This window comes from Oreochromis aureus, unplaced genomic scaffold (assembly GCF_013358895.1).
Source record: "Oreochromis aureus strain Israel breed Guangdong unplaced genomic scaffold, ZZ_aureus HiC_scaffold_148, whole genome shotgun sequence".
NCBI lineage: Eukaryota > Metazoa > Chordata > Actinopteri > Cichliformes > Cichlidae > Oreochromis > Oreochromis aureus.
The window spans coordinates 2,137-74,225 of NW_024108748.1; positions in this window are offsets into that span (position 1 = coordinate 2,137).

Below are 72,089 nucleotides of genomic sequence, written 5' to 3' on the forward strand. Positions count from 1 at the left end.
GCCGCCACGTCCACCATGTTGTGGAAAAGGGCCACGGGCCACCTGCAGGTCTTTCTCCTGCAGCTGTACGTGCTCACGACCTTGTCCAGGTTGTCGACGCCTCCCTTGGTGCGGTTGTAATGCAGCACCAAGGGAGGTTTTCCGCCGGCGTCGCCGTTGCTGCTGCTGCTGCTGCTGCTGCTGCTTTTGCCGTTGCCGATGCGGCGGCGGCTAGGCCGGGGCTCGGGGCCGGAGCGGCGGTGGTAGCGAGGAGCGGTGGTGAGGAGCAGCACGTTCTTGTTCTTTTTGGCCACGTAGGAGAGGATGATCGTGTCTGGCCCTCTTCCTCCTCCTCCTCCTCCTCCTCCTCCCTCTCCTCGTGGTGCGGAGCCGGCGAGTACTACGGATTCCACGGAGCCCACGGCCCTGCCCTTGACGCAGCGCAGCTCCCTGGGGATCTCGGGTCTGTTCGCTCGCAGGGTGCCCAGCACCGTGTGGCCTCTTTCGCGAAAGAGCCTGTCGGCGAGCTCGCGCGAGGTGAAAAAGTTGTCGCACGTGACGTTGCGTCCCGGCGGCAATCCCTCGGTGAGGTCCAAGACCACTCGAGCGGCCAGGTGCTTTTCGGGAGGGCCGCGCTTGTCGGGCTTGCCGGTGTACACTTGCATCTTCCACGCGTAGCTGGAGCGCGCGTCGACGCCACCCATATCTTGATCCCTGCACCTGGCGGTTTGCTGGGCATGTACTGTCTGAACGGACACCTTCCTGATGATGGAGAGAGAGAGAGAGAGAGAGAGAGAGAGATTGAGAGATTGAGAGATGTGGGAAAGTGTGGGAGATTGGGGCAGAAACGCAAGAAGAGATGTGAGTTTGACAGAGAACGCGCTTGCAAGCGTGGAAGATATACAGTCATGCAAAAGCACACACGCAGAACCCGGCGACAACAATGCCCAGAAAGCTAGCGTTGTCGCTGTTCCCGCTCCTCTTTCTCCTCTCTTCCCCAGTCACGCACACACACACACACACACACACACACACACACACACACACAACACGCACCACGTACGTACCTCTGAACGGCACCAGTCTCTCGTCGACGGTGACCTCCGGTCCCGGTCGGTACATGGCGGGCAGCCTCGCGCACCACTCGTCCCACACGGCTCTGATGGGGGCCAGTTTGTCGTAGCCGCTGCCGCCGCCCTCACCTCGCACGGCTCGTCTGGCCTCTCTGTCGTCGAAGCGCAGCGCCGAGTAGGCTCGAAAGGTCTTGAGCGGCATCGCGGCCCTGAACACGGACCTGCCGCTCTCGGCGTCCCACAGGCTCTCGCAGGCCTCTCCCCGGGACCTGTACACGCCGGCGAGCACGAGCAGCCCCACGTAGGCCCGGAACTCGACGCGGCCCATGGGCTTCCACCCGTCGATGGCGGGCCTGCGCCTGTCCGCTTCCAGGTTGGTCATGGCGATCACCGAGTCCTCTATCTCCGGCGGAAGTAGGCCATGAACGCGGAGGCCTCGTCGTCTTGCGCAGCCGCAAGGGCCTCTTCGGTGGGGCCTCGTCCTCACGGCTCGAGTCGTCGCCGCCGCCGTCGTCGTCGTCTTCTTCTTCTTCTGCTTCTTCTGCTTCTTCTTCATAGTCTTTGTCTTCATAGTCTTTGCCGTCTTCTTCGTAGTCTTCGTCGTCTTCGTCGTCATCTTCTTCGTCGTCATCTTCATAGTCTTCGTCGTAATCGTCGGCTACATCTGCGTCGCGAGTTTCACCGACAGCGCCGTGGCCGCGATCGCGCCCAGGATCATGAACGCCACCTGCAGCACGGCGGCGTCCTCCTCTTGCCAAATCTCCCAAGTCCCCCGCCCCGGTTCAGCGCCTGCTTCTTCCTCTCCCGGTTCAGCGCCTGCTTCTTCCTCTCCCTCTCGGCGGTTCGACTCGCCTTGCGAGCCGCCGTCCTGGCAGAGTTGCAACGCCGTTTCGTAGTTGTGAGCCTCTTCCGCGTAGGGACCTATGGGGATCCGCCACCCCATCATTTTCGTCCTCCCGATCCTCCGAGTACCGCTCCTCGCTCTGCGGCGTTCGGGCGGTCGAGTCGTTATCCTCCTCGGCCTCTTGCTCTTCTTCCTCGGTCTCTTCCTCCTGATCCTCCTCCTCCGAGTTCTCCTCCTCCTCCGAGTTCTCCTGTTGTTGTCGTCGCCGCCGCTGCTCTTGGTCTTCCTCGACCCCTAGCCCTCGATAGCGAAGCGTGGCGGTCCCAACAACCCAGACACCGAGCCAACCCAGCGTGAGGCCAAAACCGTCGGCGATGTTGACGGTGATGGTGAGGAGGACGAGCACCGTGACACCGACGGCGTAAAGCGCTACGCCTGTACCGCCGAGCTTAGCGCTTTTTCGCTCCCACGGTCTAGTGCGTGACATTGCCTTTGTCTAAGGAGACCCCTTGTTGTCGTCGTTGGCGTCGGCGTCGCCCTCCGTAACCAAACACCAACACGCTTAGTACCCACCATCTGCTTTCTTATCATCTCGCCGCGAGACTCGCTCTGCTTTCGCTAGGGTGTTCCTCGAGACACACACGCACACACACACACACACACACCGTACTCACTCTATCCTTCCATCGAGAGCGGTGGTGGGGGGGGGGATCGTGAGACCCCAAACCCCCTTGCTAACTCCACGGGGGGACCCGCGTCCCCCTGGCCGACAGACCGACCGACCCCGCCGGGGAGCATCAGGGTTAATGTCCAAGTTTTAGCAATTAAAATGCTTATGTTTTAGTAATTGTTTTGTTTTATATTATGAATATGTTTTGTTGTTGCATGTGTTACATACCAATTTCATATTTTCCTTTCATAGTATTTTAATGTGATGTGTGATTATGTGTGCTCATCTATGTTTGTGTGTGCATGTTAGTATGTGTATGAACATAAATATCCACACTCACTAACATGCACACACAGACATAGTCATCCATACCTGTACTCACACTCACTAAACAGGGAAATAGTGATGGAGCCATTTTAAAAAAGAGAGAAATAAAGCACCATTAAATTATTAATTGCAGAAAGCATATCAAAAAAAATAAATAAATAAAGAGACGAGAGAACCAGGCTCACAAAACAAGAGAAAGGAGAGGGCAAAGGGCCCAAAGCATACAATCACTGGGTATAGGACAGTGGTTCCCAAACATTTTTCGCTAGGCCCCCCTTTGTTTTACAAGAAAATCTTCATGCCCCACCACCTGACACTGCCCCCCACCTACCCACACACACACACACGCACACCCATATTTGGTTTTCAAACTCCACTGTAATATATTTCAAACCTTTTGTAAACAATTAAACAAATACGAGAAAATTGCAATAAATTACAGTCAGCAATAAAATAAACTATTAACTCTATTACGCTACGTCCACACCTACACGGGTATTTTTGAAAATGCAACTTTTTGCAGATATTTCTATGTGTTTGGGCCTTTCGTCCACACATAAACGATATGAATCACTGAAAACTGAGATTTTTAAAAACTCTTGCCAGGTTGGAGATTTTCGAAAACTCAGTTTTTGCGTTTACGTGTGAATGAGGAATACAGAGTTCGTGTGTGTGCCTTTTTCGACGTCACGCTGTGCACCACGTTATTGTTTACATGAGATGAATTTCTAAAAATCAAGAATGTGGGATTCTGTTTGTCCGTGATTTAGACAGCCCAGCGCTTGCTCCCGACGCAGGGAAAACTAATTCTGTCGCAGAGACCTACCTTGGCAATTGTGCAGGTGAAGCCAAATGCAAGATATGCTTCACCATATTTTCTAGTCTTTGGCTTGGAAGGAAGTAGACTTGTAGTCAAGACCGCCTAAACCAAGACCAAGACAATACCAAGACCAGAGGGTATCGAGACCAAGACAAGACCAAGACGAGACGAGACCAAGACCGAGACAAAAAAGTCCACTTGACTGTCGCGTCTCTCACCCTCTCTGTTTTTCACATAATGATATTATCCTATATCTTCGCATGTGATTGGAGACAATATGGAGGGATTGGAGCATAGCTGAGCCACTGTGTGAGAGCTGAGCAGCGAAAGGAAATTAAGTGAGGAGCTGGCTCTCGCTCAATGGGAGTCGACTCTTCTGATTCACTGCAAAGCATTCTCTAAGCACGGCTCTTAGAGCTGATGCTTTTGCGCATGACACATTATCAAACGTTACGTTGTGTGTCATGGATACTGTTGACTCCAGAGGCGGAGCCAGACATTTTATGCACCCGGGGCTTAGCCCTAAAGGGTAGCATGCATGTCGGATGTGGGGGGGTTAGAAATGACTGAAAGATTTATTAGGCTGTGTTTTGAGTTTTGTTCAAAAAAAGATGACTTCATATTGGAAATATATATATATATATCACATATGCAGGACACCTTAAACTAGTTTTTTAATTAAGTAGCAAGGCAGAACAAAATCAGGACTGTATCAAGACACGAGGACTAAACTCCAATTCAACCAGACACAGAACTGATCCGGAATTAAAACAGGACTACAACAGTTCAAAATCAGGACTACTTAGGACTTAACCAAAACAGAACCAGAATCGAATGATTTGCTTTGGTACCTGGTCAAACTTAAGCTCTCCTCGGTCTGCCTGGCTGCACTTCTCCTACAGCAAACTCGCAGGCAGCAGCTTCTCCCCCCTCACTCACATGTGCTGTGCTCAGTCGCCTAGTGCCTGAGCTCGGATCATACCAAAATTAGGGGGAATTTACGACTGTGCGCTATGTGCTTCGAATATTGTGTGTAGTTTTTGTTTTATACATTTGTCAGTCAGGCATCTAACTATGAAACAAATTACACTCCAAAAGACCCTGGGCTTCTGAAAAAATGACTCGGGCTTAAGCCCAGTAAGCCACACCCCCGCTCCGCCGATGGTTGACTCCAAATCTCCCGACCACTATGTCGATCTGAGAAAGCAAGTCCGAGACAGCGAGACCAAGACAAGACCAAGACCACATAAGACTGGTCTCGAGACATCCAACTCTACACTGAAAAAAAGGGATTGGCCATCTCTTGGATTTATGTAAGCATCTTGCGTGTATTTAACACAATTGCCTCATGCTTTAAATGTCTGTGAAGGTTCTCAGTCATCCAGGTCATCGTAGTCAAAGGAGTTTGCAAAGAAAAGCGTCTGGACTTCCTTAAGTTGCTTGAAGACGTTTCACCTCTCATCCGAGAAGCTTCTTCAGTTCTAAGGTCAAATGGCCGAGAGTCCCAGATTTAAACCCAGTGGGAGTATCCCCCCAAGGAGGGACAAAGGACCCCCTGGTGATCCTCTAATCACATGCGCCAAGGTGTGAAAGTGGGTGTGGGACCTAATCAGCCAGGGGTTCGGGTGAGCCCATTGTGAAACCTGGCCCCACCTTGTCATGTGAATTCCTGAGGTCAGATGGCCCAGGATGTGAGTGGGCGTTAAGGCGTCTGGGAGGGAACTCAAAACTGGATTATAGATGGCAGACAGTTGGTGTCGTAAACCACCGCCTCTGTTCAAAGATGGTCGCTCACAGTGGACATAGATGGCCTCTTTCACTCCTCTTTCAAACCATCTGTCCTCTCTGTCCAATATGTGAACATTGGCATCCTCAAAAGAGTGACCTTTATCCTTAAGATGCAGATGGACTGCTGAGTCTTGTCCTGTGGAGGTGGCCCTTCTATGTTGTGCCATACGCTTGTGAAGTGGCTGTTTGGTCTCTCCAATGTAGAGGTCTGGGCATTCCTCGCTGCACTGTACAGCATACACCACGTTGTTCAGTCTGTGTTTTGGAGTTTTGTCTTCGGGTGAACCAGTTTGTGTCTGAGTGTGTTGCTGGGTCTGAAGTACACTGGGATGTCGTGTTTGGAGAAAACTCTCCTGAGTTTCTCTGATACACCGGCTACATAGGGGATGACAACGTTGTTGCGTCTGTCTTTCTTATCCTCCCTCGCTGGTGTCTGATCTTCTTTTCTGTGCCTCTTTGCTGACTTTATGAACGCCCAGTTAGGATAACCGCATGTTTTCAGTGCTTCCTTTACATGTGTGTGTTCCTTCTTTTTCCCTGAGGCTTAGAGGGAACATGTTCTGCCCGGTGGTGTAGGGTCCTAATTACTCCAAGTTTGTGTTCCAGAGGGTGATGGGAGTCAAAGAGGAGGTACTGGTCCGTGTGTGTGGGCTTCGGTAAACTTCAATGTTGAGGTTGCCATTCTCTTCAATGTGCACAGCGCAGTCCAGGAAAGGCAAACAGTTGTCCTTTGTGTCTTCCCTGGTGAACTTGATGTTTTTATCCACGGCGTTAATGTGCGCAGTGAAGGATTCCACTTCTTGTGTCTTGATTTTGACCCAGGTGTCGTCTACATATCTGTACCAGTGGCTGGGTACTCTCCCTTTAAAGAGCCAAGAGCCTTTCTTTCCACTTCCTCCATGTAAAGGTTGGCTACAATAGGTGACACAGGGGAGCCCATGGCACAGCCATGTTTTTGTCTGTAGAAGCCTTCGTTGTATTTGAAGTATGTTGTGGTAAGGCAGAGGTCTAACAGTGTGCAAATCTGGTCGGGTGTGAAGTTGGTCCTGTCTTCCAAGGAGCTGTCTTCTTGTAGTCGTTTTCTGACAGTCTCCACTGCTTCCGTGGTGGGTATGCAAGTGAAGAGAGAGACTACATCAAAGGACACCATGGTTTCATCTGGATCCAGGGTAAGTTTCTGGACCTTGTCGGTGAAGTCGGTGGAGTTCTTGATGTGGTGTGGGGTGTTCCCACGAGAGGTGCAAGGATGGTAGCAAGGTGTTTCGCAATATTGTAAGTGGCTGAGTTTATGCTACTGACTATGGGTCTGAGTGGGACCCCTTCCTTGTGGATCTTAGGAAGTCCATAAATGCAGGGTATGGCATCCCCTGGATAAAGGCGGTGGTATTTGAGGCGGTCAATGATTTTGTCCTTTTCAAGGTCTTGAAGACAAGCTATAACTTTCTTTTGTAGCTGCTTGTGGGGTCTCGTTTTAAAGCTTCGTAGGTGTTGTTGTCACTGAGGAGAGTAGTGATCTTTGTGTGGTAATCTGTTGTGTTTAGGACCACGGTGCACCTTCCCTTATCCGCTGGTAATATAGTGATGTTGTGGTCTTTGCTCAGGGAAGCGACGGCCTTCTTTTCTTGTAGGGTGAGGTTAGAGCGGAGGGACTTTGGCACTGGAGAGGGTGGCTGAGACTTTCATCCTGATTTGCTCTGCTTCTGTCTGTGATAATTTATTAATCCGTATGGCGGTTTCTGTGGCTGTGATGAGGTCCACTATGGGCAACTGTTGCGGAGAAATGGCGAAATTGAGTCCTTTGGCTAAAACCCTCTTTTCAGGTTCAGTGAGATTCCGGTCTGAAGACAGCTCCTTGGAAGACAGGACCAACTTCACACCCGACCAGATTTGCACACTGTTAGACCTCTGCCTTACCACAACATACTTCAAATACAACGAAGGCTTCTACAGACAAAAACATGGCTGTGCCATGGGCTCCCCTGTGTCACCTATTGTAGCCAACCTTTACATGGAGGAAGTGGAAAGAAAGGCTCTTGGCTCTTTAAAGGGAGAGTACCCAGCCACTGGTACAGATATGTAGGCGACACCTGGGTCAAAATCAAGACACAAGAAGTGGAATCCTTCACTGCGCACATTAACGCCGTGGATAAAAACATCAAGTTCACCAGGGAAGACACAAAGGACAACTGTTTGCCTTTCCTGGACTGCGCTGTGCACATTGAAGAGAATGGCAACCTCAACATTGAAGTTTACCGGAAGCCCACACACACGGACCAGTACCTCCTCTTTGACTCCCATCACCCTCTGGAACACAAACTTGGAGTAATTAGGACCCTACACCACCGGGCAGAACATGTTCCCTCTAAGCCTCAGGGAAAAAAAGAAGGAACACACACATGTAAAGGAAGCACTGAAAACATGCGGTTATCCTAACTGGGCGTTCATAAAGTCAGCAAAGAGGCACAGAAAAGAAGATCAGACACCAGCGAGGGAGGATAAGAAAGACAGACGCAACAACGTTGTCATCCCCTATGTAGCCGGTGTATCAGAGAAACTCAGGAGAGTTTTCTCCAAACACGACATCCCAGTGTACTTCAGACCCAGCAACACACTCAGACACAAACTGGTTCACCCGAAAGACAAAACTCCAAAACACAGACTGAACAACGTGGTGTATGCTGTACAGTGCAGCGAGAATGCCCAGACCTCTACATTGGAGAGACCAAACAGCCACTTCACAAGCGTATGGCACAACATAGAAGGGCCACCTCCACAGGACAAGACTCAGCAGTCCATCTGCATCTTAAGGATAAAGGTCACTCTTTCGAGGATGCCAATGTTCACATATTGGACAGAGAGGACAGATGGTTTGAAAGAGGAGTGAAAGAGGCCATCTATGTCCACTGTGAGCGACCATCTTTGAACAGAGGCGGTGGTTTACGACACCAACTGTCTGCCATCTATAATCCAGTTTTGAGTTCCTCCCAGACGCCTTAACGCCCACTCACATCCTGGGCCATCTGACCTCAGGAATTCACATGACAAGGTGGGGCCAGGTTTCACAATGGGCTCACCCGAAACCCTGGCTGATTAGGTCCCACACCCACTTTCACACCTTGGCGCATGTGATTAGAGGATCACCAGGGGGTCCTTTGTCCCTCCTTGGGGGGATACTCCCACTGGGTTTAAATCTGGGACTCGGCCATTTGACCTTAGAACTGAAGAAGCTTCTCGGATGAGAGGTGAAACGTCTTCAAGCAACTTAAGGAAGTCCAGACGCTTTTCTTTGCAAACTCCTTTGACCTCATGCTTTAAAGTTAAGTGTAACTATATAGTGTAGAAACTACATGATGTGCAGAGATGGTAGATTAAATTGTTCATATCATGTTCGAGTGAAGTAAGTCACTAATATAGCAATGTTAAATCTCGCGACACTGCATGGGATTTCAGTCTTGTGCGCTTTGGATCATGGTTTGAGGAAGGCATCCATCTCAGTCAAGTCGAGCAGCCGCCTCTACTTTTTTCAGTATACTGAAAAAAGTAAATTGGGAGGTTGTTACATTAAAAAAGTCTACCTTGTAATTTGAACACAAAAATTTCATGTTTCTATCTTGAACGTAATTAAATCATGTAGGATCTGTATGAAATTCAACAGCTTAATTTGCTCTTGTTGAGATGACATGATACAATCTAGTAAGAGTGGTTAGTTGCTGGACTCAAGAAATTCACAAGATCGCACGAGATTTCAAACTGCAGGAAAATCAGTGGAGTTATAAGAGGCAGATGATTACACACACACCACATGTATGCTATCACTATTTCTTGTGGTTTAACCTGTCAAGGAAAAAAACGTACAGAAAATTCAGCATCAAGCCCTGAAATCATAGCTTTCCTACTTTTGTTAACCCTGGATTGGTGGCGATTAGTGCTGTTGCCTCACAGCAAGAAGGTCCTGGGTTCAAATCCATAATCTGGCTAGTTTGCAGTGGTTTCTCTCTGGGTATTCTGGTTTCCTCCCACAGTTAAAAGTCATGCAGTCATTAGAGTTAGGGTTAACTGGTGATTCTAAATTACCCGTGAATGTGAGTGCAAATGGTTGTTTGTCTCTGTGTAATAGACTGGTGAGCTGTGTCAGGGTTATGCTGCAACCCATCTAAAGATAGGAGGATGGTAGATCCATTCAAATTTTATCTTAGCCAGACTCTAGACTTTGTTAAACATTATGTAATATGAAGACAACATGAAGTATTTAAGTGACCAAGTAGTATTGGGGCAAAAGTTATTGAATAGTGTTGAAATAAAATGACAGAATTGTGAAGGATTAAAATATTCTAAGAGCTCAACTTACTTCATCTAAACATGTTTCAATCATGTTTTATCAACATAAAATGCACAGGTTTACTGAATATGAATAAGTTGTGTTGATTTAACTCAGTTGTTTAAGTTTCTGCCAAAGCAAAATAGTTGTGTGCAACCAATGTCCACTATTGAATTAAGTAAATCCAACATAGCCTTTTTTCAGTGTAGAAGGAAGTTGGTTTCGCGATGGTTCATCTTCTGCTTTGTGTCTGTGTGGGAGCCCTGTCAAAACCTGTCCATTATGCTAGCAGTGTCCAAGCAGTCTTTTTTAAAAAAAAATTCATACCCCACTCCTGCAATGCTCTGCCCCCCAAAATGGGCGCACCCCCACTTTTGGAACCTCTGGTATAGGAGATGATGAGGGAGATTTAGCTGAGTATAGGGATGCAGTCAAGAGAAGTCATTAGATTTTTCATGTTTCATGACTGTTTTAATGCAGTCTAAATGCAGTGTTTCATTGTGATAGTATTGTTATTATTAATAATATATTTAGATCTGTTAGTCAAATTGGGTCAGCCATTTACATAAACAAGTAAATAAGATATATATCACTACTGACTGATTATTTATTAACACTATTCTATCACCTCCCCAGAAAATAAGTTTATGTTTGAGTGAAAGAGCGCAGATACAGATAGATCTCTCTCTTTTACAAAGGTGTAAAAGATGTAGTGTCTGATAAGGATGATCAGACAGGCAGTGGTGAAGATGAGGCTTTTCATATACTTATAAAATCAGTCTAACATTTTATTATGTGCTCATTTATAGTTTACTTATGTAGGTAAACTTGCAGCTTTACACATAATTACAAACAAGCTTAATTGAGAGTGGGGCTGCCACAAACGATTATTTTGATAGTCGACTAGTCACCGATTATTTTTGCGATTAGTCGACTAATCAGATCATGCATCCATTGGACATAAAATGTACAGCTTATTGCACCAGCATGCGTCTGCTCTTATATAACTATCATTAGCTTACAGCTTGAAGTGTTTAATGTGTACCAACTAACCGCTGGTAATAAATGCAGTCTTTGGTCTGGCATCTGGTGTGAGGGGTACCTGCCAGTACCCGCTGCGTAGGTCTAGGGAGGAGAACCATGAGGATCCTGCCACAGTGTCAAGGGTATCATCTATACACGGTAAAGGATATGGCTCCTTCTTTGTCACCTTATTCAAAGGCCGGAAATCTACGCAGAACCGCCATTCATCCTTCACCTTCTTTGGAACCATAACAACCGGGAGGCCCAGGGGCTGGTGGATGGTTCAATGAGTCCAACACGCTGCATCTCTTGCAGAGCCCTCTCCGCTGCAGCCTGTCTGGCCAGGGGAGGCATCTAGGCCTCATCCGAATGGGCTGTGCATCTCCAGTATCGATGTCATGGTGAATGAGGTCAGTGCGGCCCATATCATCCTCTGAGAAGGAGAAGCAGTCCTTGAAGTCCAGCAGCAGCTGCCAAAGCAGGCCCTGCTCGCTAGCAGTCAGTCCATCGCAGTTCTCCTCCCACACCCTCCTCACAGCTGAAACTCTTCCGCCCTTGTCCGGCGGCTCCTTAGGGAGAAGGGAGGCATGAAGCAGCATGGGGTGCAGTTGAGGTCAGTGTAAGTGGGTCCTTGGGGCGGCCGGACTACCAGTCAGGTCTGGGAGGAGTCGGCTGCCCGCTCAGAAAGGGCATGGGCTGCAGGGTGATCAGGTTGGGGTGGCCGCCTCAACATCCGAACAACACCACCGTCAGGGAACGAGGCGTCCCCCCCTCGTGTCAATAACGCAGTCCAGTGCCCTGAGTACATCCAACCCCAGTATACAGTCTTCCAGGTCTGCAACCCATACAGAGCAGCGGACTGACTTCCTCCCCACACTCAGGGTGAGCAGTGCTTCCCCTAGCATGGGGCCCGCTCCCCGTCACAGTCTGCAGCTTCACCATGGTAGGGAGGATGCGATCCCCCTTCCCACCACATCAGGTCTTAAAACTGTCGCTGAAGACCCGGTATCCACCAGGGCTGAGCAGCATAGTCCATTCACAACTAATGGGGCATACCAGCAGCTGCCAACCCAAGTCCTGCCCAACAAAACAAGCCGCTCCACCTGTCCATCCACAGCTCCGCAGGGGCGCTGTGCACCCCGTGGGCCCTGAGCTGGGTTGTTCCTCCTGGAACAGTAGGTCGGGACACAGCCCCAGGGTCCTGCATCGTCCCAGTTATGCAGACCCCATGTCATTTCCCTGATCCGGTGGGCGTGGGGACAGTCTCGGGCTAGGTGACCCAGCCGTCCCACATCCCCAGCAGACCCTCGGCCCTCTTCTCGGCCTTTGTTCCCCACGAAGCGTGACAGCTCTCACCAAGTGGGTCAATCCCTCCGCCCATGCGGGTTCTGCGGCGCCGGTGCACTCCCTCCTGTAGCCCCCGTTTGCGGTGGCCTGGTCAGCTCAGTCAGGGGTTTAGCAGCCCCAGCGCACAGTAACTCTCTCTCTCTGTAGCCAGCTCCAGGGCCTCCTGAAGGGATTTAGGGTGAGCTAACAGTGTCTGGATCCGCAGCTCATCAGGAAGCAGGGCCTGGAAGAAGTGGTCACAAGCTAATTCGCCCTGGATGGTGGGGGCATGTGGGCATAGGTGCGGTGGACCAGCCCCTCAATGTCATTAGCTAGGTCCCTAATGGATTCTCCTGGTCGGCGGCGGCGGCTGCACAGTTCGGAGCGCAGCAGGCTCGGAGCAGAGCAAGAACCAAACCGCCTCTTCAGAGCCCCGACCAAAGCATCATAATCCCCCCTGCCCTCTGGGCTCAAAAGTAGCAAGCTAGACAGGGCATCGCCAGTAAGGCACATAGCTAGCTGCAGGGATTTCTCTTCAGCAAACCACCCACCAGCCCTGGCCAACAGTTCAAATTGTGCATGAAAAGCTTCCCAGTCAGCCTTGCCATCATACCTGGGGGTCTTCATGGAAGCGTGAAAAGTGCCTCTATGCGCCAGCATGTCTCTCTCCACACTCTCAGCCGCTGTAGAAGTCCCCAAAGAGCTCCGTCGGCCATATCCGCGGTCATTTGTCTCACCCGCTCTCTGTGTTCCGCGAACCTCCGGTCCCCAGCGGAGTAGTTGTGTCCGTGAGCTTCTGCTGTAGGCTGTAGGTTCACGCTTGATCTTGGAGTAATCCATCGGAAGCATTCCGCAAAGTCCCGCAAAAATCTCCAGCGTCCACAGACGATGCCGTGAGTCGGGGCAGCACGAGCGCAGATAACTCCGGAGGCGAAGCTTCACTTTCACTTCTGACACCAATGTAGCGTCCCTCCGACAGAAGACACAGACGATCGGCGTTCCGGTTATTGGTGTTTATTCAGAAAGTAACACAGGCTACTGTGGGCGTAGCCAACGCTAAAACAACGGGGAAAAGCGCGCTCTCCAGCAACAAAACAATCCCCTCTCCCTCCTTTCTTCCGCCACACACACACCATTCTCTTACCCCGCCCCGAACACTCTCAGCCAACCACACATGCTCTCCTCCAGACTCTCTGTCATTGGTAGCTGATCTGATTGACAGGCCAACCGGCCTCTAGACTACTGCACATTCAAGGACACTCAGTAAATCACCATGCTGTGGGTGTGGTCCAACTATGCCATAAGTAACTCGCAATTCTGAACACAAAACACTGATAACACAAAAGTCAACTAACTTGTAACCCATTCCGTTACAATACTACTGAAACAATTAATTGGAAAGTAACTAAATGATTGGATTTTAATCATGTTTGTTATAATATAAAATACTACAAGCAGTACCCATATTATTTCTATTATTATTATTTCTTGACCAACTCTGAGCCACCTGCCGAGGTTGCAGACCTGACTGCATTTAGTGAAAACAAGTGGCTGTTGTACATAATGTATTTTAGAGTTTCTTTTATGTGCTCATGCTAAATATGATATTAATAATTTTAACTAGTGACTTCAAAATACATGTTGGTAATAAGAAAGATAACACTGTAAATTATTTTCCACTATAGTGTATGGATTTTAAAGAGCATGTAAATGAGCGAACTCATAACTTTGGTCATACTTTTGATCCAGCGAGATTTCATTGCTAAATAGCACTGTTTCTTCTGTTATAAATTTTGCTCTTTCAAACCATTATAGTTGATTATTCATCTTTTAAAAATCAGGTGGTTAAAAATTATTTATTCCTGAAGAAATGGCAAATGGCATTTAACACATATTACCAAAGATCCACCAACCTCAATTTTCTCATCAACTTATAAAATTCTCCATATTTTTAATGATAAGGTCAGAAAAGCTTTTTATGCGGGGTTACCACTTAAAACCATAAAACGATGAACACTGAAAGAATGTAGAAACTTATGAATTAAAGCCTCCTATGATTTTTTTTTTTTTAAGTGAACTAAAATGTTTTTTAATTGTTGATTTAAGCCAACTGTATATATTTACTAATTAGATGGTTACAGTATGTGCAGGCATCCTGGTAACAAGCCTCCATAATGAAGATTTTTATTAGTCTTGAGAAGATGCTTTATCTGTAGAAAAATGTATAGATTCAACTTTTTGTAACCAGCCAACAAGAAGTGTTTCAACAGTAATGCATCTGTCCGTGTGCATGCATGTACACTTGATCTGGTTATGAGATCCGCTTACACCAATCCTGCTGAGATAATTAAGAATTAACTAACTAAACACTTTGATTTTAGTAAAATGTACAACCTTCTTTATCAGTGGTCCTTGGTCTGTAGCTGCAGGTGAGAAGGGCCAGCTTGAGCTCTGAGCTCACCACCGGGCGGGCCGCTCCTCTAGCAGGGGGAAAAAGTGGATCCCTGATCGCTGACACTGAGGGCATGACATGAAGAAAAAATACTGAATGCATCATGGGAATCCCACAGCAGCCTAGACCTATTGTGGTATAACTAATGAGGAATCAGGGTCACTTGATCCAGCCCTAACTATATGCTTTAGCAAAAGGAATGTTGTAAGCCTAATCTTAAAAGTACAGATAGTGTCTGTCTCCGAATTCAAACTGAAAGCTGGTTCCACAGAAGAGGGGCCTGAAAACTGAAGGCTCTGCCTCCCATTCTACTTTTAAATACTCTAGGAACAACAAGTAGGCCTGCAGAGCGAGAGCAAAGTGCTCTAATAGGGTGATATGGCACTACAAGGTCATTAAAATAAGATGGAGCCTGATTATTTAAGACCTTGTATGTGAGGAGCAGGATTTTGAATTCAATTCTGGATTTAACAGGAAGCCAATGAACGGAAGCCAATACAGGAGAAATCTGCTCTCTCTCTCTAGTCCCGGTCAGTACTCTTGTTGCAGCATTTTGGATTAACTGAAGGCTTTTCAGGGAGTTATTAGGACATCCTGATAACAATGAATTACAGTAGTCCAGCCTCAAGTAATAAATGCATGAACTAGTTTTTCAGCGTCACTCTGAGACAGGATATTTCTAATTTTAGAGATGTTGCGCAAATGGAAGAAAGCAGTCCCACATATTTGTGCATTGAAGGACATATCCTGGTCAAACATGACTTCAAGATTCCTCACAGAGTTACTGGAGGTAATGCCATCCAGAGTAAGAATCTGGTTAGATAGCATATTTCTAAGATTTTCAGGGCTGAGTACAAGAACCTCAGTTTTATCTGAATTTAGAAGCAGAAAGTTAGCGGCCATCCAGGTCTTTATGTCTGTAAGACATTCCTGCAGTTTAACTAACTGGTGTGTGTTATATGGCTTCATGGATAAATAAAGTTGGGTGTCATCGCCATAGCAGTGAAAATGTATATATTTCTAGAAATGAGAGCTGCTCCATAAAAAGTGGGATGGATGCCATCTCTGCCAAGAAGATCAGGTTTCCAAAATATAAGCCCACCTGTTTTTGGACACCACTCAGACAGCCAGCAGTTTCAAGCAGCTATAGTAAAACTACTGATGGAGGTTGCAGCTGCTAAAGAAAGTTGTTACTAAAAGAAGTTACTAAAATTCAACCATTTAGTAGGTTTCTATGCACATACACATACATACTTAGATGTGTTCAAACAATTTTCTTGTTTTCATAGCCAGTAGTAACCACCTGTATACAAAACAGTAAGGCATGCCGACTTTGAGGTTTCAGTTGATAACCGGTTATCCAGTTCTTCAAAATGTACCTCCTGATCATTAGTGGAATGTTTTTCTGACAGTTTTGAAATACAAAACAAAAGCTTCTCTAGAACTCAGTCACATGTAAATCTCTCTCTCTCTTTTTTTTTTTTTTTTTAATCTGCTCTGTTTCAACCCTGTGTACAGAGTAAGAGATAATATTAATGATAGGTTTCTAGCTTGAACCTATTCGCTGGAACGTTGAAGGCAATGTAATCACACAGCAAGCAAGACACGAAGTAGGCAAGTTCTTCATGTTTCACGTGCACGGAGAGAACTGGACAGGCGCCGTTCCTTCGCTTGACCCCAGTTTTCTCTCGTCCGCTCCCCGTAACACTGCTCTTTTATTGTGGTTACATGAATATGCATAGGGTCATTAACATATAACAGCTTACATAGGTATACATGTGAACAAAGAATACCCTGTGTGTGTGTGTGTGTGTGTGTGTGTGTGTGTGTGTGTGTGTGTGTGTGTGTGTGTGTGTGTGTGTGTGCGTGTCCATAAAATGACTTTCTAACCCTGCTGGCCTGGAAGTCCAGCAGTTCATCTAAACAAAATGCACTTAGCCTAAAACAGACATAGATACGTTTATCCTACCATAAAACAATAAGACAAGGTACGACCTCTCCCATGCTCCCAAAATGTGGGTGTGAAAGCCAGAGTGCTCTGGAATGCACACAACGTGTGTCTGCAGACTACTAAGGATCAAACTTCTATTAATCACACACCACATGTATGCTATCACTATTTCTTGTGGTTTAACCTGTCAAGGAAAAAAACGTACAGAAAATTCAGCATCAAGCCCTGAAATCATAGCTTTCCTACTTTTGTTAACCCTGGATTGGTGGCGATTAGTGCTGTTGCCTCACAGCAAGAAGGTCCTGGGTTCAAATCCATAATCTGGCTAGTTTGCAGTGGTTTCTCTCTGGGTATTCTGGTTTCCTCCCACAGTTAAAAGTCATGCAGTCATTAGAGTTAGGGTTAACTGGTGATTCTAAATTACCCGTGAATGTGAGTGCAAATGGTTGTTTGTCTCTGTGTAATAGACTGGTGAGCTGTGTCAGGGTTATGCTGCAACCCATCTAAAGATAGGAGGATGGTAGATCCATTCAAATTTTATCTTAGCCAGACTCTAGACTTTGTTAAACATTATGTAATATGAAGACAACATGAAGTATTTAAGTGACCAAGTAGTATTGGGGCAAAAGTTATTGAATAGTGTTGAAATAAAATGACAGAATTGTGAAGGATTAAAATATTCTAAGAGCTCAACTTACTTCATCTAAACATGTTTCAATCATGTTTTATCAACGCAAAATGCACAGGTTTACTGAATATGAATAAGTTGTGTTGATTTAACTCAGTTGTTTAAGTTTCTGCCAAAGCAAAATAGTTGTGTGCAACCAATGTCCACTATTGAATTAAGTAAATCCAACATAGCCTTTTTTTCAGTGTAGAAGGAAGTTGGTTTCGGCGATGGTTCATCTTCTGCTTTGTGTCTGTGTGGGAGCCCTGTCAAAAACCTGTCCATTATGCTAGCAGTGTCCAAGCAGTCTTTTTTAAAAAAAAAAATTCATACCCCCACTCCTGCAATGCTCTGCCCCCCAAAATGGGCGCACCCCCCACTTTTGGAACCTCTGGTATAGGAGATGATGAGGGGAGATTTAGCTGAGTATAGGGATGCAGTCAAGAGAAGTCATTAGATTTTTCATGTTTCATGACTGTTTTAATGCAGTCTAAATGCAGTGTTTCATTGTGATAGTATTGTTATTATTAATAATATATTTAGATCTGTTAGTCAAATTGGGTCAGCCATTTACATAAACAAGTAAATAAGATATATATCACTACTGACTGATTATTTATTAACACTATTCTATCACCTCCCAGAAAATAAGTTTATGTTTGAGTGAAAGAGCGCAGATACAGATAGATCTCTCTTTACAAAGGTGTAAAAGATGTAGTGTCTGATAAGGATGATCAGACAGGCAGTGGTGAAGATGAGGCTTTTCATATACTTATAAAATCAGTCTAACATTTTATTATGTGCTCATTTATAGTTTACTTATGTAGGTAAACTTGCAGCTTTACACATAATTACAAACAAGCTTAATTGAGAGTGGGGCTGCCACAAACGATTATTTTGATAGTCGACTAGTCACCGATTATTTTTGCGATTAGTCGACTAATCAGATCATGCATCCATTGGACATAAAATGTACAGCTTATTGCACCAGCATGCGTCTGCTCTTATATAACTATCATTAGCTTACAGCTTGAAGTGTTTAAGGTGTACCAACTAAAAATAAAGACAAGATGATAGTTTATTAAACTTTTAATGAAATTTGCAGATTGTCTCGATGGAGTTTAATAAGAAAGAAAGAAAGTGTACTTTATTGATCCCCGTGGGGAAATTCCTCTCTGCATTTAACCCATTCACTCAGTGAAGCAGTGGTCAGCCTTTGGGCGCCCGGGGAGCAGTAGGGATAGTACCTTGCTCAGGGGTACCTCAGGGTAGCTGTTCAGGGAATCGAACCCCGACCTTCCGATCATGGGGCCACCACTCTACCTACTGAGCTATCCCTTCCCCATCCCTAATAAACTGTTCTGTTCTTTCTATGTAAAATATAACAGGACACTGGAGTAAATTCTCTACCATTTCACACTTCTGTTTAATCAGTTCTCTGTTTAACATTTATTCAGCTGTGTAAAAACTATAACTTTAATCTCAGTCAAACCAATTTACTGAGGAACAAATAAAACACTGAAAAAAGCCAAACAATAACATTTTAAAATTATCTGAGTGACTTATATATCATGTTTACCCTGAGTAGCAAAAGGCCGCAGGGGGGTTGAAAATGATGTGCTAGGAGTTCGCTTCTCTCGCCGGCTCTAGTGAGCCTTGAACCCTCTAGCTATCGAGCTGGTGGGTAACAGACGTCTCAGAAAACGTCGGAGCACTTTTGCAAATATGTGATGTCTTGATAAACCAAGCAGATATTTGAAGTTTACACAGCTACATTCTCGCCTGAAAATGTGCTAAAAGTTTATTTTGTGACCCAGAAAGAATAATAAGAGTAATATTAAAACTAAGTAGCTGTCACCATTGTTGAAAACTGGAATTGGCTGGGCCGCGCTATGAATTCTGGGATAGGTGGGGCCACGAAGGATACACCCGACCCATCCTTTAAATCTGGGGAAAGGAAGGACGCATTTTTGGGCCGCGTATGGGGGAGTCTTTGAATTTAGACAGGCTTCGCCGTATCGCTGTAACATAATTGGCCTACAAATACGGTCTCCGAAGGATGCGGCCACTAAATTTGGACACAGCTATGAACCGGACACTGCTTCTTCTTCTTTGGGGTTTAACGGCAACTGGCATCCCTGGACATGCAGTGCTGCCATCTTCTGTTTCAGTCCATTATTATACTCTTAAATCCTACTACTTATTCCTGCGTTTTTCGGGATCTTAAAAAGCTTCAAACGACGCGTCGACAGTTAAATTAGTGACTAGTCGACTAATCGTGGCAGCCCTAATTTAGAGCGTTCATGGGGTCATGCACGTGCAACAGACTGTTTTATACTACAACTATAACTACTGCTACTACTACTACTACTAATAATAATAATAATAATAATGATAATGATAAGGGAGAAAAAGTGAGTGTGTAATGGATAATAATACCAATAACATGAATCTGAATAATAGTAATACAAATCTGATACCATTTCTGAGTGTGTTTGTAGAATAGAACAGAAAAAAGAAAAATTAGCCCAACACATGTTTTCAGCATTATTGAAAATTATAATATCTTACTATGGACACTGTGTGTTTTCAGTATATAAATAAAAACTGTTTTATTTATCTATTTATGCATTAATTCATTCATTCATTAAACTGACCAGCACTCATTTACAGCAATAACAGAGCTGCTTTATTATCTCTTACTCTGAACACAGTAGAAGCAAAGAAGGAAAAACTGTGTGCATGTGACTGAGTTTTGCAGAATATCTGGTTCTGTGATCCAAAACTTTGAGAAAGACATACCAGCACTGATAAAAGGAAATGATAAGGAGGTAAACATTTCTGAAGAATCAGATAATAGTGCAAACGGCTATTATAGATCATATCAGCATACAACCCCAATGCCAAAGAAGTTGGGATTGCACATGTAAAATGATAATAAAAAGAAAACAGTGATTTTCAAATCCCATAAACCACTCAAAGCCATGTTCTGGCTTCTCAAAACAGATTCCTTCAACCAAAATAATACATGCTGTTATATGTTTAAAAGAGCATGAAATAAACACTGGTGTGGTATATTGCCTTCATGGGGTCATGTTACATGTTCATGCGAGTGTGTTAAAATAAGTTTCCTATTTCTCATTTTAGTCGAGAGAAGGGTAAATTGTGGCTATTTTGGCAAAAAAAAAAACCCCACAACAAAACAAAACAGCATTTAAATACAATGCAACACCCTTTTTTTTTTTCTTTTTTTTTTTACCTCAGTAGTTTCATCTATGTGGTGTGAGTACAATAGGAAACACTACAAAGACGAAAGGGTAACAAAAGAAATATTTATTTTACTGCAATGCTTAGTGTTTCACTGAACTGACATTAAAAGGCCTTCTAGGCCTTCTCTTACCCTTACTATCATTCTTTCCTCTGTTCTTCATCTTCTTGCCTAACATCTGTATAAGTCACTTGAGGCCTCTTTTACACAAAACCAATGGGATACTGTGTAAAATGTGAAAGAAAAAATGAGAAAGCAATGGTTTGAAAATCTCATAATCCAATATTTTCTTTACAATAGAACACAAAAACCTATCAATTTAATCAGGAAAATGAAACATCTTTTAATCAAAAGTAATTATGAATTTGATGGCAGCAAGAATTGTAAGGATTTAGTCAGTGTCAGTGATCCTGGGTCTTTTTTGCCAGCGTTTTGAGTTTCAGTTTATTTTGATGTTTATGGTTTAAGTTCATTAGGTTATCTAAGTTAATTTGTTTATTAGATTCCCTTGTGATTTTAACCCCTGTGTTAAGTCTTCCTTGTCCTTGTGTTTCATGTCTGCATGTCTTTTGTTGTCAAGTTCATGTAGTCGTGTCTGCGTTTCAGTATGTTTCCGGTTTTATTTTGAAAAGGTCCTGTGTTCATTGTGTTTAGTTTTACACTTCCCTTGTGACGTCATTATGTTCATTTGTTTCAGCTGTTTCCCCATGTGTTTCCACTTCCCTCATTATCCTCTTGTGTGTATTTAGTCCGTGTGTTTCCAGTCATTCCTTGTCAGGTCATCTGCTAGTCCACATCGTGTCTCCAGGTATCCATGCCAGTTCTCCATGTTTAAGGGTTATATTTTTCATGTTTTAGTTTTATTTCACCCAGTTTAGGTTTTTGTTTTGTTTTCACTGTGACAGTCAGGTTTTCAAAAGCAGTCCATGAATATCTGGGAACCGAGGAGACCGGTCCAGCAACTGGTTGTTCCATTTCTCTGATATAACATATAACATGAAATATGCAAGGCCTACCCTGAAAAGATGCAGACTTTTGTATTGAGTGCTTATAACAATAATCTCTCCTCTTTAATCTGGAGAATGCAGTATCCATGTTTTCTAAAGAATTTCAATTTTAAAGTCATCTGTCTATAGAACAGTTTTCTACTTTGCCTCAGTCCATTTTAAATGGACTCTGGCTCAGAGAATATTTGCGGCTCAGTTTAAACTTTAGCAGGTTGTCTTGACCATGTCTATGTGTCTAAAAACATTGAGTTTCTCTCTTGTAATTAACTGATTAGATATATGCATTACAGTGTTTCTTGATTGAGTTGACTGCTGTATGTCAGAAATCTCCACATTTTTCCAAACAGTTAACACACAGGCCTAAACAGAGGAACTCATGATCAAAGTGACATACTTTGTTCGCAAATGGCTCTAACTGTACCAAAACATTTAAAATATAAAACAAAAGCAAATTTTGCCTTTAAGCAACACAACTTGTGAGTTAGTGTATGAGCGCTTCCAATCAAGCATTACACAAAGGACAAAAAAATAAAAACACAACACTCAGTGTGAATCGGTGCACCATAGCTTGTTATTGTAGCCCATTACATAGCCTTCGTGCCAGTGCCATTTGTTATCTTTCTATATAAGTTGATTCAGGTTTACCTTCCTGCAATGAATTGGATCCAGAATCAGAAATGCTTTGATTAAAACATGGAGAATATGCTGGAAGGAACTGCATCATCATATGAGGGTGTACTGCAAACCACTTATTGACAAGGTGAGAGTGGTGGAACGCCACATTATCCCCAGATAATGACAAGAGTGGCATGCCAGGCCTCTACAGCTCTCTCTCCTCAGGTGTGATCAGTCTCTCATGAAGTGGGTTCAGGAATGTTATGAAGCGTTCAGTGTTGTATGGGCCAATAGGGCCAGTAGTGGGGATATGGCAAAAGACACCATCACTGGAGATGATGGTTATGTTGATGCTCCTCTGTCCTGGAAATGTGAAAGTGGCCCTGTACCCAATGAGTTTCCTTTCACCTCTCCTCACTTTACAAACACTGAAACCAGTGTTCTCCAGTTGACTCTAACTATATGATATCACAAGGCATTACAGTGTAGTAATGTTTCCACTAGAGATGTCCAAGCAGCCGGTATTTGTATTTGTTGAAGGGGAAAAGTATTCGAGTAAAATTCAAAATAGGTGTATAAATACAGGTTTTTTTTGCATTACACTTCTAATAAACATTATAGTGTGAGTATTCTTTAATTATATCCATTATAATAATTATAATGGATATGCAATATTGGTTGATGTTTTTCCCTAAATGCAGCAATGAACATGTAACAAGGAACATCATTGAAAAGAAAATAACATAACAGCCATTGCCTCATCCATGGTTAAACCAACGACTGATAAAATACCATTGTGAACATTATGATCGGTGCACAGAATTTGCAGAATGGGCAAAACAAAAATTGGAACAGGACCTTCAGTTCACGCAGAAGATTTTGTTCAGTGCTGAGGCAAACTTTTATGTGAATGGTGAAGTTAACAAACAAAACCACCGCTATTGGTCTGACACTAACCCACATTGGATGGATCCCTCCAAGACTGTTGGAACAACAAAAGTGATGGTTTGGTGTGGTATATGGGGTACAACGATAGTGGGTCCATTCTTCATCAATGGAAACCTCAAGGCCACTGGATATTTGAAATTGCTACATGATGATGTGTTTCCCTCTTTATGCACTGAAGCTGGCACGTTCCCTGAGTTTTTCCAGCAAGATGGTGCACCACCACATTATGGGTACCAGGTCCGAGCATTCCTAGATGAACAGTTTCCTGGAAAGTGGATTGGTCGTCGTGGGCCAGTTGAATGGCCCTAAGGTCTCCCGATCTGACCCCTTAGACTTTTATCTTTGGGGTCATCTGAAGGCAATTGTCTATGGTGTGAAGATACGAGATGTGCAGCACCTGAAACTACGGATACTGGATGCCTGTGCTGGCATTTCTCCTGCGGTGTTGCTATCAGTGTGTGAAGAGTGGGAGAAGAGGGTTGCATTGACAATCCAACACAATGGGCAGCACATTGAACACATTTTATAAGTGGTCAGAAACTTGTAAATAACTCATGAAAGAAAAAAGTTACGTTGAAACCAAGCACGCCATTGTTTTTCTTGTGACATTACCAATAAGTTTGATAATTCTCTTCCTATGGAAAAAAAACAAAAGTTGTATCCAAGATGGCCGACTTCTAAATGGCCACCATGGTGACCACCCATCTTGAGGAGTTTGCCCCCTCACATATACTAATGTGCCACAAACAGGACTTTAATATCACCAACCATTCCCATTTTATTACGGTGTATCCATATAAATGGCCCACCCTGTACAACCAGTTTTATATAGTGAAACAAAAAGGCCTACAAATGAACACAGTGTAGAAACGGAGCAGGATAAAATATTTTCAGTTTCTACACTGAGTTAAGCAGAATGTTTTGTTTTGTGATGCAAAACTGTAAGAAAAACATGCCATCACTGACAAAAGAAAATAATCAGAGGTGAACGTTTCTCAAGAATCATTAGATCATATCAACATGCAAGTCAGCAGAGCCTTATATCTGTCTATGCAGAGGTTAACTGTTGACCATAAAATAGTCTTTCATGGTTTAAAAAAAAGAAGAAAAAAGGCATTGTTTAAATGCTATATATGTGCATGCTCATACAGTATGCTTCCTATGGCTATGATTGATTGATTGATTGATTGATTGATTGATTGATTATTGTTAAAATCTCCCAATTCTTTTAATCTTTGGGCTGAAGGAAGGACAATACTCGGTGTATAAATGCTCAATCAACAATATTTTATTTCCATATAATTCAACACTTAAGAGCATAAAAACCATCATGATGGGGAGACCTGCCTGCAGAGGGTCACAGCAAGTCTCAAAATGGTGACGGGTTAGTCAGCCTTTTATAGTCTCTAGTAGCCCCCACCTAGTCGTAAAAGCCTAAACATTCACATTCTTTCTCTCACACGGCGCCTAAGTTATGACCTCGGCTCCCTGTCTTTCTGCTCTCGGTAAAGGTGGGGGTATGGAATGTGGTCTTCTCTTCTATTCTAGACACAAGGTCTCCTGCACACAACATTCTCTTCATGATTCAGCAGTATGAAATGTCAAGAAACAGTGTAACACATTCAACAGTGTCGAATAATACAGGTCAATCAAATAGATCTAATGATTTTCACACTCTTTTAAGTCAGAAGTATAATGCAAACTAAAACTACATACTGATCACACACTCTATATTAAGGGGTATAATATGATCTACAGCAATATCATAATTCAACTACTTTGATTACAGATATAAGGTAACATATGATAACAGAATAATCTCACATTATACTTTATTCATCCCGAGGAAATTGGGTTAAGGCTGCCAGCCGTGTTAGCGCCGTCTTACCCATCTGACCATACATACATTACACAAACATCACATGGGGAAGACAGGTCAGAGGGTATAACATGGAAAAGCACAACATGAGGAAAGATAAGGAGAAAAAATAACTCCCCAGACTGAGCTCCAACAGGAGATCAGTTTGAGAACAGAAAAAAAAACACCTCTGCACATAGCACATGAAAAAACTCTTAATACACCAAAGGAACACATGACAAGCAACAGGGATGGGTAAAGGGTAAGAGACATCCAATGTAGACCGTACATCCGGGCCTGCAGACTATGCGCTGGTCTCCATGATCCACCATCAGCATCGGAAGGGAATAAGCGTCGAAGGCGTTTGGAAGGGAGGGGATGAGTGTATATCTGCATGTGTATATGTCTGTGTGTGTGTGTGTGTATGTCCAGAGTTCAGCTGAGACAGTGTCCTTCGCCCTGCCAGGCTAAGTAAACAGTCTTCCAGCCAACCCAGGTGGCCTTGCATAGAATGGGAAGAACAGTCTAAACACAGTCTGTAATCAGGGTGTTGTTGTACAGCTCCACCCTTGAGACCGTAACTGGCGCCGAAGGGGTCTCCGCATGAAATGATGATGGTTTTTACTTCAGTGCGAACAACTCATAAGAATTTCAAAGCTGTTCTAACAGTCCAACACTGGTTTCTCAATCTCCCGTTGGAGAGCCGTGAGCTTTCTATGATGTTATCCAAACTTACGTTCCGTGGTGTTGTTATTCTCGTGGTCAAAGAGCCGATTCTGAGAACTCACGACGGCGGTGCGCTTCCCAAGATGTGATCAATTTGCACCCAGAGGTGTTATTCCGAGCGAGCCCCTCCAGATGTAATCAGTTTGCACTCAGAGGTCTTGTTCTGAGTATTCACGGCAGCCGTGCGGTTCTCCAAGATCTCATCCGTGCTGCACTCAATGACCCATTTCGAGAAACTCACACCTCGTCCTATCGTTTCAATCCCAGCGGGCAGCCTTGTGGGGGTTTGAACAGCCAGTTCCGCTTCCTTAATTCTTCGATAAGCCAGGGCCAAGCCAGCTCCGATCAGCAAGAACCCTGTTATCATGGTTCCGAATAGGTAGATATCTTTAGCACTCAGGCTCACCCGAGCCCAGACTTCTCGTTGAAGGGGTGTCAATCGCATTCAGAGACCAGTTGATCAAATCCATAATCCCTCTTTTAGGTTTTAGAGAACAGACTGTGAGAGAGTGTTCCAGGAAAAAGTAATACAAAAAACACGAGACTAGACAAGGACACAAGAGGCTAAGCAGGGAAGCTAAGGGAGAGGAGAGGAGGAGGAAAAAAAAGTGCGACCGCCTTCGCCAAGAGCAAGAGAAGAGATGCAGTCCATTTGCATTAATACTGTAGCGTCTCTCAGATGGCCTGGTGGTCTATGGTGCCTCCTTGGGCGAAGGCGCCTGGATGGAGGTGGGGGAGGGGCCACGTCCGAAGTGGCTGTGGGCCCAGGGCTCACAGGCCTCACAGTAGGGTCTGTCACAATGGTGGTGGCAGCGTCTGCAGGGGTGGAGTCCAGGTCTGTCTGCAGCATTTCCTTGGGTTGAGTTTTAACCCTGCTGCCAATACCCTCCCTAGGACCCGTCTGAGGGCCCCAAGGGCAGCGTGGAAAGAAGCACCATGGACCAAGATGTCGTCCAGGTACACCACGCATTCTCCGCGGGGAATTCCAGTGAGCACCTTATTCATGAGTCTTTCAAATGTGGCAGGGGCATTGCAGAGGCCGAAAGGGAGAACTTTAAATTGCCATAAGCCTCCGCTGGTAATAAATGCAGTCTTTGGTCTGGCATCTGGTGTGAGGGGTACCTGCCAGTACCCGCTGCGTAGGTCTAGGGAGGAGAACCATGAGGATCCTGCCACAGTGTCAAGGGTATCATCTATACGCGGTAAAGGATATGGCTCCTTCTTTGTCACCTTATTCAAAGGCCGGAAATCTACGCAGAACCGCCATTCATCCTTCACCTTCTTTGGAACCATAACAACCGGGGAGGCCCAGGGGCTGGTGGATGGTTCAATGAGTCCAGCACGCTGCATCTCTTGCAGAGCCCTCTCCGCTGCAGCCTGTCTGGCCAGGGGGAGGCGTCTAGGCCTCATCCGAATGGGCTGTGCATCTCCAGTATCGATGTCATGGTGAATGAGGTCAGTGCGGCCCATATCATCCTCTGAGAAGGAGAAGCAGTCCTTGAAGTCCAGCAGCAGCTGCCAAAGCAGGCCCTGCTCGCTAGCAGTCAGTCCATCGCAGTTCTCCTCCCACACCCTCCTCACAGCTGAAACTCTTCCGCCCTTGTCCGGCGGCTCCTTAGGGAGAAGGGGAGGGCATGAAGCAGCATGGGGTGCAGTTGAGGTCAGTGTAAGTGGGTCCTTGGGGGCGGCCGGACTACCAGTCAGGTCTGGGGAGGAGTCGGCTGCCCGCTCAGAAAGGGCATGGGCTGCAGGGTGATCAGGTTGGGGTGGCCGCCTCAACATCCGAACAACACCACCGTCAGGGAACGAGAGCGTCCCCCCCTCGTGTCAATAACGCAGTCCAGTGCCCTGAGTACATCCAACCCCAGTATACAGTCTTCCAGGTCTGCAACCCATACAGAGCAGCGGACTGACTTCCTCCCCACACTCAGGGTGAGCAGTGCTTCCCCTAGCATGGGGCCCGCTCCCCGTCACAGTCTGCAGCTTCACCATGGTAGGGAGGATGCGATCCCCTTCCCACCACATCAGGTCTTAAAACTGTCGCTGAAGACCCGGTATCCACCAGGGCTGAGCAGCATAGTCCATTCACAACTAATGGGGCATACCAGCAGCTGCCAACCCAAGTCCTGCCCAACAAAACAAGCCGCTCCACCTGTCCATCCACAGCTCCGCAGGGGCGCTGTGCACCCCCGTGGGCCCTGAGCTGGGTTGTTCCTCCTGGAACAGTAGGTCGGGACACAGCCCCAGGGTCCTGCATCGTCCCAGTTATGCAGACCCCATGTCATTTCCCTGATCCGGGTGGGCGTGGGGACAGTCTCGGGCTAGGTGACCCAGCCGCCCACATCCCCAGCAGACCCTCGGCCCTCTTCTCGGCCTTTGTTCCCCACGTGGCGTGACAGCTCTCACCAAGTGGGTCAATCCCTCCGCCCATGCGGGTTCTGCGGCGCCGGTGCACTCCCTCCTGTAGCCCCGTTTGCGGTGGCCTGGTCAGCTCAGTCAGGGGTTTAGCAGCCCCAGCGCACAGTAACTCTCTCTCTGTAGCCAGCTCCAGGGCCTCCTGAAGGATTTAGGGTGAGCTAACAGTGTCTGGATCCGCAGCTCATCAGGAAGCAGGGCCTGGAAGAAGTGGTCACAAGCTAATTCGCCCTGGATGGTGGGGGCATGTGGGCATAGGTGCGGTGGACCAGCCCCTCAATGTCATTAGCTAGGTCCCTAATGGATTCTCCTGGTCGGCGGCGGCGGCTGCACAGTTCGGAGCGCAGCAGGCTCGGAGCAGAGCAAGAACCAAACCGCCTCTTCAGAGCCCGACCAAAGCATCATAATCCCCCTGCCCTCTGGGCTCAAAAGTAAGCAAGCTAGACAGGGCATCGCCAGTAAGGCACATAGCTAGCTGCAGGGATTTCTCTTCAGCAAACCACCCACCAGCCCTGGCCAACAGTTCAAATTGTGCATGAAAAGCTTCCCAGTCAGCCTTGCCATCATACCTGGGGTCTTCATGGAAGCGTGAAAAGTGCCTCTATGCGCCAGCATGTCTCTCTCCACACTCTCAGCCGCTGTAGAAGTCCCCAAAGAGCTCCGTCGGCCATATCCGCGGTCATTTGTCTCACCCGCTCTCTGTGTTCCGCGAACCTCCGGTCCCCAGCGGAGTAGTTGTGTCCGTGAGCTTCTGCTGTAGGCTGTAGGTTCACGCTTGATCTTGGAGTAATCCATCGGAAGCATTCCGCAAAGTCCCATAAAAATCTCCAGCGTCCCACAGACGATGCCGTGAGTCGGGCAGCACGAGCGCAGATAACTCCGGAGGCGAAGCTTCACTTTCACTTCTGACACCAATGTAGCGTCCCTCCGACAGAAGACACAGACGATCGGCGTTCCGGTTATTGGTGTTTATTCAGAAAGTAACACAGGCTACTGTGGGCCGTAGCCAACGCCAAAACAACGGGGGGGAAAAGCGCGCTCTCCAGCAACAAAAACAATCCCCCTCTCCCCTCCTTTCTTCCGCCACACACACACCATTCTCTTACCCCCGCCCCCCGAACACTCTCAGCCAACCACACACATGCTCTCCTCCAGACTCTCTGTCATTGGTAGCTGATCTGATTGACAGGCCAACCGGCCTCTAGACTACTGCACATTCAAGGACACTCAGTAAATCACCATGCTGTGGGTGTGGTCCAACTATGCCATAAGTAACTCGCAATTCTGAACACAAAACACTGATAACACAAAAGTCAACTAACTTGTAACCCATTCCGTTACAATACTACTGAAACAATTAATTGGAAAGTAACTAAATGATTGGATTTTAATCATGTTTGTTATAATATAAAATACTACAAGCAGTACCCATATTATTTCTATTATTATTATTTCTTGACCAACTCTGAGCCACCTGCCGAGGTTGCAGACCTGACTGCATTTAGTGAAAACAAGTGGCTGTTGTACATAATGTATTTTAGAGTTTCTTTTATGTGCTCATGCTAAATATGATATTAATAATTTTAACTAGTGACTTCAAAATACATGTTGGTAATAAGAAAGATAACACTGTAAATTATTTTCCACTATAGTGTATGGATTTTAAAGAGCATGTAAATGAGCGAACTCATAACTTTGGTCATACTTTTGATCCAGCGAGATTTCATTGCTAAATAGCACTGTTTCTTCTGTTATAAATTTTGCTCTTTCAAACCATTATAGTTGATTATTCATCTTTTAAAAAATCAGGTGGTTAAAAATTATTTATTCCTGAAGAAATGGCAAATGGCATTTAACACATATTACCAAAGATCCACCAACCTCAATTTTCTCATCAACTTATAAAATTCTCCATATTTTTAATGATAAGGTCAGAAAAGCTTTTTATGCGGGGTTACCACTTAAAACCATAAAACGATGAACACTGAAAGAATGTAGAAACTTATGAATTAAAGCCTCCTATGATTTTTTTTTTTTTAAGTGAACTAAAATGTTTTTTAATTGTTGATTTAAGCCAACTGTATATATTTACTAATTAGATGGTTACAGTATGTGCAGGCATCCTGGTAACAAGCCTCCATAATGAAGATTTTTATTAGTCTTGAGAAGATGCTTTATCTGTAGAAAAATGTATAGATTCAACTTTTTGTAACCAGCCAACAAGAAGTGTTTCAACAGTAATGCATCTGTCCGTGTGCATGCATGTACACTTGATCTGGTTATGAGATCCGCTTACACCAATCCTGCTGAGATAATTAAGAATTAACTAACTAAACACTTTGATTTTAGTAAAATGTACAACCTTCTTTATCAGTGGTCCTTGGTCTGTAGCTGCAGGTGAGAAGGGCCAGCTTGAGCTCTGAGCTCACCACCCCGGGCGGGCCGCTCCTCTAGCAGGGGGGGAAAAAGTGGATCCCTGATCGCTGACACTGAGGGCATGACATGAAGAAAAAATACTGAATGCATCATGGGAATCCCACAGCAGCCTAGACCTATTGTGGTATAACTAATGAGGAATCAGGGTCACTTGATCCAGCCCTAACTATATGCTTTAGCAAAAAGGAATGTTGTAAGCCTAATCTTAAAAGTACAGATAGTGTCTGTCTCCCGAATTCAAACTGAAAGCTGGTTCCACAGAAGAGGGGCCTGAAAACTGAAGGCTCTGCCTCCCATTCTACTTTTAAATACTCTAGGAACAACAAGTAGGCCTGCAGAGCGAGAGCAAAGTGCTCTAATAGGGTGATATGGCACTACAAGGTCATTAAAATAAGATGGAGCCTGATTATTTAAGACCTTGTATGTGAGGAGCAGGATTTTGAATTCAATTCTGGATTTAACAGGAAGCCAATGAACGGAAGCCAATACAGGAGAAATCTGCTCTCTCTCTCTAGTCCCGGTCAGTACTCTTGTTGCAGCATTTTGGATTAACTGAAGGCTTTTCAGGGAGTTATTAGGACATCCTGATAACAATGAATTACAGTAGTCCAGCCTCGAAGTAATAAATGCATGAACTAGTTTTTCAGCGTCACTCTGAGACAGGATATTTCTAATTTTAGAGATGTTGCGCAAATGGAAGAAAGCAGTCCCACATATTTGTGCATTGAAGGACATATCCTGGTCAAACATGACTTCAAGATTCCTCACAGAGTTACTGGAGGTAATGCCATCCAGAGTAAGAATCTGGTTAGATAGCATATTTCTAAGATTTTCAGGGCTGAGTACAAGAACCTCAGTTTTATCTGAATTTAGAAGCAGAAAGTTAGCGGCCATCCAGGTCTTTATGTCTGTAAGACATTCCTGCAGTTTAACTAACTGGTGTGTGTTATATGGCTTCATGGATAAATAAAGTTGGGTGTCATCGCCATAGCAGTGAAAATGTATATATTTCTAGAAATGAGAGCTGCTCCATAAAAAGTGGGATGGATGCCATCTCTGCCAAGAAGATCAGGTTTCCAAAATATAAGCCCACCTGTTTTTGGACACCACTCAGACAGCCAGCAGTTTCAAGCAGCTATAGTAAAACTACTGATGGAGGTTGCAGCTGCTAAAGAAAGTTGTTACTAAAAGAAGTTACTAAAATTCAACCATTTAGTAGGTTTCTATGCACATACACATACATACTTAGATGTGTTCAAACAATTTTCTTGTTTTCATAGCCAGTAGTAACCACCTGTATACAAAACAGTAAGGCATGCCGACTTTGAGGTTTCAGTTGATAACCGGTTATCCAGTTCTTCAAAAATGTACCTCCTGATCATTAGTGGAATGTTTTTTCTGACAGTTTTGAAATACAAAACAAAAGCTTCTCTAGAACTCAGTCACATGTAAATCTCTCTCTCTTTTTTTTTAATCTGCTCTGTTTCAACCCTGTGTACAGAGTAAGAGATAATATTAATGATAGGTTTCTAGCTTGAACCTATTCGCTGGAACGTTGAAGGCAATGTAATCACACAGCAAGCAAGACACGAAGTAGGCAAGTTCTTCATGTTTCACGTGCACGGGAGAGAACTGGACAGGCGCCGTTCCTTCGCTTGACCCCAGTTTCTCTCGTCCGCTCCCCCGTAACACTGCTCTTTTATTGTGGTTACATGAATATGCATAGGGTCATTAACATATAACAGCTTACATAGGTATACATGTGAACAAAGAATACCCTGTGTGTGTGTGTGTGTGTGTGTGTGTGTGTGTGTGTGTGTGTGTGTGTGTGTGTGTGTGTGTGTGCGTGTCCATAAAATGACTTCCTAACCCTGCTGGCCTGGAAGTCCAGCAGTTCATCTAAACAAAATGCACTTAGCCTAAAACAGACATAGATACGTTTATCCTACCATAAAACAATAAGACAAGGTACGACCTCTCCCATGCTCCCAAAATGTGGGTGTGAAAGCCAGAGTGCTCTGGAATGCACACAACGTGTGTCTGCAGACTACTAAGGATCAAACTTCTATTAATCACACACCACATGTATGCTATCACTATTTCTTGTGGTTTAACCTGTCAAGGAAAAAAACGTACAGAAAATTCAGCATCAAGCCCTGAAATCATAGCTTTCCTACTTTTGTTAACCCTGGATTGGTGGCGATTAGTGCTGTTGCCTCACAGCAAGAAGGTCCTGGGTTCAAATCCATAATCTGGCTAGTTTGCAGTGGTTTCTCTCTGGGTATTCTGGTTTCCTCCCACAGTTAAAAGTCATGCAGTCATTAGAGTTAGGGTTAACTGGTGATTCTAAATTACCCGTGAATGTGAGTGCAAATGGTTGTTTGTCTCTGTGTAATAGACTGGTGAGCTGTGTCAGGGTTATGCTGCAACCCATCTAAAGATAGGAGGATGGTAGATCCATTCAAATTTTATCTTAGCCAGACTCTAGACTTTGTTAAACATTATGTAATATGAAGACAACATGAAGTATTTAAGTGACCAAGTAGTATTGGGGCAAAAGTTATTGAATAGTGTTGAAATAAAATGACAGAATTGTGAAGGATTAAAATATTCTAAGAGCTCAACTTACTTCATCTAAACATGTTTCAATCATGTTTTATCAACATAAAATGCACAGGTTTACTGAATATGAATAAGTTGTGTTGATTTAACTCAGTTGTTTAAGTTTCTGCCAAAGCAAAATAGTTGTGTGCAACCAATGTCCACTATTGAATTAAGTAAATCCAACATAGCCTTTTTTCAGTGTAGAAGGAAGTTGGTTTCGCGATGGTTCATCTTCTGCTTTGTGTCTGTGTGGGAGCCCTGTCAAAAACCTGTCCATTATGCTAGCAGTGTCCAAGCAGTCTTTTTAAAAAAAAAAAAATTCATACCCCACTCCTGCAATGCTCTGCCCCCAAAATGGCGCACCCCACTTTTGGAACCTCTGGTATAGGAGATGATGAGGGAGATTTAGCTGAGTATAGGGATGCAGTCAAGAGAAGTCATTAGATTTTTCATGTTTCATGACTGTTTTAATGCAGTCTAAATGCAGTGTTTCATTGTGATAGTATTGTTATTATTAATAATATATTTAGATCTGTTAGTCAAATTGGGTCAGCCATTTACATAAACAAGTAAATAAGATATATATCACTACTGACTGATTATTTATTAACACTATTCTATCACCTCCCAGAAAATAAGTTTATGTTTGAGTGAAAGAGCGCAGATACAGATAGATCTCTCTTTTACAAAGGTGTAAAAGATGTAGTGTCTGATAAGGATGATCAGACAGGCAGTGGTGAAGATGAGGCTTTTCATATACTTATAAAATCAGTCTAACATTTTATTATGTGCTCATTTATAGTTTACTTATGTAGGTAAACTTGCAGCTTTACACATAATTACAAACAAGCTTAATTGAGTGGGGCTGCCACAAGCGATTATTTTGATAGTCGACTAGTCACCGATTATTTTTGCGATTAGTCGACTAATCAGATCATGCATCCATTGGACATAAAATGTACAGCTTATTGCACCAGCATGCGTCTGCTCTTATATAACTATCATTAGCTTACAGCTTGAAGTGTTTAAGGTGTACCAACTAAAAATAAAGACAAGATGATAGTTTATTAAACTTTTAATGAAATTTGCAGATTGTCTCGATGGAGTTTAATAAGAAAGAAAGAAAGTGTACTTTATTGATCCCCGTGGGGAAATTCCTCTCTGCATTTAACCCATTCACTCAGTGAAGCAGTGGTCAGCCTTTGGGCGCCCGGGGAGCAGTAGGGATAGTACCTTGCTCAGGGGTACCTCAGGGTAGCTGTTCAGGGGAATCGAACCCCCGACCTTCCGATCATGGGGCCACCACTCTACCTACTGAGCTATCCCTTCCCCATCCCTAATAAACTGTTCTGTTCTTTCTATGTAAAATATAACAGGACACTGGAGTAAATTCTCTACCATTTCACACTTCTGTTTAATCAGTTCTCTGTTTAACATTTATTCAGCTGTGTAAAAACTATAACTTTAATCTCAGTCAAACCAATTTACTGAGGAACAAATAAAACACTGAAAAAAGCCAAACAATAACATTTTAAAATTATCTGAGTGACTTATATATCATGTTTACCCTGAGTAGCAAAAGGCCATGAGGGGGTTGAAAATGATGTGCTAGGAGTTCGCTTCTCTCGCCGGCTCTAGTGAGCCTTGAACCCTCTAGCTATCGAGCTGGTGGGTAACAGACGTCTCAGAAAAGCGTCGGAGCACTTTTGCAAATATGTGATGTCTTGATAAACCAAGCAGATATTTGAAGTTTACACAGCTACATTCTCGCCTGAAAATGTGCTAAAAGTTTATTTTGTGACCCAGAAAGAATAATAAGAGTAATATTAAAACTAAGTAGCTGTCACCATTGTTGAAAACTGGAATTGGCTGGGCTGGGCGCTATGAATTCTGGGATAGGTGGGGCCACTGAAGGATACACCGACCCATCCTTTAAATCTGGGGAAAGGAAGGACGCATTTTGGGGCGCGTATGGGGAGTCTTTGAATTTAGACAGGCTTCGCCGTATCGCTGTAACATAATTGGCCTACAAATACGGTCTCCGAAGGATGCGGCCACTAAATTTGGACACAGCTATGAACCGGACACTGCTTCTTCTTCTTTGGGGTTTAACGGCAACTGGCATCCCTGGACATGCAGTGCTGCCATCTTCTGTTTCAGTCCATTATTATACTCTTAAATCCTACTACTTATTCCTGCGTTTTTGGGATCTTAAAAGCTTCAAATGACGCGTCGACAGTTAAATTAGTGACTAGTCGACTAATCGTGGCAGCCCTAATTTAGAGCGTTCATGGGGTCATGCACGTGCAACAGACTGTTTTATACTACAACTATAACTACTGCTACTACTACTACTACTAATAATAATAATAATAATAATAATGATAATGATAAGGGAGAAAAAGTGAGTGTGTAATGGATAATAATACCAATAACATGAATCTGAATAATAGTAATACAAATCTGATACCATTTCTGAGTGTGTTTGTAGAATAGAACAGAAAAAGAAAAATTAGCCCAACACATGTTTTCAGCATTATTGAAAATTATAATATCTTACTATGGACACTGTGTGTTTTCAGTATATAAATAAAAACTGTTTTATTTATCTATTTATGCATTAATTCATTCATTCATTAAACTGACCAGCACTCATTTACAGCAATAACAGAGCTGCTTTATTATCTCTTACTCTGAACACAGTGTAGAAGCAAAGAAGGAAAAACTGTGTGCATGTGACTGAGTTTTGCAGAATATCTGGTTCTGTGATCCAAAACTTTGAGAAAGACATACCAGCACTGATAAAAGGAAATGATAAGGAGGTAAACATTTCTGAAGAATCAGATAATAGTGCAAACGGCTATTATAGATCATATCAGCATACAACCCCAATGCCAAAGAAGTTGGGATTGCACATGTAAAATGATAATAAAAAAGAAAACAGTGATTTTCAAATCCCATAAACCACTCAAAGCCATGTTCTGGCTTCTCAAAACAGATTCCTTCAACCAAAATAATACATGCTGTTATATGTTTAAAAGAGCATGAAATAAACACTGGTGTGGTATATTGCCTTCATGGGGTCATGTTACATGTTCATGCGAGTGTGTTAAAATAAGTTTCCTATTTCTCATTTTAGTCGAGAGAAGGGTAAATTGTGGCTATTTTGGCAAAAAGAAAAAACCCCACAACAAAACAAAACAGCATTTAAATACAATGCAACACCCTTTTTTTTTTCTTTTTTTTTTACCTCAGTAGTTTCATCTATGTGGTGTGAGTACAATAGGAAACACTACAAAGACGAAAGGGTAACAAAAGAAATATTTATTTTACTGCAATGCTTAGTGTTTCACTGAACTGACATTAAAAGGCCTTCTAGGCCTTCTCTTACCCTTACTATCATTCTTTCCTCTGTTCTTCATCTTCTTGCCTAACATCTGTATAAGTCACTTGAGGCCTCTTTTACACAAAACCAATGGGATACTGTGTAAAATGTGAAAGAAAAAATGAGAAAGCAATGGTTTGAAAATCTCATAATCCAATATTTTCTTTACAATAGAACACAAAACCTATCAATTTAATCAGGAAAATGAAACATCTTTTAATCAAAAGTAATTATGAATTTGATGGCAGCAAGAATTGTAAGGATTTAGTCAGTGTCAGTGATCCTGGGTCTTTTTTGCCAGCGTTTTGAGTTTCAGTTTATTTTGATGTTTATGGTTTAAGTTCATTAGGTTATCTAAGTTAATTTGTTTATTAGATTCCCTTGTGATTTTAACCCCTGTGTTAAGTCTTCCTTGTCCTTGTGTTTCATGTCTGCATGTCTTTTGTTGTCAAGTTCATGTAGTCGTGTCTGCGTTTCATATGTTTCGGTTTTATTTTGAAAAGGTCCTGTGTTCATTGTGTTTAGTTTTACACTTCCCTTGTGACGTCATTATGTTCATTTGTTTCAGCTGTTTCCCCATGTGTTTCCACTTCCCTCATTATCCTCTTGTGTGTATTTAGTCCGTGTGTTTCCAGTCATTCCTTGTCAGGTCATCTGCTAGTCCACATCGTGTCTCCAGGTATCCATGCCAGTTCTCCATGTTTAAGGGTTATATTTTTCATGTTTTAGTTTTATTTCACCCAGTTTAGGTTTTTGTTTTGTTTTCACTGTGACAGTCAGGTTTTCAAAAGCAGTCCATGAATATCTGGGAACCGAGGAGACCGGTCCAGCAACTGGTTGTTCCATTTCTCTGATATAACATATAACATGAAATATGCAAGGCCTACCCTGAAAAGATGCAGACTTTTGTATTGAGTGCTTATAACAATAATCTCTCCTCTTTAATCTGGAGAATGCAGTATCCATGTTTTCTAAAAATTTCAATTTTAAAGTCATCTGTCTATAGAACAGTTTTCTACTTTGCCTCAGTCCATTTTAAATGGACTCTGGCTCAGAGAATATTTATGCTCAGTTTAAACTTTAGCAGGTTGTCTTGACCATGTCTATGTGTCTAAAACATTGAGTTTCTCTCTTGTAATTAACTGATTAGATATATGCATTACAGTGTTTCTTGATTGAGTTGACTGCTGTATGTCAGAAATCTCCACATTTTTCCAAACAGTTAACACACAGGCCTAAACAGAGGAACTCATGATCAAAGTGACATACTTTGTTCGCAAATGGCTCTAACTGTACCAAAACATTTAAAATATAAAACAAAAGCAAATTTTGCCTTTAAGCAACACAACTTGTGAGTTAGTGTATGGCGCTTCCAATCAAGCATTACACAAAGGACAAAAAATAAAAACACAACACTCAGTGTGAATCGGTGCACCATAGCTTGTTATTGTAGCCCATTACATAGCCTTCGTGCCAGTGCCATTTGTTATCTTTCTATATAAGTTGATTCAGGTTTACCTTCCTGCAATGAATTGGATCCAGAATCAGAAATGCTTTGATTAAAACATGGAGAATATGCTGGAAGGAACTGCATCATCATATGAGGGTGTACTGCAAACCACTTATTGACAAGGTGAGAGTGGTGGAACGCCACATTATCCCCAGATAATGACAAGAGTGGCATGCCAGGCCTCTACAGCTCTCTCTCCTCAGGTGTGATCAGTCTCTCATGAAGTGGGTTCAGGAATGTTATGAAGCGTTCAGTGTTGTATGGGCCAATAGGGCCAGTAGTGGGGATATGGCAAAAGACACCATCACTGGAGATGATGGTTATGTTGATGCTCCTCTGTCCTGGAAATGTGAAAGTGGCCCTGTACCCAATGAGTTTCCTTTCACCTCTCCTCACTTTACAAACACTGAAACCAGTGTTCTCCAGTTGACTCTAACTATATGATATCACAAGGCATTACAGTGTAGTAATGTTTCCACTAGAGATGTCCAAGCAGCCGGTATTTGTATTTGTTGAAGGGGAAAAGTATTCGAGTAAAATTCAAAATAGGTGTATAAATACAGGTTTTTTTTGCATTACACTTCTAATAAACATTATAGTGTGAGTATTCTTTAATTATATCCATTATAATAATTATAATGGATATGCAATATTAGTTGATGTTTTCCCTAAATGCAGCAATGAACATGTAACAAGGAACATCATTGAAAAGAAAATAACATAACAGCCATTGCCTCATCCATGGTTAAACCAACGACTGATAAAATACCATTGTGAACATTATGATCGGTGCACAGAATTTGCAGAATGGGCAAAACAAAAATTGGAACAGGACCTTCAGTTCACGCAGAAGATTTTGTTCAGTGCTGAGGCAAACTTTTATGTGAATGGTGAAGTTAACAAACAAAACCACCGCTATTGGTCTGACACTAACCCACATTGGATGGATCCCTCCAAGACTGTTGGAACAACAAAAGTGATGGTTTGGTGTGGTATATATGGGGTACAACGATAGTGGGTCCATTCTTCATCAATGGAAACCTCAAGGCCACTGGATATTTGAAATTGCTACATGATGATGTGTTTCCCTCTTTATGCACTGAAGCTGGCACGTTCCCTGAGTTTTTCCAGCAAGATGGTGCACCACCACATTATGGGTACCAGGTCCGAGCATTCCTAGATGAACAGTTTCCTGGAAAGTGGATTGGTCGTCGTGGGCCAGTTGAATGGCCCCAAGGTCTCCCGATCTGACCCCTTAGACTTTTATCTTTGGGGTCATCTGAAGGCAATTGTCTATGGTGTGAAGATACGAGATGTGCAGCACCTGAAACTACGGATACTGGATGCCTGTGCTGGCATTTCTCCTGCGGTGTTGCTATCAGTGTGTGAAGAGTGGGAGAAGAGGGTTGCATTGACAATCCAACACAATGGGCAGCACATTGAACACATTTTATAAGTGGTCAGAAACTTGTAAATAACTCATGAAAAAAAAAAAAGTTACGTTGAAACCAAGCACGCCATTGTTTTTCTTGTGACATTACCAATAAGTTTGATAATTCTCTTCCTATGGAAAAAAAAACAAAAGTTGTATCCAAGATGGCCGACTTCTAAATGGCCACCATGGTGACCACCATCTTGAGGAGTTTGCCCCTCACATATACTAATGTGCCACAAACAGGACTTTAATATCACCAACCATTCCATTTTATTACGGTGTATCCATATAAATGGCCCACCCTGTACAACCAGTTTTATATAGTGAAACAAAAAGGCCTACAAATGAACACAGTGTAGAAACGGAGCAGGATAAAATATTTTCAGTTTCTACACTGAGTTAAGCAGAATGTTTTGTTTTGTGATGCAAAACTGTAAGAAAAACATGCCATCACTGACAAAAGAAAATAATCAGAGGTGAACGTTTCTCAAGAATCATTAGATCATATCAACATGCAAGTCAGCAGAGCCTTATATCTGTCTATGCAGAGGTTAACTGTTGACCATAAAATAGTCTTTCATGGTTTAAAAAAAAAGAAGAAAAAGGCATTGTTTAAATGCTATATATGTGCATGCTCATACAGTATGCTTCCTATGGCTATGATTGATTGATTGATTGATTGATTGATTGATTGATTATTGTTAAAATCTCCCAATTCTTTTAATCTTTGGGCTGAAGGAAGGACAATACTCGGTGTATAAATGCTCAATCAACAATATTTTATTTCCATATAATTCAACACTTAAGAGCATAAAAACCATCATGATGGGGAGACCTGCCTGCAGAGGGTCACAGCAAGTCTCAAAATGGTGACGGGTTAGTCAGCCTTTTATAGTCTCTAGTAGCCCCACCTAGTCGTAAAAGCCTAAACATTCACATTCTTTCTCTCACACGGCGCCTAAGTTATGACCTCGGCTCCCTGTCTTTCTGCTCTCGGTAAAGGTGGGGGTATGGAATGTGGTCTTCTCTTCTATTCTAGACACAAGGTCTCCTGCACACAACATTCTCTTCATGATTCAGCAGTATGAAATGTCAAGAAACAGTGTAACACATTCAACAGTGTCGAATAATACAGGTCAATCAAATAGATCTAATGATTTTCACACTCTTTTAAGTCAGAAGTATAATGCAAACTAAAACTACATACTGATCACACACTCTATATTAAGGGGTATAATATGATCTACAGCAATATCATAATTCAACTACTTTGATTACAGATATAAGGTAACATATGATAACAGAATAATCTCACATTATACTTTATTCATCCCGAGGGAAATTGGGTTAAGGCTGCCAGCCGTGCCAGCGCCGTCTTACCCATCTGACCATACATACATTACACAAACATCACATGGGGAAGACAGGTCAGAGGGGTATAACATGGAAAAGCACAACATGAGGAAAGATAAGGAGAAAAAATAACTCCCCAGACTGAGCTCCAACAGGAGATCAGTTTGAGAACAGAAAAAAACACCTCTGCACATAGCACATGAAAAAAACTCTTAATACACCAAAGGAACACATGACAAGCAACAGGGATGGGTAAAGGGTAAGAGACATCCAATGTAGACCGTACATCCGGGCCTGCAGACTATGCGCTGGTCTCCATGATCCACCATCAGCATCGGAAGGGAATAAGCGTCGAAGGCGTTTGGAAGGGGAGGGGGGATGAGTGTATATCTGCATGTGTATATGTCTGTGTGCGTGTGTGTGTGTATGTCCAGAGTTCAGCTGAGACAGTGTCCTTCGCCCTGCCAGGCTAAGTAAACAGTCTTCCAGCCAACCCAGGTGGCCTTGCATAGAATGGGAAGAACAGTCTAAACACAGTCTGTAATCAGGGTGTTGTTGTACAGCTCCACCCTTGAGACCGTAACTGGCGCGAAGGGTCTCCGCATGAAATGATGATGGTTTTACTTCAGTGCGAACAACTCATAAGAATTTCAAAGCTGTTCTAACAGTCCAACACTGGTTTCTCAATCTCCCGTTGGAGAGCCGTGAGCTTTCTATGATGTTATCCAAACTTACGTTCCGTGGTGTTGTTATTCTCGTGGTCAAAGAGCCGATTCTGAGAACTCACGACGGCGGTGCGCTTCCCAAGATGTGATCAATTTGCACCCAGAGGTGTTATTCCGAGCGAGCCCCTCCAGATGTAATCAGTTTGCACTCAGAGGTCTTGTTCTGAGTATTCACGGCAGCCGTGCGGTTCTCCAAGATCTCATCCGTGCTGCACTCAATGACCCATTTCGAGAAACTCACACCTCGCCCCTATCGTTTCAATCCCAGCGGGCAGCCTTGTGGGGGTTTGAACAGCCAGTTCCGCTTCCTTAATTCTTCGATAAGCCAGGGCCAAGCCAGCTCCGATCAGCAAGAACCCTGTTATCATGGTTCCGAATAGGTAGATATCTTTAGCACTCAGGCTCACCCGAGCCCAGACTTCTCGTTGAAGGGGTGTCAATCGCATTCAGAGACCAGTTGATCAAATCCATAATCCCTCTTTTAGGTTTTAGAGAACAGACTGTGAGAGAGTGTTCCAGGAAAAGTAATACAAAAACACGAGACTAGACAAGGACACAAGAGGCTAAGCAGGGAAGCTAAGGGAGAGGAGAGGAGGAGGAAAAAAGTGCGACCGCCTTCGCCAAGAGCAAGAGAAGAGATGCAGTCCATTTGCATTAATACTGTAGCGTCTCTCAGATGGCCTGGTGGTCTATGGTGCCTCCTTGGGCGAAGGCGCCTGGATGGAGGTGGGGAGGGGCCACGTCCGAAGTGGCTGTGGGCCCAGGGCTCACAGGCCTCACAGTAGGGTCTGTCACAATGGTGGTGGCAGCGTCTGCAGGGGTGGAGTCCAGGTCTGTCTGCAGCATTTCCTTGGGTTGAGTTTTAACCCTGCTGCCAATACCCTCCCTAGGACCCGTCTGAGGGCCCCAAGGGCAGCGTGGAAAGAAGCACCATGGACCAAGATGTCGTCCAGGTACACCACGCATTCTCCGCGGGGAATTCCAGTGAGCACCTTATTCATGAGTCTTTCAAATGTGGCAGGGGCATTGCAGAGGCCGAAAGGAGAACTTTAAATTGCCATAAGCCTCCGCTGGTAATAAATGCAGTCTTTGGTCTGGCATCTGGTGTGAGGGTACCTGCCAGTACCCGCTGCGTAGGTCTAGGGAGGAGAACCATGAGGATCCTGCCACAGTGTCAAGGGTATCATCTATCTGTGGTAAAGGATATGGCTCCTTCTTTGTCACCTTATTCAAAGGCGGAAATCTACGCAGAACCGCCATTCATCCTTCACCTTCTTTGGAACCATAACAACCGGGAGGCCCAGGGGCTGGTGGATGGTTCAATGAGTCCAGCACGCTGCATCTCTTGCAGAGCCCTCTCCGCTGCAGCCTGTCTGGCCAGGGGGAGGCGTCTAGGCCTCATCCGAATGGGCTGTGCATCTCCAGTATCGATGTCATGGTGAATGAGGTCAGTGCGGCCCATATCATCCTCTGAGAAGGAGAAGCAGTCCTTGAAGTCCAGCAGCAGCTGCCAAAGCAGGCCCTGCTCGCTAGCAGTCAGTCCATCGCAGTTCTCCTCCCACACCCTCCTCACAGCTGAAACTCTTCCGCCCTTGTCCGGCGGCTCCTTAGGGAGAAGGGGAGGGCATGAAGCAGCATGGGGTGCAGTTGAGGTCAGTGTAAGTGGGTCCTTGGGGGCGGCCGGACTACCAGTCAGGTCTGGGGAGGAGTCGGCTGCCCGCTCAGAAAGGGCATGGGCTGCAGGGTGATCAGGTTGGGGTGGCCGCCTCAACATCCGAACAACACCACCGTCAGGGGCGAGCGTCCCCCCTCGTGTCAATAACGCAGTCCAGTGCCCTGAGTACATCCAACCCCAGTATACAGTCTTCCAGGTCTGCAACCCATACAGAGCAGCGGACTGACTTCCTCCCCACACTCAGGGTGAGCAGTGCTTCCCCTAGCATGGGGGCCCGCTCCCCCGTCACAGTCTGCAGCTTCACCATGGTAGGGAGGATGCGATCCCCCCTTCCCACCACATCAGGTCTTAAAACTGTCGCTGAAGACCCGGTATCCACCAGGGCTGAGCAGCATAGTCCATTCACAACTAATGGGGCATACCAGCAGCTGCCAACCCAAGTCCTGCCCAACAAAACAAGCCGCTCCACCTGTCCATCCACAGCTCCGCAGGGGCGCTGTGCACCCCCGTGGGCCCTGAGCTGGGTTGTTCCTCCTGGAACAGTAGGTCGGGACACAGCCCCAGGGTCCTGCATCGTCCCAGTTATGCAGACCCCATGTCATTTCCCTGATCCGGGTGGGCGTGGGGACAGTCTCGGGCTAGGTGACCCAGCCGTCCACATCCCCAGCAGACCCTCGGCCCTCTTCTCGGCCTTTGTTCCCCACGTAGCGTGACAGCTCTCACCAAGTGGGTCAATCCCTCCGCCCATGCGGGTTCTGCGGCGCCCGGTGCACTCCCTCCTGTAGCCCCCGTTTGCGGTGGCCTGGTCAGCTCAGTCAGGGGTTTAGCAGCCCCAGCGCACAGTAACTCTCTCTCTCTGTAGCCAGCTCCAGGGCCTCCTGAAGGGATTTAGGGTGAGCTAACAGTGTCTGGATCCGCAGCTCATCAGGAAGCAGGGCCTGGAAGAAGTGGTCACAAGCTAATTCGCCCTGGATGGTGGGGGGCATGTGGGCATAGGTGCGGTGGACCAGCCCCTCAATGTCATTAGCTAGGTCCCTAATGGATTCTCCTGGTCGGCGGCGGCGGCTGCACAGTTCGGAGCGCAGCAGGCTCGGAGCAGAGCAAGAACCAAACCGCCTCTTCAGAGCCCCGACCAAAGCATCATAATCCCCCCTGCCCTCTGGGCTCAAAAGTAGCAAGCTAGACAGGGCATCGCCAGTAAGGCACATAGCTAGCTGCAGGGATTTCTCTTCAGCAAACCACCCACCAGCCCTGGCCAACAGTTCAAATTGTGCATGAAAAGCTTCCCAGTCAGCCTTGCCATCATACCTGGGGGTCTTCATGGAAGCGTGAAAAGTGCCTCTATGCGCCAGCATGTCTCTCTCCACACTCTCAGCCGCTGTAGAAGTCCCCAAAGAGCTCCGTCGGCCATATCCGCGGTCATTTGTCTCACCCGCTCTCTGTGTTCCATGAACCTCCGGTCCCCAGCGGAGTAGTTGTGTCCGTGAGCTTCTGCTGTAGGCTGTAGGTTCACGCTTGATCTTGGAGTAATCCATCGGAAGCATTCCGCAAAGTCCGCAAAAAATCTCCAGCGTCCACAGACGATGCCGTGAGTCGGGGCAGCACGAGCGCAGATAACTCCGAGGCGAAGCTTCACTTTCACTTCTGACACCAATGTAGCGTCCCTCCGACAGAAGACACAGACGATCGGCGTTCCGGTTACTGGTGTTTATTCAGAAAGTAACACAGGCTACTGTGGGGCGTAATAACGCCAAAACAACGGGGGGGAAAAAGCGCTCTCCAGCAACAAAACAATCCTCTCTCCCTCCTTTCTTCCGCCACACACACACCATTCTCTTACCCCGCCCCGAACACTCTCAGCCAACCCACACATGCTCTCCTCCAGACTCTCTGTCATTGGTAGCTGATCTGATTGACAGGCCAACCGGCCTCTAGACTACTGCACATTCAAGGACACTCAGTAAATCACCATGCTGTGGGTGTGGTCCAACTATGCCATAAGTAACTCGCAATTCTGAACACAAAACACTGATAACACAAAAGTCAACTAACTTGTAACCCATTCCGTTACAATACTACTGAAACAATTAATTGGAAAGTAACTAAATGATTGGATTTTAATCATGTTTGTTATAATATAAAATACTACAAGCAGTACCCATATTATTTCTATTATTATTATTTCTTGACCAACTCTGAGCCACCTGCCGAGGTTGCAGACCTGACTGCATTTAGTGAAAACAAGTGGCTGTTGTACATAATGTATTTTAGAGTTTCTTTTATGTGCTCATGCTAAATATGATATTAATAATTTTAACTAGTGACTTCAAAATACATGTTGGTAATAAGAAAGATAACACTGTAAATTATTTTCCACTATAGTGTATGGATTTTAAAGAGCATGTAAATGAGCGAACTCATAACTTTGGTCATACTTTTGATCCAGCGAGATTTCATTGCTAAATAGCACTGTTTCTTCTGTTATAAATTTTGCTCTTTCAAACCATTATAGTTGATTATTCATCTTTTAAAAATCAGGTGGTTAAAAATTATTTATTCCTGAAGAAATGGCAAATGGCATTTAACACATATTACCAAAGATCCACCAACCTCAATTTTCTCATCAACTTATAAAATTCTCCATATTTTTAATGATAAGGTCAGAAAAGCTTTTTATGGGGTTACCACTTAAAACCATAAAACGATGAACACTGAAAGAATGTAGAAACTTATGAATTAAAGCCTCCTATGATTTTTTTTTTTTAAGTGAACTAAAATGTTTTTTAATTGTTGATTTAAGCCAACTGTATATATTTACTAATTAGATGGTTACAGTATGTGCAGGCATCCTGGTAACAAGCCTCCATAATGAAGATTTTATTAGTCTTGAGAAGATGCTTTATCTGTAGAAAATGTATAGATTCAACTTTTGTAACCAGCCAACAAGAAGTGTTTCAACAGTAATGCATCTGTCCGTGTGCATGCATGTACACTTGATCTGGTTATGAGATCCGCTTACACCAATCCTGCTGAGATAATTAAGAATTAACTAACTAAACACTTTGATTTTAGTAAAATGTACAACCTTCTTTATCAGTGGTCCTTGGTCTGTAGCTGCAGGTGAGAAGGGCCAGCTTGAGCTCTGAGCTCACCACCCGGGCGGGCCGCTCCTCTAGCAGGGGGGAAAAAGTGGATCCCTGATCGCTGACACTGAGGGCATGACATGAAGAAAAAATACTGAATGCATCATGGGAATCCCACAGCAGCCTAGACCTATTGTGGTATAACTAATGAGGAATCAGGGTCACTTGATCCAGCCCTAACTATATGCTTTAGCAAAAAGGAATGTTGTAAGCCTAATCTTAAAAGTACAGATAGTGTCTGTCTCCAATTCAAACTGAAAGCTGGTTCCACAGAAGAGGGGCCTGAAAACTGAAGGCTCTGCCTCCCATTCTACTTTTAAATACTCTAGGAACAACAAGTAGGCCTGCAGAGCGAGAGCAAAGTGCTCTAATAGGGTGATATGGCACTACAAGGTCATTAAAATAAGATGGAGCCTGATTATTTAAGACCTTGTATGTGAGGAGCAGAATTCAATTCTGGATTTAACAGGAAGCCAATGAACGGAAGCCAATACAGGAGAAATCTGCTCTCTTTCTAGTCCCGGTCAGTACTCTTGTTGCAGCATTTTGGATTAACTGAAGGCTTTTCAGGGAGTTATTAGGACATCCTGATAACAATGAATTACAGTAGTCCAGCCTCGAAGTAATAAATGCATGAACTAGTTTTTCAGCGTCACTCTGAGACAGGATATTTCTAATTTTAGAGATGTTGCGCAAATGGAAGAAAGCAGTCCCACATATTTGTGCATTGAAGGACATATCCTGGTCAAACATGACTTCAAGATTCCTCACAGAGTTACTGGAGGTAATGCCATCCAGAGTAAGAATCTGGTTAGATAGCATATTTCTAAGATTTTCAGGGCTGAGTACAAGAACCTCAGTTTTATCTGAATTTAGAAGCAGAAAGTTAGCGGCCATCCAGGTCTTTATGTCTGTAAGACATTCCTGCAGTTTAACTAATTGGTGTGTGTTATATGGCTTCATGGATAAATAAAGTTGGGTGTCATCGCCATAGCAGTGAAAATGTATATATTTCTAGAAATGAGAGCTGCTCCATAAAAAGTGGGATGGATACCATCTCTGCCAAGAAGATCAGGTTTCCAAAATATAAGCCCACCTGTTTTTGGACACCACTCAGACAGCCAGCAGTTTCAAGCAGCTATAGTAAAACTACTGATGGAGGTTGCAGCTGCTAAAGAAAGTTGTTACTAAAAGAAGTTACTAAAATTCAACCATTTAGTAGGTTTCTATGCACATACACATACATACTTAGATGTGTTCAAACAATTTTCTTGTTTTCATAGCCAGTAGTAACCACCTGTATACAAAACAGTAAGGCATGCCGACTTTGAGGTTTCAGTTGATAACTGGTTATCCAGTTCTTCAAAATGTACCTCCTGATCATTAGTGGAATGTTTTTTCTGACAGTTTTGAAATACAAAACAAAAGCTTCTCTAGAACTCAGTCACATGTAAATCTCTCTCTCTCTTTTTTTTTTTTAATCTGCTCTGTTTCAACCCTGTGTACAGAGTAAGAGATAATATTAATGATAGGTTTCTAGCTTGAACCTATTCGCTGGAACGTTGAAGGCAATGTAATCACACAGCAAGCAAGACACGAAGTAGGCAAGTTCTTCATGTTTCACGTGCACGGGAGAGAACTGGACAGGCGCCGTTCCTTCGCTTGACCCCAGTTTCTCTCGTCCGCTCCCCCGTAACACTGCTCTTTTATTGTGGTTACATGAATATGCATAGGGTCATTAACATATAACAGCTTACATAGGTATACATGTGAACAAAGAATACCCTGTGTGTGTGTGTGTGTGTGTGTGTGTGTGTGTGCGTGTCCATAAAATGACTTCCTAACCCTGCTGGCCTGGAAGTCCAGCAGTTCATCTAAACAAAATGCACTTAGCCTAAAACAGACATAGATACGTTTATCCTACCATAAAACAATAAGACAAGGTACGACCTCTCCCATGCTCCCAAAATGTGGGTGTGAAAGCCAGAGTGCTCTGGAATGCACACAACGTGTGTCTGCAGACTACTAAGGATCAAACTTCTATTAATCTACAACTAATTATAAAACTCTAAGCATATATGAGTAGATATTTCTAAGCATAAATGACAATCAACAATACAAAACCTAACATTCCCCCCTTTTTGGCAGTTATGCTAGAAAAGTACCCAGTTATGAATACCTCACATCTGACAGTGTCAATGCAACCATTTTTATACTCAGCATATGTCAATCACTCTAAATTACTGTAACGCACACAGTTTGACAAATGTATTAGAAGTTATCCAATTTCTCATTGATCTCATTCAATGGTAAACTGCATCCTACAAGCAAACAAATGAATTGTTAATGGTCAAAAGAGAAATTAACATTTTCAAAAACAGTCCAGCTTGGTGGTGCTCCTCCGGAAGACATGTAAATCACACGTCTCTCTGCAGAGTGGTTTAAGTTCTGCAGGGCGTCATAAATGTCTCTTCCAGTTGTTTCTATCATTATCCATAGGACCAGAGTCCAAATGTATGTAGAATAGACATTCAGACATACCAGTTGAGTTTGTTGTTTGTCAACATGGGTCTCAGCTATCGTGAAAGGTGCAGACGTCTTCAGCACTCTAGTTTTATGGCCTCTGCCAACCCCCATCACCTCACTTCAGGCCTCTGTCCTGTGGGGGATACATATCCTCCATTGTCCATCCTCTGCAGGAAAACCCTCGGTGGAAAGGGTGCTGGATCCCAGCAGTCTTCAGTGTGTCACCGTATGCACAGTACAGTGACACAGCATTAGGTGATGTTCATAGGAAACTGCTGTCATCACCACCATCGCTTCTGGTTCCTGTGCTTTTCACAGAATCATGATGCCATCCTTGGACTCCCCCTGCTCTGTCGATTGGAGCTTGGTACGCTCCCCTCATCCTTCAGGTGCCCGTCTGTTGTCCACAATCTCCTCTGTTGGTCTCTGGAAAGCCCCCTTGGCACAGCTCTCATTCCAACGCAGCTTCGTGGTCCTTGCTGTGGCTCCGAAATCTGATCTCATGATGGGCCCCAAACAGCTCGACCTTTGACCTCAACCACTGCCTAGGCTGTCAGCTATGCCTGGAATGGGTTGCTTCTCACTGGGCCTCTGAAGATTTCTCAGGAGATTCCTTTCAGCAATACTTTAACTGCTGCACCTGTATTTCCTAGCTAGGAGGAAAAACCTCTACTTGGAAAGCATGTAAACCATCATAAAACCACATTCTTTAGTTCAGTGAGCTCCATCTATGGACCATCAAAGCCTCATCTAAACATAAATGCACCACTTGCATAGGTTTAATACCTGTAAATGAACCGTTAATCACACAAAAATCATAAAAACATAGTTTAGAAAACATAGAAAAGATAGTTTCATGTAACTCTGTAATTCTGGACCCCTCCTCTTGACGCATGGACACTCCCATGAGTCAACTCATCAAACCTAGTTTCCTGTCTGAAAGAAAAAAGTTAGCTAGATCATGTCCCAGGCAACATCAGGGTGTCTCCCCCTCTGGAGCAGCACCACCCCGGACCTATAATCCTGCAATAAAAGATGTTAGTGTGCTTAAAAACTGGCTCCGTCTGGAGCCTACATACACACCATCATGGCCTGGAAAACAAGATCTAGAAGTAAAATCAACCTTCACGCTTATAAACAATTGTATCATAAGAGTAATAAAGCATTCAGCATCAACAGGACAAGTACCATGTGCAGGTTTCCTCAAATCAGTAAACTGCAATTATTGGCATAATTTGCCTCAGACATGAAACATCCCATGTACTCAGTTAACATTAGTGTAATCGGTGACTCCCCTTAAGCAAAATCACTCCACTTAGCTATCACTAGGAGCTCAGTAGTGGCCAGCTAATGAGCCCCATATTAAACTATTCCATAAACATTGCATCTCTTATTTGCTTTCTCATGTTACTTATCTGTCTCTGCTGAATCCTCTACATGCACTCTTAGAAAAAACAAACATTAGCAACACACATGGACAATCCTGGAGGTCAAGCACAAATTGACAGGGTCCAGAGGTGCTATAAAAAGACCATAAAGTTAGCCATCCATAACTGTGGAAAGAAGTGACACTAGTTTCAACACAGGAAATTTCTCACGTTATTCACATCATCAAAGTAACCTTTACATTTCCCCAACAACACAGTGTAACAGCATCCCCAACACATAACCTGCAAACACAATTTTCTTCACACATAAACCCAAAAATCCTGTCGTAGAAAAACATCAACCAGCTATCCTGGTATAAATCACGTGATCAAATCACATGTAGAACTGTAATGCTGTAGAAATGTTAGCGCTGCGCAGGTGTACACACACTTTCTCACAGTTACCTCTGTGAGCAAAACAAGGAAGTGAATAACACCCCTGGGAGATGCAAAGACAAAGAAAGTGGCATTTAAAAGGTTAAATCGGTATGACCAAAGCTCACGCAACCTCAAATGTTGTTGTCATCTTCTGCTCCAATAAAGAGAAACACATAAATTCATCCACCCTTTTGTCCTGTCTAGGTGGAGGTTAACCTTGAGTAGTGGTCAAGTCTTGTCAGCTTTTGTCAGCTTTTACCAGTCAGTCAGTTTTCCCTCTCTCACTCATTCATTCATGCATTCATTCTTCCTTTGCTGGTAGTGAAAACTTATCGTCGCATTTAGTTTCCACTCATAGCAAAATGACGTCATTCCAAAAGAAAAAGAAGAATTTTTTTTTTTTTTTTTTTAATGTTTGATCGGATTACCTCGCTTAATCCTTTTTGGGCAGGGACCTATTTTCTAATTGTCCCAAATAAGTGATTTTCTCCTGAGCCCATTGTAATTGTGGAGAAACTCACTTGCAACAATTTTCTCGACGACGTGTCATATAGCGCTGTTGTTCCAATTGTGCAGATCTGCTCAAACAGAGATCATCAAACAAAACTTTCAGTGCACTGTGAAAGTATCAAAATAAAAAGGCCTCGTTAAGTCATGACACATGCTCCTCATCTCAGGAGGGTAAATCATACCATTAGCATGATTTATCAAACCATCATACTAATTGGCAGGCTCAACTTCACAACAAAAGAAAAATCATCAGCTACATTAATTTAAAACCAACCATCAGCCGCACAACACACAACATAACCCTAATGTTTTATTAGCTATGAATTTAATCTGTACTTTTTATTCATTTAGGCCACAGATTTTATTAAGTTTTCCTTCTTCCCCTTTATCATAAAACATGTGACGTGTCATCAGGTATTTCACAAAAGAAGTTTGTTCTTATGTATTCAGAGTTGTGTACCTGGGTGCAGGATTCACTCGCACATCACAACAGGAAACTCAGTGTTTTAGAGTCTCCACACTAACAAACTCCAACACATCCCATTCACTCGTGCTAGAATTCAATCACCTTTCATTAATCTAAGAACGACCAACTAATTTGCATATCAGCTACTAACCCACTAAGTTGACAGGACAACAGAAATGCATGTTCAAAATATTATCACCAAAATAGAATTTCCCTCATACAGTAAAATATTTTGTGCTGCATCAATCAGGCAGAAAGCATCTCCCAATTTACTATATTAACAACTAAATTTATTGTCTGATCACTGGTTGGTCAAACCAGAACTTTTTTTTTTTTTTTTTTCCACAAAAATTAAACTGTTGTCCTGCAACCTAGAGAGTTAACTGTCAGCATTGGATAAATTCAGCATTTAATAACAAGCGTTTGTTAAATTGACACTATTTTAGCACTGATGAGCGATAAGCTGATATTCATTGCATGTATGTGTGTTATTAGGCAGGTTTAATCAATGTCTCTGAAGCTGCATCTCCAGCAGGGCATGTTCTTACATGATAAACAAGACAAAAAGACTCACATGCTCAAGATGCTGTGTAATCTTCATTAGCTCTCTTGTGTTTGTGTTAGTAGGGTTAATGCATGTTCTGCTTGTGTGTGTGATTTTGTATATGTTTCTTTTTGCAGTGTTTCAGACTCTTTCACAATTTTCCAACGTAAGCAGTCAGTTTTCTTTTCCCCAGATTTGCTAACCCAAATTTTGATTTCCCACATTAAACAACAGCATTCCTCTGTGTTCTCACCTGCTCTCACTCTGTTGTCCTCTCCCACTTCAACAGTCCAACAGCCGGCAGTTCTTCTTCAGCTTTGTCCTGTGTTCCACTGTCTCTTTTTGGCATTTTCTCCAAAGGTGGCAAATGTCAAACTCCAACAGTCTCCTCAGTTCTCCTTAAACTTCTTTTCACAAGCACAGTGAAGTTGCAGCTTGTTGGAAACACAGTGCCATTCATCAATCAGTCAGGATGATGGTTTGCTCTTCTTGTCCACACTGCTGCTGCTTGCTGGGACTCTTTGCTCAGGACTTTGCTGCTGTCTCTTTATCTGCCATGTTATTGCTCTTTGGAACTGCATTTCTTGTCTTCAGGGAGGAGTGAGAGCTCGCTTGTGAGGATAAGGAACACATGGTGCTGTACATAAGTTAGCCAGAAACCTGGCCTGAACGTTTCCAATGATGTTAAACTATAACTTTATTCCGACTGCTGCATGTGCAAAATCGATCCAGGTCTGCTTTTCATCTGAAAGTGACAAAACTAAGACATTTTCATTATTATCATCACTGCTTAACACCGACACACAGAACTCTCTCTCTGTCTTTCGGGAACTCTCCTTTCTTAAAAGCAGAAAATGAGAGTTGTTCTTGGCTGATAAACACAAAACCTTTTTCCTATAATTATTTTTCATCTACAATGTAAATTTTGTCTCTTTTTTACTATTTTTCCTTTACACTAGCTGGTGACCTGCAGAATCACCGCTCTCACAATTGGAGATAATTACGTTTACACAGCGCACACACACACTGCGATGTCAGACACATTCACACTCACTTTTTTTTTCATCTGCATAAATAAATCATATGGCTGATGATATGTGCCATGGTGATCCATAAGTATGATCACAAGTTTATTTAATTATTTTTCAACCCAACAAAACAAATAAACAAAAACATGATGCTGATGCTATGAACACTCTACACACAAGTCAAGATACAGGAAAACTGCTGCGCATCTGAAAGACAAAGCTGAACTCACGGATACGCTACATTCTTGAGTTATCATAGTTCTGTTTCTCTCTCTTTGATGAGTTCTCAGCCAGCTCCTGATCTGATAATGTGTAGCTTGCTCATCAGCTCAGAAGAGACAGCAACGCAATCTCACACAGTGGTTGCGTGCTTTGCCCACAGTGGCAAAGACTTGCACATATTAATTTCAGCTTCTCCATCATGTAGTTTTAGCCGTTTTATACAGGGTTCAGCATATTAGTTGTTTTCATAGGTGTGCTCTATATCTCAACAATGGCTCATATTAGAATGACAGTCTTTCACACAGGTCAAGTGCCTCTATGCACGTCATTAGTTTAAATATTTACCTAGTTTACTTCATCTCATATGTCATTGTACAGAAGTGGGCTGGCCTTCTCTGCATATAAGGCAAAACACAGAGCCTGTGTTTTGCCTTATATGCCTGTCAACCAAAACACCAGGAACAGAATTGTGGAGCTCCATAAGTGTGGCTCAATTTTGAGTACAATTTGGTGCCATTTACAATTAAGAAATAGACAATTTCTCTCTTTACTCTTAAAGTTAACAAATATGTTTTTATATTTATCAACCTAAAAAAAATTAAACATTTAGTCTGATTTGATGTTACAATTAAAAAAGTGTTTGCGTTTTGATCTGAAGAGCATGTAAATATCTGATTTCAACTGTATATTTGATGATTGTCAGCACAAAGAGGGAGAGAGAGGAAGAGAGAGGGAGATGGAGAATGAGGACAGAACAGAGATGGAACAAGAGCAGGTGAGACACATGTTAGTCAAATGGTTGTTTACCAAAAGTATCACCGTATCATAGGTACTCATGTATCTCGTACCTAGTGTTTCTTTTTATGTTTGTTAGTTTTCAAATTCTATATTTATTAAGTTATGCAGGCTTGTTTGCACAACAAGGCAAATAATTATATAAACTTTTCTGAATCTAAATAGTGTACTTTGGTAGAATTAAAAAATAAGTGTAGTGCAGGTCTTTTTTGTTTGATGATTGATGATTTTTAGTGCTACTATCATCTAGTTCTGATTCTGGTTCTGTCTTGGTTAAATCCTAAGTAGTCCTGATTTTGAACTGTTGTAGTCCTGTTTTAATTCCAGATCAGTTCTGGGTCTGGTTGAATTGGGGTTCAGTCCTCGTGTCGTGATACAGCCCCGACTTTGTTCTGCCTTGCTCCTTAATTTAAAAAAAACTAGTTTAAGGTGTCCTGCAGATGTGATATATATTTTTCCCTATATGAAGTCATTCTTTTTTGAACAAAACTCAAAACAGAGCCTATTAATCTTTCAGTCATTTCTAAACGCCCCCCAAACACACACACACACACACACACACACACACACACACACACACAAAACAAAAAAAAAAAAACAAAACAAAACAAAAAAAAAAACCCCATATGGCCCCTTTAGGGCTAAGCCCCGGATGTTTCAAATGTCTGCCTCCGCCTCTGCCCACAGACAGAGAAGCCAGGGAAGCAGAAGAACATAGATATTTGTCAAAGCTGGGAAGGCACTTAATGAAACCTCCAGCCAAGCCAGGAGAGAAGTACAACTGTTGCCTAAGCGAAAACCCTTAGTGATCCTTTTTGTTTCAGGAGTATCAGAACAGTCGAAACTTTTTTTTTTTTTTTTTTTGGCTCCGTGGCTTTTAAACCCCAAAACGTGCTGTGCCAAAAACTGGTCCACTGAAGACAAACAGCGCAATATAGAGTACGCTGTTAAGTGTCAGGAGGATTGCCATGATTTACACATAAGGGAAACCAAACAACCTCTGGCGAAGCAAATGGCACAAAAGGACACAGAAGAGCTAACTCGTCAGGCCAGGACTCTGCAGTCTATTTACACCTAGAGGTCAGTGGACACTCTTTCAATGATGAGGATATACACATCCTGGACAGGGAAGAACGCTGGTTTGAGTGGGGAGTCAAGGAGGCTATTTACGCGAAAAGGGAAAGATCTATGAAAAGATGAAGGGGGAGGGGGGCTGCAAAGGGCACATCTTTCACCATCTTACAATGCTGTGATTGTAGGCATTCCCCAACTCTCTGTAAATGGTACTCATGGCATGATTAATGGTCTTTGATCGGTAGTTGTTAATCAATGGTCATGACAATTTGCGTAATAATGATCAAAGAACTGACCTCACAGCCCATTGTTCATTCAGTGGGCTAGTTTCAGTCATTGTGCAAATGTACTGTTTATAAGTTTGGACTGTTTATAATTGTTTTATCTCTTGATATGTGTCACAGATTCAGCTCAAGAAATGGGAACAAATTTTAGGTTTTTTATTGCAGACTAACAAAGTGCTTAAAGATACAAAACTGAAGTGACACTTGAGTTATGTATTTTATTTATGCATTAATAATTAAAAGGTATTACTGTAAACAGTAAAACATTGCTTTGAAATAGTCAGGTACATGGACTAAACTAAAAATAGGTGAAAAAGCAGCCAATGTCCTGTTGGAATTTTATCTTTAAGGCTAATACCTCATAATTAGCATCACACATTTGTTTTATCCTTCACTGCACATAGTGTATTGTAGAATAGTTTTGGCAGTAGTCTGTAATACTTGGTACCAACAGACATAAACAGGGAGAAGACCCCCTCTTAGGAATCGGGCCTGGGCCATAAATCTACTCTTATGGAATGCACTCTTCCCTCTTCTTTACCTCTACAGGCCTGACAAGCGGTGATTGCCATGGTAATGGGAGTGTTGTCTCCTTATCTCTATATAAGTAGATGTCCAGAGAGGTGCAGAAGAAGAAATGTGAGCTGATGTCAGACCTAAGGCCACCCTCAACTGATTCCACCAATCATGTTAACATTCTGTTTCTGTGACCTGCAATAAAGGTGTTTGTGGTGCTCTTTGTTAGTTTTGAGCGAGCAAAGAGACACGGTGGCCTTTTGTCTCTGAGACAGAGAGATGGAGGTCCATGGTGCCATGTAAAACAATATGAAGTTCTAACTGTTTGATAATAAATTGTGAAAACGTATAGTTAGAGCATATTTGTCTTCTCTCATGAAAAAACGCCATCTACATGTTAACAACAGTGTTTTGCTCTAAAGGCTGTGACATCTCCGCCGTCACCAGAGCAAAACTGTGTTCTGTTTGTGCTTGGAGTCTACTTCACCTCATCCTGGAAGTGGCCATTCCTGCTGTTGTTTCCTACTATAAAAATGTTTACAAGGCTTTTCATGTCTTTTTCCAGTTTTTGAGCATAAAAATCCTTTGCAAATAACTGTGTTCGTAAAGAAGAAGTTTACATATATACCAGATTTAGTCTTTGTGTTTTTCTACCTGTTTCTAATCCTTCAATCAAGGAGAGTGAACATGAAGCATGTCTGAGGTCACTTAAGTCAGGGTTTTGGTATCAGTTCTCTTTTATGGCACTAGTGTTTGGCAAACACAATTAACAGTTAATATTTTTGAGATTGACAAAATAAGGACTTCTGAATAAAATGCAGTTCACTACATCAGTGTTACAATTAGATGGTAAGTAAATAAACCACATTAAGAATTTGTGTACAATATGATTTTAGACTGTTTAAAACTGTGAATCTGCAACTCTTCTTATAAACACATTTGCTTTTGTAAATCTGCCTGAAGTCACTAATCTCAGATTTGTTAAAATCTCCCAATTCTTTTAATCTTTGGGCTGAAGGAAGGACAATACTCGGTGTATAAATGCTCAATCAACAATATTTTATTTCCATATAATTCAACACTTAAGAGCATAAAAACCATCATGATGGGGAGACCTGCCTGCAGAGGGTCACAGCAAGTCTCAAAATGGTGACGGGTTAGTCAGCCTTTTATAGTCTCTAGTAGCCCCCACCTAGTCGTAAAAGCCTAAACATTCACATTCTTTCTCTCACACGGCGCCTAAGTTATGACCTCGGCTCCCTGTCTTTCTGCTCTCTGTAAAGGTGGGGGTATGGAATGTGGTCTTCTCTTCTTCTATTCTAGACACAAGGTCTCCTGCACACAACATTCTTTTCATGATTCAGCAGTATGAAATGTCAAGAAACAGTGTAACACATTCAACAGTGTCGAGTAATACAGGTCAATCCAATAGATCTAATGATTTTCACACTCTTTTAAGTCAGAAGTATAATGCAAACTAAAACTACATACTGATCGCACACTCTATATTAAGGGTATAATATGATCTACAGCAGTATCATAATTCAACTACTTTGATTACATATATAAGGTAACATATGATAACAGAATAATCTCACAATTCCCCTTTTGATCTCTTAAAAGAGATCACTTATAACATACACTCCAGCGTTACAAGGTCCAGTTCTTCTTGGTCCTGAGGCCCTCTGTCCCCCTTTATGGGTGGACCATATGTGGGATGACCTCTGTGTTTACGCAGTTCAGATGCAAGAAAATTAGATTTACAACAATAACAGCAGTTACAGATGACACTCCCATCACTCCCCAATTCTCCCACAGCTTTATTTTGGTGCTCCAGTTTCCCACTCCCATTTTTGGTGCCACCTTATACCTTTCAAATGTACTCAGACTAGAACCTCTGTCTAAGGAGCTTTTAACCTTTATTTTTATTGCTGCAGCTACCAGTATCTTCCAGTTGGGTGATTCTCAGCTTCTTTCTTCGACCTCCGGGGTTAGACCACCCTTTAGTCGTTGCACAGATCAGGGGATTATTCTGCCCCGATTTCAAACAAAGATCTGTGTATTCTGGGGTCACAGCTGTGTCCCCTTTTACCAAGATCCTCTCGAACCTCGTTGGTCTGGTGTTCCTAGATTTTGGCCAACCCCTTCATGGTTATTGCTGTGTTTATGGGATCCATCTTCTCGAGGAGCCCAAACGCCATGACACTTGACCCCAGTTGCTGTCTTGGGAGTCCCTACATCTGTCTCTGCTGTGAAGGGTCCTCATATCTCCGTGACCTCGTCTGGTGTCTGTTCCTTTCTCTGTAAGAGACAGAAAACCAAAACACCTCTCTCCCCAGCCTTGATGTTATCCATTGTTCTTCTAATGATTCAAATTTGGTTTAGAATATTATGTTCAGGACTCTCTGACCCAGGGACTTATTCTAATCATAATCTATGTGTGTGTAAGCGTGTTGGCATTTAGCCCTCTGCACTCAAAGTCAATACCTACAATTTATCAGTCCGGACTAGAGCTGGGCGATATGACCCAAAATTCATATCTCGATATTTTTTAGCTGGATGGCGATATAAGATATATATCTCGATATTTTTTTTAAAGCCATAAAGTAAGAACAAAAAGAGAGTTCTTAGTCAAAGCTGTGTCCCAGATGTTACACAGGCACTTTTATTAACATACAGCATAGATGTACATGAAAAAACTACTCAAAATAAATTATGAGCATTTATTAAATAATAATGCTCTATAAATAAAAGAAAACTATGTCGTTTTGTGCATAACAAAAGTTCACAATTGTGCAGTCAAAATGTAAACTAAAAGACACTGAGCATAATAACAAAGACAGATTTCACAGCTGCTCTGTTCCCAACTTCTACTGCGTGACTGACAGCCTGGAGTTTGAAATCCGCTTTCGTAACCATGTCTCTGAACAGGAGCCATTTATGGTCCTTATACACACACAATACGGTAATATTACGTTGAAGCACAGTACGTATCACTCCGCCGAGGCTCCTCGGTAGCCGTAATGCTCCGACAATCCATCAAGCGGTGCAGCTCCATAGCTTACCAAAGTCGTACTAAAACATTTATTGACAGATTGCTGGCGCCGTGTATCACATAAAATCGGTTCGCGGTCATCAAGCACAACCAGAATTCATACAAAAGGCGCGCAGTCAACTTTTGAGAAAATGAAAGGATTTCAGGCCGTGCATGGCGTTAGCGTGGCTAGCTCGTTAGCGTGGTTAGCTCGTTAACACGTTGACGCCGTCCAGCCCCACGCACGGGCGATGCGCAGCAACTCATTAACGGAGATTTGCCGTGTCCATCTTGTCGCTGCCTGCAGGTGAAGCGATGGGGAGGAGGGGAGTTGTGTTCAGTGAAGGGAGGCGAGGTCGTGTAACGTTGTGTAAAGACAAAAGTGGACGAAAGAGAGGCAAACTTGCGGCTCCGCAACTATCATTATAACGTAACATAGACTATATCGATATAAAGGATATTGTCACATCTTATATCTCATATAAAAATATATCGATATTTTTTTAAAATCGATATATCGCCCAGCTCTAGTCCGGACAGTCACGCCGAACGAAGCTTATGACCTTCAAAAGACTGAGTGTCAACTCATTATGAGCACATTTGCAATGTGTTTATGAAGGTGATTATAACCACTTAGTTTAATCAAGAAATCAAAAACAAAAACAAATTAACCATTTTTTTTTATTCTAACACATTATAAGCTTAAGTTTTACCATACCTAAATTATTAAACACAAATAAAGTCATAAAATGTTCATAAAACCATTGTTTGATGTTAAAACTCAACTTCCCCCCTTTTTGACACACTCCCATGTGTCAATTCAACGAAGCTAGAAAATTAAAAGAGAAGGTTAATGACACCATATCTCAGAACTCAAACCTAGCAACCAACGGGTTAAATCTGCAGTTCCACACTCTCATGTGAAGCTACCATCTCCTCTTCAGTCTCTCTTATCCTCCTGCTCCTGCAAAAACAAAACAAAACAAAGCGGAGCATCCACCCTTCTCTTGCCGGCTGGGTGAATTGTTTGTCAGCATTTACTAATCCTAAAGTTCGTGCAGTCTTTGTCTCAGTATCAAGTCAGTCAAAACTTTTAGTCAGTCCATCACAGTCCAGTCACATGCATTCATTCACACACATTCATACCAGATGTTGCTGATAATGGAGTCTCACGCGCGACCTATTCGAGCATCCATCACCAGCAAGATGACGTCATCATTTTAAAGGAAAACAATTCCTTGTTTTTTGGTCTGGATTGACTCGCTGCAATCCTTTTAGACTCAGGACTTCTCACGTGATCAGTGTCCCCTATAAGTGAATTTCTCTCAAGCCAATTACAATCATGGAGAAGCCCACTTTGCGACTGTTTACAGTAATAATATTTTATAGCGCTTTAAATTTCAATCTTTCAGGCCTGGTTTAAAGAGCTGATTTTTAAATCATGAACTCACAAAATATCACCACCGGTGGATCACACCTCTCAGATGTTTTTCCTCAGTGCACTGTAACAAAACGAAAACAGACGTAACCAACAAAATACTAATAAAAATAACACAAACTAGGGCCCGTTGCAGACATGTCCAAGCATAAAATCATCCCTCTCTCGCTTACGAGAAAGAACACAAGCCAAAGCTCACAGATAAAATCAAGCTAGCGCTAAGCAAAACCAAAAAATCAACCAGAAATTCACAGGAAAGTTTTGCTTCCTGCTGGGACAATATTGTGTGGTAATGAGAACCTCAGGTGCCGTGACACCTTTTGTTCCTCCTTGAATTAAATTTCAATCACAGAAAATGCGGTACTCCGACCTAAAACTTACACTATTAATTCATCATTTTCACTCTGTGCCACTGCTCCTCATCAGGCTGTGTGAAGCACAGCAAAGAATTCAGTCAAGGCCTTGAGCCATAAACAGACATCACGCACAGACATTGTTTTCGTAACCAAACTGTTTTAGACCTTATTCCTTAAATCTACATAAATGCCCTCTGGGTGACATATAACACATTCTAAGTAATCAATGGTAATCAATGGCTCCTCATAAAAATTATGTATTGGGATGTTTGTGTGCAGCATTTTGCATATCAGCATAAGCATTTGTTAGCAAAGCATTCTTCATTGCATCAGCGTGTATGTGTGTGTGTGTGCATCACTCTTCGTTGCACAAGCGTGTGCATGTGTATGTGTATGTGTATCACTTCTCAGTGAATCAGCATTTCGATGTGTGTGTGTGTGTGTGTTCATCACTTTCCTGTTCTGGTGTCTTGGGTAAACCACAGCCTGAAGCATGCCCTGGGGTCCTGCCCTCCTCCTTTTCAGTCTGTTTGCGACCATTGCTGCTGCTGCTGCTCAAAGTTCTGTCCATCCTGGTTCTGACCCCAATCGGGGCAGTCCTTTCTCCAATGTCCATGCTCACTGCAGGTGAAACCTGCATCTTCTTCTGTGTTTTTGTCCATTCTGAGGTGCCTTTTGACCTCAGTTGCTCCTCCTGTCTCTGTCACGCCCATTTTGCTGCCGTGTTGGTCCATCACTGTCCTGCACAGTGTAAATGCAGAGTTATCAAGGTCAGCATCCTTTTGCTTGACCTTACTTTTCATTCGGGCTTGGCGGGCGTCTCGTCACAGCTCTGTCAGCTGACGCAGTCTGGGAATTTTCCCCCGTATAGTGAAACGGGCCTTAGGTTTAGTGCTCTCCGTCTCTGCTGCATGAGATCCTTTTCCTGCAGCACTGTTGACATTTTCAAGTTGTTGTTGTGGGTCCAGCTGTTGCAGCATTTGGTCAGGGTCACGTAGAGGGGAGAGCAGGAGTCCAGGTCAGCCTCGGCTTTCAGGGCCGGCAAAGCAGCCTGTAATTAAACATAAAGAGAAAAAACAAAAAACAAAACAAACCAAAAACAAACAAAAGTGTACGAACAGGAAAATGATGTTGTGTTGGCTGTGTTACAACGAGAGGGAGAAACACCGGGCCAGGCCCTGTGTCAGCCTTCTCCCCTTTTTTTTTTTTTTTTTTTCTTCCTCACGATATAATCAACTCATAACCCACCAAGTTGACAGGACAACCTGCACATGTTCAAATTCTTAAGATCATGTTTAAACTCACAAAAGAGAATTTTCTTTCCGTCAGTAATCACTTGTGTTGTTCAATCATCAGAAAACATCTCACAATTTGACTCTTAACCACTAAATTTGTTGTTTCATCACTAGTTGGTCATACCAGTCTCTTTATTTTCTTTTTCTTTGAAGTTAAATTGTTGTCCTGCAACCCAGAGGGTTTATTTGTTAGTAATGGATAAACTTCATCATTAAAAACAACAGGTGTATGTTAATTTTGCTGCTTTAACCTTGCTGGAAAATCTTCACATGTTCATGAGTGTAAGCTGTTTTTCATTGCATGTGTGTGCATTTGTAGGCAGGTTAATTTTAACTTTTTCTCAAACTAGGCATTACCTTAAAAGGAGCCTTTCCCTCACGCTTCTCTGCTTGTGTGTGTTTTCGTTTCACCTTTTGTTGTGATGCTCCGGACGCCTTCCCAACCTCCACAAGTCTGTTGGCCCCAATTTTGTGTTAAAACTTCTCTTAATTTCTCCTCTAATTCTCTCCTCACTGCTGTCTGTTTCACAGCTGCTGAATTGTGCTGGGTGTGGTTCCCATTACTTATAATTTTGCTTCGGCCGCTGTGCTTGTGGGGGCAGTTGGTCCAGGTCCGTAGCTTCCTGTATTAACACACTAAGAGATTTATTTAATATCATTTTCATCACTGTTAAACAGATAAGCAGGCAACACGCCCACCTTGACAGCGCAAACTGCATGCCCGTCTCCCAACATATTCCTCTCTCTACTTCTCAATAATTCTCCACTACAGACCTCTTACTCTCTCTCTCTCCTTTTTTTTTTATTTTTTATTTTTTAATTACACCACAGAGTAATACACCCAATTATGCCCGTCTATCTCTATGTGGCTCCAAATTCCCTCTTTATTTAATTTCACACTCGTCAGGGGACAGGCACACAACAATTTCAACCACTGAAACGAGGAATTCAACCTTTTTATTTGACTACTCTAGAGCTCAACCTTTGATCGCAAAATGTGTCTTGGTCTAGTCCAGAATAAATGTGAACCCGTGATTACACGGCCGTTCCAGTGTTATTCTGTTATCGTTTGAGGGCCCTGAGTTCTCAGGTGATAAACCTGGACCTCCAGACGCCGCTGGTCCGTGCGTTGCGTCCGACACACGGTGGGGGAGCCAACCCCAGGACAAACTTAATTTCCACAGGTACACTAGGTATCAACCTTTGATCCTAAAATGTGTCTTTACTCTAGTGTCCTCCTAATCACACATCAACCGCCACTGTCACTGTGTTCACGCTTCACACACACAGAGCGCGCCCCACACACAGAACTGCACCCAGAGCGCGCCTCACACACACAAAGCAGCACCCAGAGCGCGCCTCACACATACAACGCCCAGAGCGCGCTTCACCAGCAGTGAGACCCACAGAGAGCGCTTTTCATCAGCGGAAATTTACACAGAAACCTCTGAACTCAACTGTTAGAACTCTTCCGAAGCACAACCGCACCATACACCATGTACCCCTTTCACTGCGCTTATGACCGCCACCACGGGGCAAAATCGCATCATAAAACAGAAGTGATGCTCGTCCCCGAGGCTCAAAACCGACACCATAAACCAGGGTCTGCTTTACCTTTAATCGGGGTGAAGTAAATATTTTACTTATAATTTTATGGCCGCAACCCTCGAGGCTTAACCGACACCATAAACCACCGTCTAACCTCTATTCAATGTGCTGAAACCAGCAACCCCTCACTACTGTACTTACGGTCGCATCACCAGAACACGGCCGTATCATAAACCAAAACCTACGGACGTGTTTCACATTACTGCGCGTTGCTAGCGCTTAACCGACACCGTAAGCCAGTATCTGCTTAACCTTAATTCTGTACTAATTTTATGACCGCATCAACGAGGGCTTATATCCGACACCATAACCCACTTCAAAACCTCTATTCAATGTACTGGACTTATGGCGCGTCTCCAAAGATTCTAATGTATTATTGCTACAGAAGCCAGTCTTAAACAAAGTTAAATGTGGAAGGTAAAGTGGGCTGCAACTAGACTCAACGTAGTATGTAATTAGTATCTTGCTAGAAGCAGTTCATCTGCAACTAGACTCAACGTAGTATGTTATTAGTATCTTGCTAGAAGCAGTTCATTTAAGACACTGGAATTCAGCCTCAACTTATGTTGTTAGTATCTCGTGCCAAAACCAGACACCGACAAATTTAATGTGAAAATACGTGTAACTCAGCGAACAGATTAATTTGGAAAGCCCAATATGCACATTTGGTATTTATAATACAACAGGCTGTGCTTACCTTTCTGTTTAGGCCGGCCCTCTGTTCGCCTCGCCCACGATCTCACCACAGGCCAAATCTGCACCTCCTCAGCACACCAAAGATCCGGGTCACCAGGCACCAAGTTGTTAAAATCTCCCAATTCTTTTTAATCTTTGGGCTGAAGGAAGGACAATACTCGGTGTATAAATGGTCAATCAACAATATTTTATTTCCATATAATTCAACACTTAAGAGCATAAAAACCATCATGATGGGGAGACCTGCCTGCAGAGGGTCACAGCAAGTCTCAAAATGGTGACGGGTTAGTCAGCCTTTTATAGTCTCTAGTAGCCCCACCTAGTCGTAAAAGCCTAAACATTCACATTCTTTCTCTCACACGGCGCCTAAGTTATGACCTCGGCTCCCTGTCTTTCTGCTCTCTGTAAAGGTGGGGGTATGGAATGTGGTCTTTCTTCTTCTATTCTAGACACAAGGTCTCCTGCACAACAACATTCTCTTCATGATTCAGCAGTATGAAATGTCAAGAAACAGTGTAACACATTCAACAGTGTCGAGTAATACAGGTCAATCCAATAGATCTAATGATTTTCACACTCTTTTAAGTCAGAAGTATAATGCAAACTAAAACTACATACTGATCGCACACTCTATATTAAGGGGTATAATATGATCTACAGCAGTATCATAATTCAACTACTTTGATTACATATATAAGGTAACATATGATAACAGAATAATCTCACAGTAAATAAACCACATTAAGAATTTGTGTACAATATGATTTTAGACTGTTTAAAACTGTGAATCTGCAACTCTTCTTATAAACACATTTGCTTTTGTAAATCTGCCTGAAGTCACTAATCTCACGAATTACAGAAAAAAACCCTATTTTCATATTTAATAAGCATAGGCCCCTAGGCTGAAAAAACAAATGTAAGTTACAGATATTTTCAAGTTACATATATGAAATGTGAATAAAGAATGTATGAGGCCTTTTAAATACACATCTCAATAGAAGTGTTTGGCCGTTAATATAAAATGCACACAAAAGCTACTACAAGTCTATTTAGTTAAATAAGTTTTCACTGCCTCTCTGCCTAAGGCGACATAGCAACAAGCACATGGCTTTATGGGCTGAAAAGTAAGAGGATATGGTCAGCATTAGTCCGCGATCACCCCAGCTCTCAAAGTATCTGTGTATCAATGCCCCAGGGTGACTGTCTAATCGACTGTGTTGAAGGACCATTTCACAATGCCTGCTCAACAGTGTTGGGTAAGTTACTTTAAATTAGTAACTTAGTTACATTACTAGTTACTTCTCTAAAAAAGTAACTCAGTTACTTCAAGTTACTCGTTACTTTCAAAGTAACTAGTTACTAGGGAAAGTAACTTTGGTTTTACTCAGAATTCTCTTGTTAATGTGTTGCTTCTGTAACTGGATACCCAGCCAGATTGCCAGTCTTCTAGCTTGCTTAGAAGTGCACTGTGCCACCTACCAATAGAAAGGAAAAAATAATGTGCACATTTCCATGAGAGAAATCCCACGCCTGGACCGTCGTTGACCGCCGCCATGATTCTAGCCTGCTTTTTACATCCAACACAAAAACTGCAGTCGTGGTCCTTTTGATTGTACTCAGAACTTGGAAATTCTGCCTTCTGAATAGGAAGATGTAGGTAACACCAGACTGCAGATGAGCTGCATACAGAGCTGGACTGGGACAAAAAAATCGTCCCGGACATTTTGACTAGAGACCGGCCCACCATTATAGGAAAAATCATAAAGCCTTTGAATGAAAACAAACACTGTTGTGACAGTGATGTACACTGTTCTGATGGTATAGATGTATCAATCTATCAATTGTTTGTTGTAAGACTCAGATAATTATTTTTTTTAAAAGCGAGACATTTTAAATGAGAATAATAAAGAAAAGTATTTCCTTGTGCCCCCCTTTCCCTGTTAATGCCCTACCTGGCCCCCTGGCAACACTTTCCTAGACCCGCCCCTGCACAGTTACCAGCTGTCAGCTACGTAGAAAAGGATCCTGGTGTTATTTGTCTCTCAGAAACAGTTCATAACTTCCCTTCAACTCATCCATGTCACCTAAAAGGTAAACCTGTTTCTCCATCACCTGTTCAGCTCTGATGATTCAGTAAGGACATCTCCTGGTTTCATCTGCATGTTTCCCTCTCACCAGATAACCAAACTGATATCATGACCAGCAGCTTTTACAGCTGTGGCTCCAGCAAACATCAGCTGATACTAGAAATTAATATTAAATAAATTCTAACAACAGCTGATCAAGCTTAAACGTGCTGCTGTTGTTTAACGCGACATCCGCTGGTTTCCTCTTTCTGGCGCAAAGTGGGCGATAAATAAACAAGAGAGAAAAGCTGATCAGCTGATCATTGATCAGTTTCGTGATTGAAGTAGAAACGGGAGAGGAGAGAATGAGAGAAGAAGAGGCAGCTGTGCAGCTTCAGCTTTGTGTCTTTTTCATTGTAGCTGAAGTCCGGGACAAACTGTGTTCCTTTTCACCTCAGTGCTAAACGCGTAATATTTTCTCTGAATACCAGACGATTCTGTTTTTTGGGGATGGTTGGCAACTCTAATAATTAACCATATGAACAAAATAAAGTTCAACATCAGTAACATAGCACCCACCCAGCTGTATAGAAACTCCGTCATGCTAGCTAGCACGCAGTACGAAAATGTCAGCATACCGAAAATAAACTGCACCTAAACTTGGTTTATATCTAATCGACCCAGATAGACTGCAGGTCATAACTTCTTACCTGAAGTTCAGTTCACCTGACACGCGGACCGGCGGCCGCTTCGGGTCTCTCCTCTTGCCTCCCTTTTCCTTCATCCACCTGCTGGCCTCCACCACTTGCTAATGTTAGTGAATCTGTGGAAGCTCCGCGATATCCACCACACGAAGTAACGAGTAACGAGCCTATCTAAATCCCAGTAACGAGTAACGCGTTCCTGGTTTTGGCATAATAACTAGTTACCATGCACGTTACCACAATAATAACGTAGTTACTGTAACGCGTTACTTAATAACGCGTTAGTCCCAACTGCCGCTCAATAAGGGTCTTAAGTCCCATTGTTTTTTGTTTTCTTTACATCAGTAAGAGTTTTTTACATTGGTAAGAGAAAGAAAGAAAAATGGGGAGTTTTCACCCTCCTTTTTGTGAATCAAGCTGTCACAACAAATAAGTCAAACCCCCATAAATTAGTGAAGGGAAACCTGATCATATTTTCATCAAACAGCCCAAAGGAGCCACAGCAATATCTCAAGACATTTCCTTTAAATATGGACGGCAGAAGCAGTGAGTTGCACAATGATTAGGCTCTGTATAAATATATGACTGCATTGTTTATTCAATATGCCGTTCTTTCTTTTTTAGAAATAAAAGTTTGATTTATAGGTTGCCCTGAGAACAAACATGGTGTGATCACGTCAGAGAGAGATTAGTATCTTAACATTTTCATTATCTACAGATTTTTCTGTGTTCTAGCTTTGCGTACGATAATTCCAACTCAAAATACCCGGCAATGTGTCAGATGAAAGCCTATTCAAATGTGTTTTGCACATGTACATTGTTAATGATTTCATAGACTGATGGGCCCTTATACCAGAGACGAGACTCTGCAAACAGAGGATTGCCTAACAATGGCCACACAGCATGTACACATATTATTTAATTATATATATGTGTCTGTGTGTGTACCTCATCTGTTTCAACATTTTTTTCTCAGAGATATTTTTATTAGATTGAAGCAATGAAGAAAAAGAGATACACACAGAATTATTATACAACAAGCAAGTAGATTTCACAATGATTTTTTTGAACTGACATAATAGAATACAGATTAATGACACATTCACATATCTTTTAACTGCTTTTATCAGTTTACCCCCTTCCCATACCACACAGTAGCCCTATCCCTGAAGCCAGGTTAAAAAGAACAAAAACAAAAAAAACACCAAAATTTTAAAAAAGACAAGAAAAAGGGGGAGGATTTACTGAGTAATGCTGAAAGTCGGGTTCGCAACCTGAAGGCTGGAAAAGTACTTCAGGAATTGCCCCCACACCTTGTAAAACTTACCACTGGTATTACTAATCGCATAACGAATCTTTTCAAGGCTCAGATAGTATATAAGGTCCCTCAGCCATTGAGCGTGGGTGGGCAAAGGAGCACCCCTCCATTTTAGTAGGATCGCACGTCTAGCCACAAGGGAGACGAAAGAGAGTGTGCAACGCTGTGATGAGGTCAACTGTGTATCAGCCTCCACTGTTGCCAAAAAGTGCAACTAATGGATTAGGATCCATATGGTATCCAAGAATTAGGGACAAGGTTTAAAGGAAGCATAAAAATCTATTTCTCATTAAATTTGAGAGGTTCCTGGTGTGTTTCTCTAAGGCGAAAACTGGAAATAAAATGGATCTGCTAACATTTGTGACATGCTTCTGGGGCGTTGGATGTGTGGCTCTCTCCGTGGCCGGGGAGAAATTACACTTTGGTGAGAGAAGGGGAGAAAATTGGAAAGATGACCAAAAAAGAATGCGGAGTGATTTATGTGGCTGCCATGCAGTGCTGCAGTCATTGCTTCTGGCTTTAATTAATAACTGATGCTTACATGGTCTGAGATCAGACTTAAGAGTCACTACCTCAGTTATTTTCCCCTCACCATAGTCACTGGTTGCCCACAAGTGTTCCAGAATATCACATAATCCTGGAGAGTCTGGGGTCCACTGGCCTTTTCCACCTGCTGAATACAGAGAGATTTTTCTTTTTTATTAGCAGCTGCACAGTTCACACAACACTAATGTTCACCATTAACTGCTTCCTAAACACTTCATTGCAATGTTTCTTCCCAAGGTTTACACTGTTGCACTAATTTTGATTACAGGCCCAATCATTTTATTTAGCTTTTTCCCCCCAAATTAAAACATGTGACATGTTGTCACGTATTTTGCAAAGCAAGTTTATTCTCATATAATCATAGAACTATGACGAGGTGTAAGTTTCACCCATGCACCAGAAACAAGAAACTCAGTCTGTTAGTTTCCACTCATTTAACCCTCTGCTGGATTCTATCAAATCATCTTTCCCTAATATAATAATAATCCAATAATGTATATATCAGCTTATAACCCACTAAGTTGACAGGACAACAGAGGTGCATGTTTAAAATCTTATCACAAAAGAGAATTTCTTTCATACAGTAACTCACTTGTGTTGCTCTATCAGCAGAAAACATCACACAATTTGACTATCTTAACAACTAAATTTATATTTTAACAATAACCTGCAACACACCCAGTGAGCTCAATTTGAAGTGGTTCCATTAACACACTGCAATGTGGAGAAAACGTTCAGATCAAACACCAAACAGTTTTCTGAGGATGGACACCAGCCTTAACTCTTTTATACCTTCCCAAACATAGAACATTCCACAACTCTTACATGTTGGCCCCTCCACCACGGAGAGAATTATGAACTTGTTTTCTGCTTAGCCATCACCTAAGGATTTACATCCCTGATCTCACTATCTGTTTAACATCTCCCATTACAATGGCCTCACTGTGTGTGTAGAGCGTAAGGCCCGCTTGTAGTGCACATGCATACAACTAAGTGACAGGAGTGGTCTTGCCATACTAAAGTGATATGATTAAAATATGTGATTAATACATGAGAAAAGAAATCTGCCACCACATTCCACCCTATGTGATAACAACCCCATTAAAATCACATTAAACAAACATGGAGGTTTCTTTTCTAACTACTGAACATAAACACCATTTCGCATCCAAAGTATTCCACAATATATCTTCCTACAGTCACAAGGAAAAAAAATTCCACCCTTTAGCTGCCGTACAAAATGCACACAAGTATTAGTCAAATTGCTGTAAAACGCTGCTGCTTGCTGTCACAGTTCTGGGTCATTTCAACCCAGCATTTTGAGTTTCTTATGTTTTGGTTTATTTTTGCATTATGGATTATTTTCTTATTCTCTTGTGCTTTGATTATTATTATAAATCTATATTTCTGTTATTCTTGGTGAGGGATTAGTTCTTCGGTTGTGTCTCATGTTTAGTATAGTTTGAGTTCCATGTGTTATATTCTTTCTGTCTGCCTCTCAGTGTCAAGTCTGCGTCTTTGTGATTTGTTTCGTGTTTTATTTTGATAGTCCCAGTCTAATGTCAGTGTGTTCAGTTTTACTTCTCCCCTGTCTTGTGAGTCAAATTTTTCCCAGCTGTGTCTCCCTCCTGTTGCCCATTCCCTGATTACTCCCCTGTGTATAGAAGCCCTGTGTTTTCCTGTGCTCTCTGTCGCATCGTACTCTCAACATGCTGTGTGTTTGTTATGTCCATTTTTTTCTGCACCTCGATTCTAAGTCTTGTTTTGTTTTTGCTTTTGTGAGTTTTATTTTATGAGAAAGTTTTTCCAGCAATAAAGCTGCGTTTTCAGTTTAAGTCCTGTCTCCGGGAGTCCTGCATTTTGGGTCCTTTTTCTTGCCTGCCAGCCACACAGCCAACCATGACACTTGCTATGATTATGTGGTCGCAAATTTTGATAACCTCCTTCCACCAACGATGTGGAGATCCAAATCCAATTAAAATCAAGACACTCAAAAAGATGCTCTGTAAAAGAGTAGAATTCTTGGAACAGAGTTTAATACACTGAATCATATGAACAGCAGGAAAAATACATACAAACATTTAGCAAGAGAATTACATAGCAGAAAGCAAGCAAAGCAAAACCCCGGGGTGTACAGCCTTAAGCACAGACAGCAGAGCAACACGGAGACGGACAGGTAGCAGCAGCAGGAGGAAAAGAGCCCTGGGGCGTCCTCTGGTCCCCTAATATAGGGACCAGTGTCGCCGCCCCTGCTGCTGGGTAACTTTCCCACACGCCCAGCACAGCTGCTGGGGTCAGGTAGCGGCCAAGGTCTTGGCCAAAGGCCAGTCAGGACTCTGAGTACCCCTGCTCTGGCTTATCACAATAGGTCATGACACGGTCAAAGGTCAGACATTAATCCTAATTATTAAATCTTATTCAGCAAGTGGCACAATCTTATAACATATAATACATAGGTTACATGCTTAAAAACACTTCAGTTTGGGTTCAAAGTGTGTGTGTGTGTGTGTGTGTACTTTGTATGATAGTTTATCGTTATGTGTTCAGGATCTCTGTTACAATGTTACTGTTTTGGTTGTGCTGCATTAAAGATGTTAAATTAATTAATTATTAAGTAAATTATTCAAGAGAACTCTCCTCTACATTAACTGCCCTGTTACAGTACCAACTTAATAAACCTCGGTGAAGCAAAATGTCTTGTGCTTAAGACTCCACATGAAAGTTAAAATATATATGTTCAGTGCGCACAGATATATAGTGTATATAGTTACATAGTTATACATATCAAACAAAAATCCACCACATTCCCCTGTGGTACCTAGAGGTACCACCTAAAAAAGACCCCATAACTAAAGAAGAACAAAAAATTGCGAAAACTAATGCGTGCGCTGTTTTTTTTGCTAACATATTTTAAAGC